Source organism: Carassius gibelio, chromosome B5 (genome assembly GCF_023724105.1).
Source record: "Carassius gibelio isolate Cgi1373 ecotype wild population from Czech Republic chromosome B5, carGib1.2-hapl.c, whole genome shotgun sequence".
Classification (NCBI taxonomy): domain Eukaryota; kingdom Metazoa; phylum Chordata; class Actinopteri; order Cypriniformes; family Cyprinidae; genus Carassius; species Carassius gibelio.
Window position 1 is genome coordinate 1,804,061 of NC_068400.1, and position 72,089 is coordinate 1,876,149.

General features: G+C 36.8%; 1 long non-coding RNA gene across 5 annotated transcripts; it reads left to right on the forward strand.

The window, feature by feature from the left end:
- The first annotated feature begins 1,393 nt into the window (after positions 1-1,393).
- Positions 1,394-16,942, forward strand: LOC127958094 (uncharacterized). Of its 5 annotated transcripts, none has more exons than XR_008153973.1 (4): positions 1,394-2,422; positions 2,847-3,227; positions 6,393-6,925; positions 7,098-7,149. It is a non-coding gene; the product is annotated as an uncharacterized LOC127958094 (long non-coding RNA). The 5 variants fall into 5 exon arrangements; XR_008153971.1 differs by having other exon boundaries at positions 7,012-7,147; XR_008153974.1 differs by lacking the exons at positions 6,393-6,925; positions 7,098-7,149 and adding an exon at positions 16,666-16,942.
- Positions 16,943-72,089: the final 55,147 nt, after the last annotated feature.

Sequence of the window (72,089 nt, forward strand, 5' to 3'; positions counted from 1 at the left end):
TTGGTATTTTTAACCGGTTTAAAAGTGAAACGAAACCCGACTCCTCCCTTTAATCTCGGTTATTGCAACTAGGGGCGCAATTTTTCTCAGATAATGTAAGTCTATGGGTAATGTATTTTGACATTTAAAAATTAATAAAAAAAAAACTTTAAGACTGATCAGTCTGAAAAGATATAGCACACACCACCGCTCTATCCCGCAGGTTTCTGTCGAGTTTGGGGCTTGTGGCTTTAAAGCCCTAGGAGGAGTAGCGTTCAGAATTTCTGTCAGAAAAATAATAATAAGAAAAAGAAGAAGAAGAAGTTTAAATAGCATAACAGTATGTTGGCTTGTTGCCAAGCCAACATAACTAGAATTAAAAGTTAGTGAACTAACTTTGATGTTGGCTTGGCCATCTTGGCCATGGGGCAAAAGAGCCACAGTACTTGTGTGCCCAACATTCTTGAGTTGCCCCGCAGCAAAAAATAAAAAATAATAATACCATAAAAAATACACCTTATTTCAGTCTTTTTCCATGGTCCCTTGCTGTTTTCTTTTTTAATAAAAAGCCTAGGCTATGATAACAGCTACGACAGGGTTGTCTAGCTGAATGCGAAATAAGTCATGCAAAAACCATAATCTCCTAAATACTATTCAATTTAATCTTATTTTAATAGTACTGACAACATATTTTAAGTTATCACACTACTGAAAAATTAAAGAAGGGACACTATATATAGTATACTTCGGTGAGTCAAGAGCTAAACAAAAAGTTCTGTTTCATTACAAAATACTGTAACTTTTATAAACGTTATACTATCACCACAAAATTTTAATTAATATTTAAAATAAATATTTCATAAAACTGAAACTTAAATATATTATTTTTATAGGCTATACAAAACAGAAAAGAAAAAAGACTAAATAATAAGGCTGAATAAGCTGATCTATAGCATGTTAAATGGTGGTTGCCTGTCTATGAATGGTACACCCCTCTAAGCACACAGAAGTGGTTTGACCCAAGTCCTCAGCAGCCAATTACACTGACCTGTTCAAACTGATTTTTAAGGCATACTTCACTTGTATTTCACGTGTATTTAACTTGTATTTAAAACGTGAAATACACGTTAAATACACGCTGATTTTTCATGAGTAAACAACGCGTATTTAACGCTTTAAATACGTGTTGTCTACGCGTGAAATACACGTATTTAACGTGTATTTGACCCTCTTGGCCTTCCATACACATTAGAAGGGAGACGTGAAAAAAGGACATCGCGTACTTTATCACAGAATATTTGTTCGGCAGCACTTGTTTAGTTTAAAAGTAGACATGTCAAGCTTTCTATAGATATATCTCTCATGTCTCTTCGTTGAGTATTAAGATCAGCGCAGACAAGGTTGAAGACAGCACACCTTGTTTGTTATCTTTATTTTATAAGTGCACAAAGTTTTGTTGTTATTATGTTTGTATCCAAAAAAAGTAGACCCTTTACAGATTCGATTGATGTATTGCTCTTATCTGTACGATTAAAACTGAAAATGTAATTTAAGTAATTGTCAGGGTTATCAGCAGAAAATGACTCAAAACGCGTATATGCGTTAATCGACTCCAGAGTTAAAAGGCTGTCGTGACTTTTTTTCCTTCCAGTATTCATAAGCTGTATCACGCTGTCAAATTATATGTCATTTTTCACACATAAACATATCAAAAACACCTGAATTCTGCTCTTGTTGTGTTCTAATGGGTGGACTAGTGCTGTGATATTATTTTTGGAATCTCTTAAAAAATGCTGATGAAGTGCTCATTTCTCTCTCGTCTTTCTCTCTGTTCTTTGGTCAGAGACATAATTTATTAATGAGATATCTGACCCGGTAATAATAACATATGTTGATTTAGCTTGTCAGTGTGAATGAAATGTGTAGCCTATTTATTTGTCTGATCTCGCCCTAAACGCGGCTGTCATGTGACTTTTTTTTCCCTTCGCGATGTCAAATATTGCATTTTGCGCACATACACGGCTCAAAAACCCCTGGATTTTTCTCTTAGTGTGTTCTAATGGGTGGATTGTGTGCATTCGCAGGAATATTTATTTTAAGAAGCTCTTAAAAAATATATATAAATGACTTTACCATGTTGTGACGATGGATAACAATTGATGTGAGGTTCAGCCTGACAGATAAAATCTCACAATCACATATAAACACTCATTTTCATGTGTATAATATATTCTTCTAATTGTTTTGTGCCGTTTCGCTGCAGTGTTTTAATGTGACAGGCTGTAAATTCTCTTCAAGTGTTCAGAGAAATACATGGCGAGCTCGCGGGCAGTCGCGATGCCGCGAATATATCATGTTATTACTTTAAACAGTTCAGAAACATCTGATTTTAGCTCTTGGTGTGTTCTAACGTGTGGATTGCGTGCAATCGCCGTTTTAAAAGGTCTTAAATAAGAAAGAATTCGCTCGTTGTGAGCTCCGTGGAGACAGCAGCAGTGATTCTCTTCAAGTGTTCAGAGAAATACATGGCGAGCTCGCGGGCAGTTGCGCTGCCGCGAATATATCATGTTATTACTTTAAACAGTTCAGAAACATCTGATTTTAGCTCTTGGTGTGTTCTAACGTGTGGATTGCGTGCAATCGCCGTTTTAAAAGGTCTTAAATAAGAAAGAATTCGCTCGTTGTGAGCTCCGTGGAGACAGCAGCAGTGATTCTCTTCAAGTGTTCAGAGAAATACATGGCGAGCTCGCGGGCAGTTGCGCTGCCGCGAATATATCATGTTATTACTTTAAACAGTTCAGAAACATCTGATTTTAGCTCTTGGTGTGTTCTAACGTGTGAATTGCGTGCAATCGCCGTTTTAAAAGGTCTTAAATAAGAATGAATTCGCTCGTTGTGAGCTCCGTGGAGACAGCAGCAGTGATTCTTCTCTCATCTTTCTGACTGCTCTCTGCCCAGAAATCAATTATTAATGAGCCCTGACCCCTGTAATAATCAGATATGTTGGTTTAGCTTGTCAGTTTGAGGGAAATTGTATTATTTACTTGGTATTTTTAACCGGTTTAAAAGTGAAACGAAACCCGGCCGACTCCTCCCTTAATCTCGGATATTGCAACTAGGGGCGCATTTTTTCTCAGTTAATGTAAGTCTATGGGTAATGTATTTGACATTTAAAAATTAATAAAAAAAAAACTTTAAGTCTGATCAGTCTGAAAAGATATAGCAACCAGCACCGCTCTATCCCGCAGGTTTCTGCCGAGTTTGGGGCTTGTGGCTTTAAAGCCCTAGGAGGAGTAGCGTTCAGAATTTCTGTCAGAAAAATAATAATAAGAAAAAAAAGAAGAAGAAGAAGTTTAAATAGCATAACAGTATGTTGGCTTGTTGCCAAGCCAACATAATAATAAGTTTAAGACGGATTTCAGTAAGTTGGCTTTCTCAAGCCAACTTAATAATAATAATAATAAGTTTAAATACAATATCAGTAAGTTGGCTTTCTCAAGCCAACTTAACTAGAATTAAAAGTTAGTGAACTAACTTTGATGTTGGCTTGGCCATCTTGGCCATGGGGCAAAAGAGCCACAGTACTTGTGTGCCTAGCATTCTTGAGTTGCCCCGCTGCCAAAAAAAAAAAATAATAATACCATAAAAAAATACACCTGCGACAGTCTTTTTCCATGGTCCCTTGCTGTTTTCTTTTTAAATAAAAAGCCTAGGCTATGAAAACAGCTACGACAGTGTTGTCTAGCTGAATGTGAAATAAGTCATGCAAAAACCATAATCTCCTAAATACCATTCAATTTAATCTTATTTTAATAGTACTGACAACATATTTTAAGTTATCACACATCACTGAAAAATTAAAGAATTTTAATCAAAATTTTAATTAATATTTATTATAAAATAAATATTTCATAAAACTGAAACTTAAATATATTATTTCTATAGGCTATACAAAACGGAAAAGAAAAAAGACTAAATAATAAGGCTGAATAAGCTGATCTATAGCATGTTAAATGGTGGTTGCTTGTCTATGAATGGTACACCCTTCTAAGCTCACAGAAGTGGTTTGACCCAAGTCCTCAGCAGCCAATGACATTGACCTCTTCAAACTGATTTTTAACTTGTACTTCAAGTGTATTTCACGTGTATTTAACACGTGAAATACAGGTTAAATACCCGCTGATTTTTCATGTGTAAACAACACGTATTTAATGTGTTAACTAATATTGGATATAATATCGGAGTAATATAGTATTTTAAGAAGCTCTTAAAAATATATATAAATTACTTTACCATGTTGTGCAGCGGCGATAAATGAATAATATTAAATACGTGTTGTCTACGCATGAAATATACGTATTTAACGTGTTGTTGACGTGTTAAAATTCACGTGTATTTGACCCTCTTGGCCTTCCATATACATTAGATATAATGAGGGAGACGTGAAAAAAGGACATTGCGTTGTTTTGATATGGATTACTTTATCACAGAATATTTGTTCGGGAGCACTTGTTTAGTTTAAAGGTAGACATGTCAAGCTTTCTATAGATATATCTCTCATGTCTCTTCGTTGAGTATTCATGGAGTTACAGTTCATTTTAATGACGTGTTTGTAAATGAAGATCAGCGCAGACCAAGGCTGCAGACAGCACACCTTGTTTGTTATCTTTATTTTATAAGTGCCCAAAGTTTTGTTGTTATTATGTTTGTATCCAAAAAAAAGTAGACCCTTTACAGAGACACGTTAAAATTCACGTGTATATTTGACCCTCTTGGCCTTCCATACACATTAGACGTGAAAAAAGGATATCGCGTTGTTTTGATATGGATTACTTTATCACAGAATATTTGTTCGGCAGCACTTGTTTGGTTTAAAAGTAGACATGTCAAGCTTTCTATAGATATATCTCTCATGTCTCTTCGTTGAGTATTCATGGAGTTACAGTTCATTTTAATGACGTGCTGTAAATGAAGATCAGCGCAGACCAAGGCTGGAGACAGCACACCTTGTTTGTTATCTTTATTTTATAAGTGCACAAAGTTTTGTTGTTATTATGTTTGTATCCAAAAAAAAGTAGACCCTTTACAGATTCGATTGATGTATTGCTCTTATCTGTACGATTAAAACTGAAAATGTAATTTAAGTAATTGTCTGGGTTATCAGGAGAAAATGACTCAAAACGCGTATATGCGTTAATCGACTCCAGAGTTAAAGGCTGTCGTGACTTTTTTCCTTCCAGTATTCATAAGCTGTATCACGCTGTCAAATTATATGTCATTTTGCACACATAAACATATCAAAAACACCTGAATTCTGCTCTTGTTGTGTTCTAATGGGTGGAATAGTGCTGTGATATTATTTTTGGAATCTCTTAAAAAATGCTGATGAAGTGCTCATTTCTCTCTCGTCTTTCTCTCTGTTCTTTGGTCAGATACATAATTTATTAATGAGATATCTGACCCGGTAATAATAACATATGTTGATTTAGCTTGTCAGTGTGAATGAAATGTGTAGCCTATTTATTTGTCTGATCTCGCCCTAAACGCGGCTGTCATGTGACTTTTTTTTCCCTTCGCGATGTAAAATATTGCATTTTGCACACATACACGGCTCAAAAACCCCTGGATTTTTCTCTTAGTGTGTTCTAATGGGTGGATTGTGTGCTTTCGCAGGAATATTTATTTTAAGAAGCTCTTAAAAATATATATAAATGACTTTCCCATGTTGTGACGATGGATAGCAATTGATGTGAGGTTCAGCCTGACAGATAAAATCTCACAATCACATATAAACACTCATTTTCATGTGTATAATATATTGTTCTAATTGTTTTGTGCCGTTTCGCTGCAGTGTTTTAATGTGACAGGCTGTAAATTCTCTTCAAGTGTTCAGAGAAATACATGGCGAGCTCGCGGGCAGTTGCGCTGCCGCGAATATATCATGTTATTACTTTAAACAGTTCAGAAACATCTGAATTTAGCTCTTGGTGTGTTCTAACGTGTGGATTGCGTGCAATCGCCGTTTTAAAAGGTCTTAAATAAGAATGAATTCGCTCGTTGTGAGCTCCGTGGAGACAGCAGCAGTGATTCTTCTCTCATCTTTCTGACTTCTCTCTGCCCAGAAATCAATTATTAATGAGCCCTGACCCCTGTAATAATCAGATATGTTGGTTTAGCTTGTCAGTTTGAGGGAAATTGTATTATTTACTTGGTATTTTTAACCGGTTTAAAAGTGAAACGAAACCCGGCCGACTCCTCCCTTAATTTTGGGTATTGCAACTAGGGGCGCATTTTTTCTCAGATAATGTAAGTCTATGGGTAATGTATTTTGACATTTAAAAATTAATAAAAAAAAAACTTTAAGTCTGATCCGTCTGAAAAGATATAGCAACCAGCACCGCTCTATCCCGCAGGTGTCTGCCGAGTTTGGGGCTTGTGGCTTTAAAGCCCTAGGAGGAGTAGCGTTCAGAATTTCTGTCAGAAAAATAATAATAAGAAAAAAAAAGAAGAAGAAGAAGAAGAAGAAGAAGAAGAAGTTTAAATAGCATAACAGTATGTTGGCTTGTTGCCAAGCCAACATAATAACTAGATAAAAAAGTTCGTCAAGACAAACTTTAAGTTGGCTTGAGAAAGCCTGGCCAGTTTTAAGAGTTTAAAATTAAATTTTAAGTTAAGTTAAAAAGTTTGATAATTGCTATGCAGTTGCTAGGGTACCCGGAGTGGTTGCTAAGGTGTTGCTATGCGGTTGCTAGGGTACCCGGAGTGGTTGCTAGGGTGTTGCTATGCGGTTGCTAGGGTACCTGGGATGGTTGCTAGGGTGTTGCTATGCGGTTGCTAGGGTACCCTGAGTGGTTGCTAAGGTGTTGCTATGCGGTTGCTAGGGTATCTGGGATGGTTGCTAGGGTGTTGCTATGTGGTTGCTAGGGTACCCTGAGTTGTTGCTAAGGTGTTGATATGCGGTTGCTATGGTATCTGGGATGGTTGCTAGGGTGTTGCTATGCGGTTGCTAGGGTACCCTGAGTTGTTGCTAAGGTGTTGCTATGCGGTTGCTAGGGTATCTGGGATGGTTGCTAGGGTGTTGCTATGCGGTTGCTAGGGTACCCCGAGTGGTTGCTAAGGTGTTGCTATGCGGTTGCTAGGGTATCTGGGATGGTTGCTAGGGTGTTGCTATGCGGTTGATAGGGTACCCTGAGTGGTTGCTAAGGTGTTGCTATGTGGTTGCTATAAACTAAATATTCATTATAATTTTTTATAAACTTCAATAAGGCCCAATATAGTAATAATGCTAAAACTATAATCTCCTAAATACCATTCAATTTGACTCTATTTTCACGTTGTGCATATAATAGTACTCACAGAAGGAATCATAATTTACTTGAAAATAGGATATTTATGTATTTATTTGCAAGAACTGCTTTGTCTCTAAATATATCTTGAAGTATTTAGTATTTATCCTGTGGCGCCATCGTGTGGACAACATACTGAAAGCAGCTGCTGAATGCAATCTCTTTTAATATTCAATCCAGCATCAATACCTATTTTCGATTTATTTCTCAATAGTTTATGTTCATGTGTTTTCGCTTATATTCGCCAAGTTATTATGAATTTTTAAATAATCGTGTACTTGATTTGTCCGATCTACCGATGAAATGCCTTAGTCACTGTCCTTTGAAGCTGGAGAGATGGACTTTTTTTTCTTCCAGTATTCATAAGCTGTATCGCTCTGATATTTCATTTTGCACACATACACCGCTAAAAAACACCTGAATTCTGCTCTTCTTGTGTTCTAATGGGTGGATTGTGTGAGACATAATTTATTAATGAGATCTGACCCGATAATAATAACATATGTTGGTTTAGCTTGTCAGTGTGAATGAAATGTGTATTTATTTGTCCGATCTCGCCCCAAAACACGGCTGGCATGTGACTTTTTTTCCCTTCACAATGTCAAATATTGCGTTTTGCACACATACACGGCACAAAAACCCCTGGATTTTGCTCTCGTTGTGTTCTAAAGGGTGGATTGTGTGCATTCTGAATATATATTTTATTTTAAGATGCTCTTAAAAATATATATAAATGACTTTACCACAGGGAACTACACTAACTTTTTCCACTGGTGGCTCTTATCAGTCACCACTTTTTCAGTTACTGGCACAAAACATAATTTGGTCGCCCAAATTATTTATAGTAATTACTGGATAAAAATGAACAATAATGAAACTGTATTGCATACAGATGTGCTTTTTGTTTTACTTGCCATCTTTTAAACCACATGCCTTGTTCTATTTCTTACAGTAGACACAGTGCATTGCTCTGTCTTGTAGCTGGGGTTAGAGTTGTACAGAAAGAAAGTATACTTGTAAAGAAAGAAACACTTAAGCAAAACATGGTCAGGTCCCTAATTATTATTATTTTTTTAAATCAATTTCACTGGTAGCCTACAGTATAAATAATTTTTGGGTATAATATTTCACAGATTTCACACACTATTTTTCCATACTCACTCACATAAATGAACTAGTGGCCTGCACCCACTAGTAAAACAATTCTATCTGATTTTTGGATTGACTTTGGATAAATTCTTGTACTACAAGGTAATTAAGTCAAGAGCAGTGATTGATTTACTTTCATTTTCATACATTAAAGACACTGGAGCAGAGCTAGTCAATTAGACGCGGTCGCCTTAAGAGACAAACGCATCCATTATAATGATACACATCCGATTTTTTTGCAACTCTTTACTTTGACTTAAGACATAAACACATAATCTTTCGAACACACTTTCCAACACGGGTATTTCGACATATTTTGTATGTATTTGTTGTCGGTACAAAAGCAAGAAGAGTTTGAGACGCGTCTCTGCTTGCTCCCTGAACACCAGAACACCGCGCTGCTGAATTGAGCTCTTTCGCTTTTCGCTCTTTTTTTCTGTTTATTTAAACTGCGATTCGTATTTGTTCGTTCAGGTGCAGGAGGACGTGAACGTCCTGAACGAGAGCTCAGTTCAGTGTTGCTGTTCGCGAGACGCGGCTCTCTCTCGCACCGAACACAGCGCGAGCCACCAGCTGCTCAGTTCAGCTTTCCCGCAGCGCGGGGCTGAAGCCAACTCGATGTGTTGAATGCTCGGAGCATGTTATAAAACGTATTCGTAAAATACACATTTCTGTTTTAATAAATGCTCATATTAAATCATAGCATAACACATAAGTAGGTACAAAAATAATCAGTGATGCAAATGCTGATGCATTTTTGCAATGATGCAAAAAAACATTTTTGTCGCAGTGTAGCTCCCTGCTTTACCATGTTATGCAACGCTGAGCATCGCAGACTTTCAGTCTGACAGAGAAATCTCACAAGCACATATAAACACTCATTTTCATGTGTATAATATATTCTTCTAATTGTTTTGTGCCGTTTCGCTGCAGTGTTTTAATGCAGGCTGTAAATTCTCTGTGGACTTCAAGTGTTCAGAGAAATACATCGCGAGCTCCCGGGCAGTTGCGCTGCCGCGAATATATCATGTTATTACTTTAAACAGTTCAGAAACATCTGATTTTAGCTCTTGTTGTGTTCTAACGTGTGGATTGCGTGCAATCGCCGTTTTAAAAGGTCTTAAATAAGAATGTATTCGCTCGTTGTGAGCTCCGTGGAGACAGCAGCAGTGATTCTTCTCTCATCTTTCTGACTGCTCTCTGCCCAGAAATCAATTATTAATGAGCCCTGACCCCTGTAATAATCAGATATGTTGGTTTAGCTTGTCAGTTTGAGGGAAATTGTATTATTTACTTGGTATTTTTAACCGGTTTAAAAGTGAAACGAAACCCGGCCAACTCCTCCCTTAATCTCGGTTATTGCAACTAGGGGCGCAATTTTTCTCAGATAATGTAAGTCTATGGGTAATGTATTTTGACATTTAAAAATTAATAAAAAAAAAACTTTAAGTCTGATCAGTCTGAAAAGATATAGCAACCAGCACCGCTCTATCCCGCAGGTGTCTGCCGAGTTTGGGGCTTGTGGCTTTAAAGCCCTAGGAGGAGTAGCGTTCAGAATTTCTGTCAGAAAAATAATAATAAGAAAAAGAAGAAGAAGAAGTTTAAATAGCATAACAGTATGTTGGCTTGTTGCCAAGCCAACATAACTAGAATTAAAAGTTAGTGAACTAACTTTGATGTTGGCTTGGCCATCTTGGCCATGGGGCAAAAGAGCCACAGTACTTGTGTGCCCAACATTCTTGAGTTGCCCTGCTGCAAAAAAATAAAAATAATAATACCATAAAAAAATACACCTGCAACAGTCTTTTTCCATGGTCCCTTGCTGTTTTCTTTTTTTAATAAAAAGCCTAGGCTATGATAACAGCTACGACAGGGTTATCTAGCAGAATGCGAAATAAGTCATGCAAAAACCATAATCTCCTAAATACCATTCAATGTAATCTTATTTTAATAGTACTGACAACATATTTTAAGTTATCACACATTACTGAAAAATTAAAGAAGGGACACTATATATAGTATACTTTGGCGAGTCAAGAGCTAAACAAAAAGTCCTGTTTCATTACAAAATACTGTAACTTTTATAAACTTTATACTATCACCACAAAATTTTAATTAATATTTATTATAAAATAAATATTTCATAAAACTGAAACTTAAATATATTATTTCTATAGGCTATACAAAACAGAAAAGAAAAAAAGACTAAATAATAAAGCTGAATAAGCTGATCTATAGCATGTTAAATGGTGGTTGCCTGTCTATGAATGGTACACCCCTCTAAGCACACAGAAGTGGTTTGACCCAAGTCCTCAGCAGCCAATGAAATTGACCTCTTCAAACTGATTTTTAACGTGTACTTCACGTGTATTTCACGTGTATTTCAACATGAAATACATGTTAAATACCCGCTGATTTTTCACGTGTAAACAACATGTATTTAAGGTGTTAAACAATATTGGATATAATATCGGAGTAATATAGTATTTTAAGAAGCTATTAAAAAATATATAAATGACTTTACCATGTTGTGCAGTGCCGATAAATAAATAATATTAAATACGTGTTGTCTACGCATGAAATACACGTATTTAACGTGTTGTTGACGCGTTAAAATTCACGTGTATTTGACCCTCTTGGCCTTCCATACACATTAAACGTGAAAAAAGGACATTGCGTTGTTTAGAAAATGGATTACTTTATCACAGAATATTTGTTCGGGAGCACTTGTTTGGTTTAAAAGTAGACATGTCAAGTTTTCTATAGATATATCTCTCATGTCTCTTCGTTGAGTATTCATGGAGTTACAGTTCATTTTAATGTCGTGTTTGTAAATGAAGATCAGCGCAGACCAAGGCTGCAGACAGCACACCTTGTTTGTTATCTTTATTTTATAAGTGCCCAAAGTTTTGTTGTTATTATGTTTGTATCCAAAAAAAGTAGACCCTTTACAGAGACACGTTAAAATTCACGTCTATTTGACCCTCTTGGCCTTCCATACACATTAGACGTGAAAAATGGACATCGCGTTGTTTTGATATGGATTACTTTATCACAGAATATTTGTTCAGCAGCACTTGTTTTGTTTAAAAGTAGACATGTCAAGCTTTCTATAGATATATCTCTCATGTCTCTTCGTTGAATATTCATGGAGTTACAGTTCATTTTAATGACGTGTTTGTAAATGAAGATCAGCGCAGACCAAGGCTGCACCTTGTTTGTTATATTTATTTTATAAGTGCACAAAGTTTTGTTGTTATTATGTTTGTATCCAAAAAAAAAGTAGACCCTTTACAGATTCGATTGATGTATTGCTCGATTAAAACTGAAAGTTTAATTTAAGTAAATTTCGGGGTTATCAGGAGAAAATGACTCAAAACGCGTATATGCGTTAATAGACTCCAGAGTTAAAAGGCTGTTGTGACTTTTTTTCCTTCCAGTATTCATAAGCTGTATCACGCTGTCAAATTATATTTCATTTTGCACACATAAACAGTTCAAAAACACCTGAATTCTGCTCTTGTTGTGTTCTAATGGGTGGATTCGTAAAATTCGCTGTGATATTATTTTTGGAAGCGCTCATTTCTCTCTCGTCTTTCTCTCTGTTCTTTGGCCAGAGACATAATTTACGTTATAAAACGTATTCTTAAAATACACATTTCTGTTTTAATAAATGGTCATATTAAATCATAGCATAACACATAAGTAGGTACAAAAATAATCAGTGATGCATGCGACCCTTTTGGTCTCAGTGTAGCTCCCTGCTTTACCATGTTATGCAACGCTGAGCAATCGCTGCGATGTTCAGCCTGACAGATAAATCTCACAAGCACATATAAACACTCATTTTCATGTGTATAATATATTCTTCTAATTGTTTTGTGCCGTTTCGCTGCAGTGTTTTAATGTGAAAGGCTGTAATTTCTCTGTGGACTTCAAGTGTTCAGAGAAATACATCGCTAGCTCGCGGGCAGTTGGCTGCCGCAAATATATCATGTTATTACTTTAAACAGTTCAGAAACATCTGAATTAAGCTCTTGGTGTGCTCTAACGTGTGGATTGCGTGCAATCGCCGTTTTAAAAGGTCTTAAATAAGAATAAATTCGCTCGTTGTGAGCTCTAAGAGACAATGCCTCCAGCAGCTGACCAGCCGTGATTCTTCTCTCGTCTGACTGGTCTCTGCCCAGAAATAAATTATTAATGAGCCCTGACCCCTGTAATCAGATATGTTGGTTTAGCTTGTCAGTTTGAGGGAAATTGTATTATTTACTTGTATTTTTAACCAATGTAAAAGTGAAAGTAAACAAAACTCCGGGTATTGCAACCAGTAGGGGCGCGATTTTTCTCAGACAATGGAAGTCTATGGGTAATGAGTTTTTACATTTAAAAATTAATAAAAAAAAAACTTTAAGTCTGATCATTCTGAAAAGATATAGCAACCTGCACCGCTCTATCCCGCAGGTGTCTGCCGAGTTTGGGGCTTGTGGCTTTAAAGCCCTAGGAGGAGTAGCGTTTAGAATTTCTGTGTCAGAAAAATAATAATAAGAAAAAGAAGAAGTTTAAATAGCATAACAGTATGTTGGCTTGTTGCCAAGCCAACATAATAATAATAATAATAAGTTTAAATAGAATATCAGTAAGTTGGCTCTCTCAAGCCAACTTAATAATAAGTTTAAATAGAATATCAGTAAGTTGGCTTTCTCAAGCCAACTTAACTAGATAGTAAAGTTTGTTTTTCAAACTTTAAGTTGGCTTGAAAAAGCCTGGCCAGAAAGTTAGAAAAATGTAGAAAGTTTGAAAAGCTTAAAAAGTTTTAAAAATTTAAAAGTTTGAAAAGTTAAGAAGTTTAAAAAAGAAAGTGATTAACATATTACTAGCATTATAAGCAAGTGACTACCATGTCGTTAGCATGATTAGCAAAATTGTTAACATGTTTCTAACATGTTGAGAGCATGATTTTAGCATGATTAGCATTTTGCTAGCATGTTTCTAGCATTTGACTAGCATGTTTCTAGCATGATTAGCATGTTGCTAGCATTTCGCTAGCATTTTGCTAGCATGTTTGTAGCATGATTAGTATTTTGCTAACATGTTTCTAGCATGATTAGCATGTGGCTAGCATGTCTCTAGCATGTTGTTAGCATGTTTCGAGCATGATTAGCATGTTGCTAGTATGTCGCTAACATTTTGCTAGCATGATTAGCATGTTGCTAGCATGTTTGTAGCATGATTAGCATGTTGTTAACATGTTTCTAGCATGATTAGCATGTGGCTAGCATGTCTCTAGTATGTTGTTAGCATGTTTCGAGCATGATTAGCATGTTGCTAGTATGTTTGTAGCATGATTAGCATTTTGCTAGCATGATTAGCATGTTGCTAGCATTTTTGTAGCATGATTAGCATTTTGCTAGCATGATTAGCATGTTGCTAGCATTCCACTAGCATGTTTGTAGAATGATTAGCATGTTGTTAACATTTCGCTAGCATTTTGTTAGCATGATTAGCATGTTACTAATATGTTTGTAGCATGATTAGCATGTTGCTAGCATGTCGCTAGCATGTTTGTAGCATTATTAGCATTTTGCTAACATGTTTCTAGTATGATTAGCATGTTGTTAGCATGTAACTAACATTTTGCTAGCATGATTAGCATGTTGCTAGCATGTTTCTAGCATGATTAGCATGTGGCTAGCATGTCTCTAGCATGTTGTTACCATGTTTCTAGCATGATTAGCATGTGGCTAGCATGTCTCTAGCATGTTGTTAGCATGTTTCTAGCATGATTAGCATGTTGCTAGCATGTCGCTAACATTTTGCTAGCGTGATTAGCATGTTGCTAGCATGTTTGTAGCATGATTAGCATGTTTCTAACATGTTTCTAGCATGATTAGCATGTGGCTAGCATGTCTCTAGCATGTTGCTAGCATGTTTCTATCATGATTAGCATGTTGCTAGCATGTCACTAACATTTTGCTAGCATGATTTGCATGTTGCTAGCATGTTTGTAGCATGATTAGCATGTTGCTAGCATGTTTGTAGCATGATTAGCATGTTGCTAACATGTTTCTAGCATGATTAGCATGTGGCTAGCATGTCTCTAGCATGTTGCTAGCATGTTTCTAGCATGATTAGCATGTTGCTAGAATGTCGCTAACATTTTGCTAGCATGATTAGCATGTTGCTAGCATGTTTGTAGCATGATTAGCATGTTGTTAACATTTTAGTAGCATGATTAGCATGTGGCTAGCATGTCTCTAGCATGATTTTCATGTTGCTAGCATTTTATTAACATGATTAGCAAGTGACTAGCATGTCGTTAGCATGTTTGTAGCATGATTAGCATGTTGCTAGTATGTCTCTAGCATGTTTTTAGAATGATTAGTATACAACTAGCATGTTGCTAGCATGATTAACATGTGACTAGCATGTGGCTAGCATGGCTAGCAAGTGACTAACATGTTTCTATGCTAATCCAGGTAAAACCAGTTGATTCAGTTAGAAACCAGCTAAGACCAGCGTGACAGTGGCCAAAACTTCACAGAGACACGTTAAAATTCACGTGTATTTGACCCTCTTGGCCTTCCACACATTAGACGTGAAAAAAGGACATTGCGTTGTTTTGATATGGATTACTTTATCACAGAATATTTGTTCGGCAGCACTTGTTTGGTTTAAAAGTAGACATGTCAAGCTTTCTATAGATATATCTCTGTCTCTTCGTTGAGTATTCATGGAGTTACAGTTACTTTTTTCCCCTCGATGTCAAATGATATTTCGTTTTGCACGGCTCAACAAACACCTGGATTTTGCTCTTGTTTTGTTCTAATGAGTGGATTGTGTGCATTAATATCTTAAGAAGCTCTTAAAAATATATATAAATGACTTTATCATGTTGTGACGATGGATAGCAATTGATGTGACGTTCAGAACTTCAGCCTGACAGATAAAATCTCACAAGCACATATAAACACTCATTTTCATGTGTATAATATATTCTTCTAATTGTTTTGTGCCGTTTCGCTGCAGGGTTTTAATGTGAAAGGCTGTGAATTCTCTATTTAGACTTGTTCAGAGAAATACATCGCGAGCTCGCGGACATTTGGCTGCCGCGAATATATCATGTTATTACTTTAAACAGTTCAGAAACATCTGAATTCAGCTATTGGTGTGTTCTAACGTGTGGATTGCGTGCAATCGCCGATATAATTTAATTATAAAAGGTCTTAAATAAGAATAAATTCGCTCGTTGTGAGCTCCGTGGAGACAGCCTGAGCTGAGCAGCCGTGATTCTTCTCTCGTCTTTCTGACTTCTCTCTGCCCAGACATCAAGTATTCATAAGCTGTATCACGCTGTCAAATTATATTTCATTTTGCCCACATAAACAGTTAAAAAACACCTGAATTCTGCTATTGTTGTGTTCTAATGGGTGGATTAGTGCAATTCGCTGTGATATTATTTTTGGAAGCGCTTAAAAAATGCTGATGACGCGCTCATTTCTCTCTCGTCTTTCTCGCTGTTCTTTGGCCAGAGACATAATTTATAAATGAGATCTGACCCGGTAATAATAACATATGTTGGTTTAGCTTGTCAGTGTGAATGAAATGTGTAGCCTATTATTATTTGTACGATCTCGCCCCGAAACGCGGCTGTCATGTGGACTTCAAGTGTTCAGAGAAATACATCGCGAGCTCGCGGACATTTGGCTGCCGCGAATATATCATGTTATTACTTTAAACAGTTCAGAAACATCTGAATTTAGCTCTTGGTGTGTTCTAACGTGTGGATTGCGTGCAATAGCCGTTTTAAAAGGTCTTAAATAAGAATGAATTCGCTCGTTGTGAGCTCCGTGGAGACAGCCTGAGATGAGCAGCCGTGATTCTTCTCTCGACTGCTCTCTGCCCAGAAATCAATTATTAATGAGCCCTAACCCCTATAATAATCAGATATGTTGGTTTAGCTTGTCAGTTTGAGGGAAATTGTATTATTTACTTGGTATTTTTAACCGGTTTAAAAGTGAAACAAAACCCGACTCCTCCCTTTAATCTCGGTTATTGCAACTAGGGGCGCAATTTTTCTCAGACAATGTAAGTCTATGGGTAATGTATTTTGACATTTAAAAATTAATAAAAAAAAACTTTAAGTCTGATCAGTCTGAAAAGATATAGCAACCAGCACCGCTCTATCCCGCAGGTGTCTGCCGAGTTTGGGGCTTGTGGCTTTAAAGCCCTAGGAGGAGTAGCGTTTAGAATTTCTGTCAGAAAAATAATAATAAGAAAAAGAAGAAGTTTAAATAGCATAACAGTATGTTGGCTTGTTGCCAAGCCAACATAACTAGAATTAAAAGTTAGTGAACTAACTTTGATGTTGGCTTGGCCATCTTGGCCATGGGGCAAAAGAGCCACAGTACTTGTATGCCCAACATTCTTGAGTTGCCCCACTGCAAAAAAAAAATAATAATAATACCATAAAAAATACACCTGCAACAGTCTTTTTCCATGGTCCCTTGCTGTTTTCTTTTTTAATAAAAAGCCTAGGCTATGATAACAGCTACGACAGGGTTGTCTAGCTGAATGCGAAATAAGTCATGCAAAAACCATAATCAATTTTAATAGTACTGACAACATATTTTAAGTTATCACACTACTGAAAAATTAAAGAAGGGACACTATATATAGTATACTTCGGTGAGTCAAGAGCTAAACAAAAAGTCCTGTTTCATTACAAAATACTGTAACTTTTATAAACGTTATACTATCACCACAAAATTTTAATTAATATTTATTAAAAAATAAATATTTCATAAAACTGAAACTTAAATATATTATTTCTATAGGCTATACAAAACAGTTACGAAAAAAGACTAAATAATAAGGCTGAATAAGCTGATCTATAGCATGTTAAATGGTGGTTGCCTGTCTATGAATGGTACACCCCAACCAATTAGCTCACAGAAGTGGTTTGACCCAAGTCCTCAGCAGCCAATGACATTGACCTCTTCAAACTGATTTTTAAGGTGTACTTCAGTGTATTTCACGTGAAATACATGTTAAATACCTGCTGATTTTTCACTTGTAAACAACACTATTTAACACATTAAATAATATTGGATATAACATTGGAGTAATATAGTATTTTAAGTAGCTCTTAAATTTTTTTTATAAATGACTTTACCATGTTGTGCAGCGCCGATAAATAAATAATATTAAATACGTGTTGTCTACGCATGAAATACACGTATTTAACGTGTTGTTGACGCGTTAACCCTTAGGGGACTAAGCCCTTTTTGGTCCGTTTTCTCTATTTTTACATTTCGGCTTATAAACCATATGTAATGAGGATGGACCACCATGTATTTGGTATCAATGGATTCAGAAGACCCTAAGCTACCATAAGCATGCATGCAATATGTCTATAAAGGAAGTATGAGTGAAAAATTGTACAATAAACTAGAGAATTTCAAAGACGAAAATGAGATTTTTGTCATTTATTACTGAAAATCCTACCTCACACAACAATAGTTAAAAGTTTTTGACCCAAAAATATATTTTTCAAACTCTTTGCTTGACAGAAATGGGTTAATGTTCAATCAAATGTGTAAAGATCAATTAAATAATTAACTTTATTTACAAACAGTCCTAGGCGTTTTTTTATTTTTGGGACTAAGCCCTTTTTGGTCTGTTTTCCCTATTTTTATATTTGGGCTTATAAATCATATGTAAAGGAGATGAAACACCCTGTGTTTGGTATCTATGGATTCAGAAGACCCTAAGCTACCATAAGCATGCATGCAATATGTTTATATAAAGGAAGTATGAGTGAAAAATTTTACAATAAACTAGAGCATTTCAAAAACTAAAATTAGATTTTTGTCATTTATTACTGAAAAACACACAATATAGAACAGTTTTTGAACAAAGAAAATATATTTTTTCAAACTCTTTGCTTGACAGAAATGTGTTATTGTTTAATCAAATGTGTAAAGAACAATTAAATAATTAACTTTTTTAAAAAACAGTCCTAGGCATGCCAGTGAGCAAAGCAGGCCTCTCCAGTCCTTTCTAGTAATTGTTCCAGAGCTTGTTCTGCCGTAAATCTTTTACTGCTTGCCATTTTGATAAAACAATTGTGTAATAATGCTGTATCTCTCTCGAATTTATCTCTTTGTGCTCGCTAACACACTTTCTGCTATCTCCACGTGATGCTGATTCTCCGATCGCTCGAATTTAGCTCTTTGTGCTCGCTAATACTCCGATCGCTCTCTGTAACACTCCGTTCGCGTTCTGCTTTCTCCACCCTGATGCTGATTCTCTGAACGCTTATTGATTACATGTCTTTTACTTTAGTCCAGCCAGCTTTTACAAGGCTACAGCAGAGCTACAGAGTCCTCTGAATCGCTAGAAGACATAACCTTCCTCTGATTGGGTTAGAAAAAGACTCCTCCCAGCGGCAATTTTTCCATTGGCTGTTGCGTGTTGAATCTGCCTAGCACAATCTTTTTCATTGGCCTGTTTACGCAGTGGTATTGCGCAATAAGGGAAGTGTTTAATATACAAACTGGACACCGCTGTTTTCAGCGGAATCTGAGGAAGACAGCAAAAAAAACCGCATCTCTCTAACATTAATAGTTTTTGAGACAACTACACATTTGTAAAAGTATGCCATTTTGGGCGGTACCGCCTAATCCGTCCCCAGAGGGTTAAAATTCACGTGTATTTGACCCTCTTGGCCTTCCATACACATTAGATATAATGAAAGGAGACGTGAAAAAAGGACATCGCTTTGTTTTGATATGGATTACTTTATCACAGAATATTTGTTCGGGAGCACTTGTTTAGTTTAAAAGTAGACATGTCAAGCTTTCTATAGATATATCTCTCATGTCTCTTCGTTGAGTATTCATGGAGTTACAGTTCATTTTAATGACGTGTTTGTAAATGAAGATCAGCGCAGACCAAGGCTGCAGACAGCACACCTTGTTTGTTATCTTTATTTTATAAGTGCCCAAAGTTTTGTTGTTATTATGTTTGTATCCAAAAAAAGTAGACCCTTCACAGAGACACGTTAAAATTCACGTGTATTTGACCCTCTTGGCCTTCCACACATTAGACGTGAAAAAAGGACATTGCGTTGTTTTGATATGGATTACTTTATCACAGAATATTTGTTCGGCAGCACTTGTTTGGTTTAAAAGTAGACATGTCAAGCTTTCTATAGATATATCTCTGTCTCTTCGTTGAGTATTCATGGAGTTACAGTTACTTTTTTACCCTCCATGTCAAATGATATTTCGTTTTGCACGGCTCAACAAACACCTGGATTTTGCTCTTGTTTTGTTCTAATGAGTGGATTGTGTGCATTAATATTTTAAGAAGCTCTTAAAAATATATATAAATGACTTTATCATGTTGTGACGATGGATAGCAATTGATGTGACGTTCAGAACTTCAGCCTGACAGATAAAATCTCACAAGTACATATAAACACTCGTTTTCATGTGTATAATATATTCTTCTAATTGTTTTGTGCCGTTTCGCTGCAGGGTTTTAATGTGAAAGGCTGTGAATTCTCTATTTAGACTTGTTCAGAGAAATACATCGCGAGCTCGGGGACATTTGGCTGCCGCGAATATATCATGTTATTACTTTAAACAGTTCAGAAACATCTGAATTCAGCTATTGGTGTGTTCTAACGTGTGGATTGCGTGCAATCGCCGATATAATTTAATTATAAAAGGTCTTAAATAAGAATAAATTCGCTCGTTGTGAGCTCCGTGGAGACAGCCTGAGCTGAGCAGCCGTGATTCTTCTCTCGTCTTTCTGACTTCTCTCTGCCCAGACATCAAGTATTCATAAGCTGTATCACGCTGTCAAATTATATTTCATTTTGCCCACATAAACAGTTAAAAAACACCTGAATTCTGCTCTTGTTGTGTTCTAATGGGTGGATTAGTGCAATTCGCTGTGATATTATTTTTGGAAGCGCTTAAAAAATGCTGATGACGCGCTCATTTCTCTCTCGTCTTTCTCGCTGTTCTTTGGCCAGAGACATAATTTATAAATGAGATCTGACCCGGTAATAATAACATATGTTGGTTTAGCTTGTCAGTGTGAATGAAATGTGTAGCCTATTATTATTTGTCCGATCTCGCCCCGAAACGCGGCTGTCATGTGGACTTCAAGTGTTCAGAGAAATACATCGCGAGCTCGCGGACATTTGGCTGCCGCGAATATATCATGTTATTACTTTAAACAGTTCAGAAACATCTGAATTTAGCTCTTGGTGTGTTCTAACATGTGGATTGCGTGCAATCGCCGTTTTAAAAGGTCTTAAATAAGAATGAATTCGCTCGTTGTGAGCTCCGTGGAGACAGCCTGAGATGAGCAGCCGTGATTCTTCTCTCGACTGCTCTCTGCCCAGAAATCAATTATTAATGAGCCCTAACCCCTGTAATAATCAGATATGTTGGTTTAGCTTGTCAGTTTGAGGGAAATTGTATTATTTACTTGGTATTTTTAACCGGTTTAAAAGTGAAACAAAACCCGACTCCTCCCTTTAATCTCGGTTATTGCAACTAGGGGCGCAATTTTTCTCAGACAATGTAAGTCTATGGGTAATGTATTTTGACATTTAAAAATTAATAAAAAAAAAACTTTAAGTCTGATCAGTCTGAAAAGATATAGCAACCAGCACCGCTCTATCCCGCAGGTGTCTGCCGAGTTTGGGGCTTGTGGCTTTAAAGCCCTAGGAGGAGTAGCGTTCAGAATTTCTGTCAGAAAAATAATAATAAGAAAAAGAAGAAGTTTAAATAGCATAACAGTATGTTGGCTTGTTGCCAAGCCAACATAATAAGATTAAATAGTAGATCAGTAAGTTGGCTTTTTCAAGCCAACTTAATAATAATAATAAGATTAAATAGTAGATCAGTAAGTTGGCTTTGTCAAGCCAACTTAATTATGCCTCTGGCCAAAGAACAGCGAGAAAGACGAGAGAGAAATGAGCGCTTCATCAGCATTTTTTAAGCGCTTCCAAAAATAATATCACAGCGAATTGCACTAATCCACCCATTAGAACACAACAAGAGCAGAATTCAGGTGTTTTTGAACTGTTTATGTGTGCAAAATGAAATATAATTTGACAGCGTGATACAGCTTATGAATACTTGATGTCTGGGCAGAGAGCACTCAAAAAGACGAGAGAAGAATCAGCTGCTGCTCAGCTCAGGCTGTCTCCACGGAGCTCACAACGAGCGAATTTATTCTTATTTAAGAATTAAATTAAATTTTATAATTAAATTATATCGGCGATGGCACGCAATCCACACGTTAGAACACACCAATAGCTGAATTCAGATGTTTCTGAACTGTTTAAAGTAATAACATGATATATTCGCGGCAGCCAAATGTCCGCGAGCTCGCGATGTATTTCTCTGAACAAGTCTAAATAGAGAATTCACAGCCTTTCACATTAAAACCCTGCAGCGAAACGGCACAAAACACTTAGAAGAATATATTATACACATGAAAATGAGTGTTTATATGTGCTTGTGAGATTTTATCTGTCAGGCTGAAGTTCTGAACGTCACATCAATTGCTATCCATCGTCACAACATGGTAAAGTCATTTATATATATTTTTAAGAGCTTCTTAAAATATTAATGCACACAATCCACTCATTAGAACAAAACAAGAGCAAAATCCAGGTGTTTGTTGAGCCGTGCAAACAAATATTCTATGATAAAGTAATATCAAAACAATGCAATGTCCTTTTTTCACGTCTAATGTGTGGAAGGCCAAGAGGGTCAAATACACGTGAATTTTAACGTGTCTCTGTAAAGAGTCTACTTTTTTTGGATACAAACATAACAACAACAAAACTTTGTGCACTTATAAAATAAAGATAACAAACAAGGTGTGCCTTTGTGTGCGCTGATCTTCATTTACAAACACGTCATTAAAATGAACTGTAACTCCATGAATACTCAACGAAGAGACATGAGAGATATATCTATAGAAAGCTTGACATGTCTACTTTTAAACTAAACAAGTGCTCCCGAACAAATATTCTGTGATAAAGTAATCCATATCAAAACAAAGCGATGTCCTTTTTTCACGTCTCCTTTCATTATATCTAATGTGCATGGAAGGCCAACAGGGTCAAATACACGTGAATTTTAACGCGTCAACAACACGTTAAATACGTGTATTTCATGCGTAGACAACACGTATTTAATATTATTTATTTATCAGCGCTGCACAACATGGTAAAGTCATTTATATATATTTTTTAAGAGCTTCTTAAAATACTATATTACTTCAATGTTATATCCAATATTATTTAACGTGTTAAATAGTGTTGTTTACAAGTGAAAAATCAGCGGGTATTTAACATGTATTTCACGTGAAATACACTGAAGTACACCCTAAAAATCAGTTTGAAGAGGTCAATGTCATTGGCTGCTGAGGACTTGGGTCAAACCACTACTGTGAGCTTAGTGGTTGGGGTGTACCATTCATAGACAGGCAACCACCATTTAACATGCTATAGATCAGCTTATTCAGCCTTATTATTTAGTCTTTTTTCTTTTCTGTTTTGTATAGCCTATAGAAATAATATATTTAAGTTTCAGTTTTATGAAATATTTATTTTATAATAAATAGTAATTAAAATTTTGTGGTGATAGTATAAAGTTTATAAAAGTTACAGTATTTTGTAATGAAACAGGACTTTTTGTTTAGCTCTTGACTCGCCGAAGTATACTATATATAGTGTCCCTTCTTTAATTTTTCAGTAATGTGTGATAACTTAAAATATGTTGTCAGTACTATTAAAATAAGATTAAATTGAATGGTATTTAGGAGATTATGGTTTTTGCATGACTTATTTCGCATTCAACTAGACAACCCTGTCGTAGCTGTTATCATAGCCTAGGCTTTTTATTAAGAAAAGAAAACAGCAAGGGACCATGGAAAAAGACTGTTGCAGGTGTATTTTTTATGGTATTATTATTTTATTTTTTTGCAGCGGAGCAACTCAAGAATGTTGGGCACACAAGTACTGTGGCTCTTTTGCCCCATGGCCAAGATGGCCAAGCCAACATCAAAGTTAGTTCACTAACTTTTAATTCTAGTTATTATTAGGGCCCGAGCACCGAGGTGCGAGGACCCTCTTGTATCTGCTTTGTTTATTATTATTATTATGTTGGCTTGGCAACAAGCCAACATACTGTTATGCTATTTAAACTTATTTTTATTATGTTGGCTTGGCAACAAGCCAACATACTGTTATGCAATTTAAACTTCTTCTTTTTCTTATTATTATTTTTCTGACAGAAATTCTGAACGCTACTCCTCCTAGGGCTTTAAAGCCACAAGCCCCAAACTTGGCAGAAACCTGCGGGATAGAGCGGTGGTGTGTGCTATATCTTTTCAGACTGATCAGACTTAAAGTTTTTTTTTTTTTTTAGTAATTTTTAAATGTCAAAATACATTACCCATAGACTTACATTATCTGAGAAAAATTGCGCCCCTAGTTGCAATACCCGAGATTAAAGGGAGGAGTCAGGTTTCGTTTCACTTTTAAACCGGTTAAAAATACCAAGTAAATAATACAATTTCCCTCAAACTGACAAGCTAAACCAACATATCTGATTATTACAGGGGTCAGGGCTCAGGGCTCATTAATAATTTATTTCTGGGCAGAGAGCAGTCAGAAAGATGAGAGAAGAATCACTGCTGCTCAGCTCAGGCTGTCTACAAGGAGCTCACAACGAGCGAATTCAATCTTATTTAAGACCTTTTTAAAACGGCGATTGCACGCAATCCACACGTTAGAACACACTGAGAGCTAAAATCAGATGTTTCTGAACTGTTTAAAGTAATAAAATGATATATTCGCGGCAGCGCAACTGCCCGTGAGCTCGCCATGTATTTCTCTGAACACTTGAAGATAATTTACAGCCTGTCACATTAAAACACTGCAGCGAAACGGCACAAAACAATTAGAAGAATATATTATACACATGAAAATGAGTGTTTATATGTGCTTGTGAGATTTTATCTGTCAGGCTGAACCTCACATCAATTGCTATCCATCGTCACATGGTAAAGTCATTTATATGTATTTTTTAAGAGCTTCTTAAAATAAATATTCCTGCGAATGCACACAATCCACCCATTAGAACACACTAAGAGAAAAATCCAGGGGTTTTTGAGCCGTGTATGTGTGCAAAATGCAATATTTGACATCGCGAAGGGAAAAAAAAGTCACATGACAGCCGCGTTTGGGGCGAGATCAGACAAATAAATAGGCTACACATTTCATTCACTCTGACAAGCTAAATCAACATATGTTATTATTACCGGGTCAGATATCTAATTAATAAACTATGTCTCTGACCAAAGAACAGAGAGTAAGACGAGAGAGAAATGAGCACTTCATCAGCATTTTTTAAGAGCTTCCAAAAATAATAATCCACCCATTAGAACACAACAAGAGCAGAATTCAGGTGTTTTTGAGATGTTTATGTGTGCAAAATGAAATATAATTTGACAGCGTGATACAGCTTATGAATACTGGAAGGAAAAAAGTCACGACAGCCTTTTAACTCTGGAGTCGATTAACGCATATATGCGCTTTGAGGCATTTTCTCCTGATAACCCCGACAATTACTTAAATTACATTTTCAGTTTTAATCGTACAGATAAGAGCAATACATCAATCGAATCTGTAAAGGGTCTACTTTTTTTTGGATACAAACATAATAACAACAAAACTTTGTAAACTTCTAAAATAAAGATAACAAACAAGGTGTGCTGTCTTCAACCTTGTCTGCGCTGATCTTCATTTACAAACACGTCATTAAAATGAACTGTAACTCCATGAATACTCAACGAAGAGACATGAGTGATATATCTATAGAAAGCTTGACATGTCTACTTTTAAACTAAACAAGTGCTGTCGAACAAGTATTATGTGATAAAGTACGCGATGTCCTTTTTTCACGTCTCCCTTCATTTTATCTAATGTGTATGGAAGGCCAAGATCAAATACACGTGAGTAGTAGATATACTATAGCTTCTGTCAAGATGATTTATGACTTTGACCTTTGACCTTTTGACAGGTTGAACTTCCGGTGACCTTATGATGGATGGGCGGGACAAATGAGTTCAAGGGTTAACCTATGACCATTCCCACGCGTCGATCATGCGTTTTTGACAGAAAGTTTTACCCTATTGACCTAATTAGTTCTAAATCATGGTTTTGACGGCTAGTTTAAACGGAAGATGAAAGACTCCTCACGCATCGATCATGTGCTTTTGACAGAAAGTTTTACCCTATTGACCGTTAGTTTGTTTGAAGTCTGTGCCAGATAAATTGTTTGAAGTTTGTGTCAGTTAGCTTGTTTGAAGTTTGTGTCAGTTAGGTTGTTTGAAGTTTGTGTCAGTTAGCTTGTTTGAACTCTGTGTCAGTTAGGTTGTTTGAACTCTGTGTCAGTTAGTTTGTTTGAAGTTTGTGTCAGTTAGTTTGTTTGAAGTCTGTGCCGGATAACTTGTTTGAAGTTTGTGTCAGTTAGGTTGTTTGAACTCTGTGTCAGTTAGTTTGTTTGAAGTTTATCACAGTTATACGGTTATATGTGTGTGTGTGTGGTTATACGGCTTCTCCCCCTCCCATTACATTTATGAGCAGTGTATAAATGGGGTCGGTGTGTTCTACATTTATATATATATATATATATATATATATATATATATATATATAAAACATCCTATAATTTATATATATAAAACAATTAAAGATTGAAAAACATTTCAGTTATATAATTTATATAATCTAAAACACATTTTAATTATTTCACATTTATATATATAAAACATTATATAATTTATATAATCTAAAACACATTTTAGTTATTTCACATTTATATATATAAAACATTATATAGTTTATATAATATACATAATCTAAAAACAATTTAACTAAGGTTGAAAAAACATTCCGTTCTTTTAAAAAAAAGGTTATAAATTAAACCGTATAAAAGAATATACTGAAACCGACTGTTTCAGATAAAACAAGATCTTTTTTTTTTCTTTTTCTTTTTTTAGAGAGCAGGAAAGAGATGTTTTCACACACCTTTGATCCTGACCCTCTGTGTCCCCACTGTCTGCGTTTGCACGCCACAGTGCACACTCGTCGGAATTAACTAACCAATCATAATATCTTCAAAGCCATTTTTAATTAAAACCAAACGTATCTCACACGGGAGTACCATGATTTTGACAGTTTTCTGACGGTTCACCTATGAATTACGGCTGGTGCGCGTCTAGCATCTCTTGTACCCCTTTCTCTCTCTCCCTCTCTCTCCCTCTAATGCCTGTGTACACACATTCGTCTCCAAGTCTTATTTTCTTCTTTTAATGAATATAAACACATTATACATTCACAAACAATATAAAACAAAACATTTACATTAGTTTTGTTCATCACTAAAAAATATACATTTTACCAGGATCGGGGAAAAAATATATAATTGAACAGAATGAAGAATATGGTCTATTGAGGAACCCGGACGTGTCATTGACACAATTCAGTTAAATTCATTTCACATTATTTGTTGCAAGACATTTTCTATATTATATTTAAAACCTTTTATATCCATCTTTATATCATATCTTTTTCAAAAAGCTGTTTAATTATTTATTTTAACCGTACACCTACAGTACCACCATACAATAAAATGCTGCATGCACGTACACTTTTAAGCGATCTGAATTATGACTAGCCTATAAATTTCATCATAAGCCACACGTACCTTGTTATATCACTATAATATCCACGGCGCTATACAAATTTGTATTCTGATAAACCATATAAACAAGCCGACATACGCGTGGACATATCAAGTTAAAAAGAGACTTATCTCTATTTTAAACAATATTAAATTATATATGACGGCGTGTTACTAAACCGGAACATACATTTTAAACAAGTATTCATCGTTTTTATAAAACACATCGCAGTAACAGACATGTTACTAAACCAAAACAAATAATTTTATCATACATTTTTTTAATCATATATTCAATCAGTACTTATACAACATATTCAAACACATTTTAAACATATTTTAAACAAAAACTAATCATAAACGCAGCCTTCTCAAAATTACAGACATGTACAATCATGCTGATCACATATTATGGGATATTCAGACTTTTAGCCACTAATACGTTTTAGGATAATGAAAAACACCAACGTCTGAGGGGTGTCAAAATATCTCCAGTCCCCAAAACCCACTCAGACTCCAGGGGTTAAAGAATATGAAAATAAATAATTATATAATGACATCAGGCTACTAAAGCAATTCATTAAAAAAAAAAAAAGGTATTCAACATTTAAGATAATCAAACTTATAAAACACACCATACTCTTCTTTTTTTTTAAGAGATAACTTATTTTAAATGTGATAGCATAGTATATATACAATAAACATTTCTGATGATACATATAAAAATTTATCCCTTACATTTTTAGACCGGTGAGAGATGTCCAAACATGAATGAAATATCCCCAAAATAAAATAATACGACTTAAAAAATAAAATAAAAATGATTAAATCATAAACAGAATCTCACAGGTCTTCGTAGTGAAATGTATGTGAGACCTGAGGGGCTGCTTCACACACACCCCGCGCAAGCGAGGGTGGAGTTCCAGACCGCATGATCTAAGTCAATGGTGTACATTATTTCAAAGCTAACATTAATGTATTTTTTTTTTAATAATCAGTACCCCCAGTACATCTGATGTCCGTTGATTCTTAATTCATGATATATATTACCTAAAATATTTCATATTTTTATATAATATTATATAATAAAAAATTATTTATATCATATTATATCATATCATATATATGATCATATTATATCAGATGCGTCATGCATTAATCACTTTAGATTCTTTAAAGTTCTTATTTTTAGCACCATCTTCAAAGTTTTCATACCATCTCTCTCTCTCTCCCTCTCTCCCCCTCACACACACACACACACACACACACACACTCACTCTCTCCCCCTCTCTCTCACACACACACTCTCTCTCTCTCTCTCTCTCTCTCTCTCTCTCTCACACACACACACACACACACACACAATATGAAACATGATGCCAAAGTCTTTCTGTATGTTTTAAAAATAAAAAATAAAAAATATTGATTTAGCTTTAAATCTATGCTGAGGAGCTCGTTTGTTTGTCACAGTATAGACTGTGAAGTTTAGATGAAGTGGCTTTATCTTTTAGAAGAAAGACCCTCGATCGTATTCAACCATTAAAGATGGTTCAGGAAAGACCCACGCGTCCTAGAGATGTATTTTATGTGCGTTGCTACGGTCGTAAACCTTTCACATATCTATGGTACTTTCAGACACAGAGCAGGAAAGACATTTGCAGGCCCTCTGCTTAGCCGTCCCAAAATACCTCCATTTAAAAGCAAAAATATTAAAATGACCGCCTGTACATCTAACAGGCTGTAGTTCTATTTTATATGTTTTGTATTAAAAGTACTTACTTTTGTATTTAAATCCTTATTTAAAACAATATATTTAACCGACAGTATCCCCCCAACGTGTGTTTTCCATCAGTTGTTTGCCCTTCAGCCTTATTACGTAGTGCTTTTTATTTAGCCTACTGTAAGATCCCTTTACAATAGTCTAATGAAAGTTAACTTTTCTTAAAGTTTATAGTTGTATTTTACTGTATCCCCATCCTTCTATCCTGTAGATTGTATGCGTACTGTAAAATAACAAATATACATCTTGCTTAAAGTCACTAAAATAATTACACCTACAATTTGAAAACGTGTTTAAACACATTGTGTGTCACTAAAGCAAGGCACACCGTCTATCGTCTTATTTTTTTAAATAACCGATGACAAATCGTCTCTTCATATAATTTATCCACCCGAGTGCTTTTCTCACACGAGTAGAAAACTCTTTCTCTTTGGATGTGTTTGGCAGAAACATAATTTCTACATCAGAAATTTTTTTAAATGTACGCTGAACTTTTCTCATTCGACGGAAATACTATTTTCAAATTATTTACCCGGCCTATAACACTCGGTGTAAATGTTCTTACCTAGAACAGAAAACATACACTTTGACTGTTTTGTAGATGCCAACAGATCATGTCAAGGGTGTTTCACATCTAAGAATCACGATGTTTTGTAAATGACATTTTTCTTACACCTCGATATTTAGCCGTATCAAGATTTTGGACGGTCGTTCGCAATTTGTTTGTCGGACCGTACGTTTTTAGGTGATCTTTGTGCGGCGTCATCCTAACAGGAATAAATGAAAATTAAGAAATTAAGTAACAGTTTTTTCTCTTTGAGATATTTCTTTTAGCTCAACTTTGTGTCTGTCCAAAAGTGTGATCGCATGAAGCATCGAAGCAAAAATTAAGTCTAGCTGTTTTACACTTAAAACTATTACAACCTAAACAAATCAAACGGTACACTCGTTAAAGTTTCCACACTCTTGTGAGATACATTTTGTCCATAACCTTTTGTGTGTATTCGAGCGACCAAATCACTAAGAAAGAGAGTATAGTGAGAAAACTAACGTTTACAACGCATATAGAATTCAGAATACAATTGTTAAAGTATTTTTATTTTTTTGTTAAATGTTGATTTGTAAATGATATTTTTATTACTCCATTAGATTTAGTCATCGTGTTCGGATAGCCGATGACGCAAATCACATTTTGTTTTAAGACTCCTGTAAGTTCATGCTAACTCTCGCGTGGGAAAGAGAGCGGGGTGAGTGTATTCTATTCATTTAAGAAAAATGATTAAACATTTCCCCCGAACATTTTTTTTTCTATTATTTTGACAAAACACGACACGACGACATTAAACAATGTTATCAGTTCCTACGGCCATCTTCTTCGATTCAAATAAGGCACCTATTGTTTCCGTTGGCGTTATTCTTCTTCTTCTTCTTCTTCTTCTTCCGCCGCAAGTCTATGGCAGCCCATAGAACCGATTGCGGGAAAGTTGTATAATTTGGCACACTGATAGAGAGAAAATGGAAATTCTTTTTTCCTCTGAATCCTTGGCTCTAGCCAAGTCGAATGAATCCCGAAATTCAAAAATCGCAAGGTTTAGTTTTTTCGCTATTTTCAATTATTCGAAAAACCTACTTTTTTGAACTCGTCCTAGACGGTTAGTCCGATTGCCACGAAAATTTTCTCAGATCATCTTCAGACCAGGCCGGCAAAAAGTTATGGAATTCAAGTTGATTCGTCCAAACGTTTTCGAATGACACGTAAACAAATTTGACAAAAAGCATGCAAAAATACACGTGAGGCTATATCTCGGCAACGGTTTGTCATATTGAGACCAAACTTGGTGTGTGTTATAATAACCCTGACCTGAGACTACCTGCAGTGTTTCGACACAGCGCCACCTAGTGGTCAGGAGATATGAAAAATGCATATTTTGGCTTATAACTTCTGAATGGTTTGGCCAAAAATCACACAACTTGTCTCTTTAGATTCAGTGAGTCATGTCGAGTCGAATGATATCCAATTTTCCTGTGTCGGCCATTTTAGGCGTCGGCCATTTTGAATTGTGTTTTAAAATGCTGTATTTTTTGAACGCAGCATCGTATCGATTCGCAAATAATTACAAAAATATTCGGCTCCATGCCCTGAAGGTACTCAAAAAGTTTGGTGGCAGCGCCACCTTGTGGCCAATAGTTATAATGAAATATCACATAAATGCTAATAACTTTTGAATAAATTAGACTATTAAAATTAAAATGGTCTCGCTTTATTCTGTGGGTCATGCCGAGAGCATTGATACCAATAATGTGAAAATTGGCTTTACTTCCTGTCCGCCATTTTGCTTAATGTTGAAAACCTACTTTTTCGAACTCCTCCTATACCGTTAGTCCGATTTTCACCAAATTTGACGTGAAACATCGTCAGACCATGCTGGCAAAAAGTTATGGATTTCGTGTCGATATACGAAACGGTTGTCATTTAACGCATCAACGAATTTGCTGGAAAGGTGCCAAAATGCATTTGAGGCTGTATCTCTGCAACGCTTTGACATATTTGCACCAAACTTTGTATGTGTCATCGCCACCTCAGACTGACAATGCCACATAAATTTGGTAACAGCGCCACCTATTGGTCAAGAGTAATAAACCATTCATTAACAGTGAATATTTACACTTTTAAAAATGCTAATAACTTTTTAGTCCATTAGCCTATTGCAACGAAACTGGGCTCAAAATATTCCCTGGTTTATGCCGATAACATAGATACCAAATATGCCAGTGTTTACTGAAGTTCAGGTCCACCATTTTGATTTATGTGGAAAACCTACTTTTTCGAACTCCTCATGAACCGTAGGTCCAATTTTCACCAAATTCGAATCAGATGATCTTCAGACTATGTTGGAACAAAGTTATGGATTTTGTGTCGATAGACAAAACCGTTTTTGCATACCAAAGCGACGAAGTTGAAACACAATGACAAAATGACACTTGAGGCTGCATCTCTGGAATGCTGTGGCATATTAACACCAAACTTTGTGTGTGTCATTGAAAAGTCAAACAGAGTACACCAAGTTGATTTCATAACAGTGCCACCTATTGGTCAAACTTTATAAGCCAAGTAATCATGCTACTAGAGGTGGTATTATGATTTTTTTTTTGCCATTTCAATTACAATAATTCCAAAATTACTGTTATTGCTCATTAATGTATTTGGTGTGATGCTTCATGCCATGCTTAGCTCCTACATTTGCCGTTGGAGTGCTTGGCCCCGTAATTGCTGCTTGCAGCTATATTTAGGGGCCAAGCACCGAAGGTGCGAAGGCACCTATTGTGTTTGTTGGCGTTATTAGGGGCCAAGCACCGAAGGTGCGTAGGCACCTATTGTTTCCGTTGGCGTTATTAGGGGCCAAGCACCGAAGGTGCGAAGGCACCTATTGTGTTTGTTGGCGTTATTATTATTATTAGGGGCCAAGCACCGAAGGTGCGAAGGCACCTATTGTGTTTGTTGGCGTTATTATTAGGGGCCAAGCACCGAAGGTGCGTAGGCACCTATTGTAATCGTTGGCGTTATTATTATTCTGCTTCTTCTTCTTCTTCTTCTTCCGCCGCAAGTCTATGGCAGCCCATAGAACCGATTGCGGGAAAGTTGTATAAATTGGCACACTGATAGAGGACAGTCCTAACATTAACTATAGCAAATTTCAAGTCTCTAACTCCAACTCTCTAGCGCCACCACTTGTCCAAACTTTCAATGTTTATATGCTAATAACTTTTGAATCGTAAGCCAGAAAATGGAAATTCTTTTTTCCTCTGAATCCTTGGCTCAAGCCAAGTCGAATGAATCCCGAAATTCAAAAATCGCAAGGTTTAGTTTTTTCGCTATTTTCAATTATTCGAAAAACCTACTTTTTCGAACTCGTCCTAGACGGTTAGTCCGATTGCCACGAAAATGTTCTCAGATCATCTTCAGACCAGGCCGGCAAAAAGTTATGGAATTCAAGTTGATTCGTCCAAACGTTTTCGAATGACACGTAAACAAATTTGACAAAAAGCACGCAAAAATACACGTGAGGCTATATCTCGGCAACGATTTGTCATATTGAGACCAAACTTGGTGTGTGTTATAATAACCCTGACCTGAGACTACCTGCAGTGTTTCGACACAGCGCCACCTAGTGGTCAGGAGATATGAAAAATGCATATTTTGGCTTATAACTTCTGAATGGTTTGGCCAAAAATCACACAACTTGTCTCTTTAGATTCAGTGAGTCATGTCGAGTCGAATGATATCCAATTTTTCTGTGTCCGCCATTTTAGGCGTCGGCCATTTTGAAATATGTTTTAAAATGCTGTATTTTTTGAACGCAGCATCGTATCGATTCACAAATAATTACAAAAATATTCGGCTCCATGCCCTGAAGGTACTCAAAAAGTTTGGTGGCAGCGCCACCTTGTGGCCAATAGTTATAATGAAATATCACATAAATGCTAATAACTTTTGAATAAATTAGACTATTAAAATTAAAATGGTCTCGCTTTATTCTGTGGGTCATGCCGAGAGCATTGATACCAATAATGTGAAAATTGGCTTTACTTCCTGTCCGCCATTTTGCTTAATGTTGAAAACCTACTTTTTCGAACTCCTCCTAGACCGTTAGTCCGATTTTCACCAAATTTGACGTGAATCATCGTCAGACCATGCTGGCAAAAAGTTATGGATTTCGTGTCGATATACGAAACGGTTGTGATTTAACGCATCAACGAATTTGCTGGAAAGGTGCCAAAATGCATTTGAGGCTGTATCTCTGCAACGCTTTGACATATTTGCACCAAACTTTGTATGTGTCATCGCCACCTCAGACTGACAATGCCACATAAATTTGGTAACAGCGCCACCTATTGGTCAAGAGTAATAAACCATTCATTAACAATGAATATTTACACTTTTAAAAATGCTTATAACTTTTTAGTCCATTAGCCTATTGCAACGAAACTGGGCTCAAAATATTCCCTGGCTTATGCCGATAACATAGATACCAAATATGCCAGTGTTTACTGAAGTTCCGGTCCACCATTTTGATTTATGTGGAAAACCTACTTTTTCGAACTCCTCATGAACCGTAGGTCCAATATTCACCAAATTCGAATCAGATGATCTTCAGACTATGTTGACACAAAGTTATGGATTTTGTGTCGATAGACAAAACCGTTTTCGCATACCAAAGCGACGAAGTTGAAACACAATGACAAAATGACACTTGAGGCTGCATCTCTGGAATGCTGTGGCATATTAACACCAAACTTTGTGTGTGTCATTGAAAAGTCAAACAGAGTACACCAAATTGATTTCATAACAGTGCCACCTATTGGTCAAGCTTGATAAACCAAGTAATCATGCTACTAGAGGTGGTATTGGTGTCTTTTTTTTTGCCATTTCAAATACAATAATTCCAAAATTGCTGTTATTGCTCATTAATGTATTTGGTGTGATGCTTTATGCAATGCTTAGCTACTACATTTGCCGTTGGAGTGCTTGGCCCCGTAATTGCTGCTTGCAGCTATATTTATTATTATTATTCTTCCTCTTCTTCCACCCCAAGTCTATGGTAGCCCATAGAACCGATTGCGGGAAAGTTGTATAATTTGGCACACTAATAGAGGACTGTCTGAACATTAACCGTAGCAAATTTGAAGTCTCTAACTCAAACTCTCTAGCGCCACCAATTGTCTAAACTTTCAAAAACTTGATGCTAATAACTCTTGAACCGTAAGCCACAAAATGAAAATTCTTTTTTCCTGTGATTCCTTGGCTCATGCCGAGTCGAATGGACACCGAAATTCAAAAATCGCAAGGCTTAGTTTTTTCGCTATCGTCAATTGTTCGTAAAACCTACTTTTTCGAACTCGTCCTAGGCCGTTGCACCGATTGTCACGAAAATGGAATCAGATAATCTTCAGACCATGCTGGCAAAAAGTTATGGAATTCAAGTTGATTTCTCAAACCGTTTCCGAATAGCTCATGAACGAATTCTTCGAAAAGCACGCAAACGTGAACGTGAGGCTATATCTCCGCAACGGTTTGGCCTATTGAGACCAATCTTCGTGGGTCTTATAACAACCATTCCCTGGGACTACCTGCAGTGTTTCGGCGCTGTGCCCCCTAGTGGTCAGGAGATATGAAAAATGCATGTTTTTGCTCATAACTTCTGAACGGTTTTGCCAAAAATCACAAAAGTGGTGTCTTCCGAGTCGAATGATACCGAATTTTCCCAATTCGGCCATTTTGGGCGTCGGCCATTTTGAATTTAGTTGTAAATTGCTGTATCTTAAGAATGAAGTTCCGTATCGTTTCGCAAATAATTACAAAAATGTCCGGCTCCATGCCCTGAATGTACACAAAAAAATTGGGGGCAGCGCCACCTTGTGGTCAATAGTTATAACGATTTTTCGAAAAATGCTAATAACTTTTGCATACATTAGCCTATTGTAACAAAACTGATGTTGATAGATTCCTTGGGTCATGCCGAGAACACCGATACCCCATTTGTCAATTTTGGCAAAATTTCCTGTCCGCCATTTTGATTCATGTTGAAAACCTACTTTTTCAAACTCCTCCTAGACCGTTGCTCAGATTTTCACCAAATTTGATTTGGATCATCTTCAGACCATGCTGGCAAAAATTTATGGAATTTGTGTCGATACACGTAACCGTTTTCAATTAGCGTACCAACGAATTTGCTGGAAAGATGCCAAACTGCATCTGAGGCTGTATCTCTGCAAAGGTTGGAGATATTTACACAAAACTTAATATGTGACATTGTCACATCACATTGACCACGCCACATCATTTTGGTCACAGCGCCACCTATTGGTCAAGAGTAATAAACCAATCAATAACCGCTAATTATTACATTTCCAATAATGCTAATAACTTTTGATTGCATTAGCCTATTATCATGAAACATGTCTCAAAATGTTCCTTGGGACATGCCGACAACATACATACCAATTATGTCATATTAAGCAAAACTTCCTGTCCGCCATTTTGATTCATGTTGAAAACCTTTTTTTTTAAACTCATCCTCAACCGTTTGTCTGATTTTCACCAAAATTGAATCAGATCATCTTCAGACCGTGCTGACAAAAAGTTATGGATTTCGTGTCAATAGACGAAACCGTTTTTGTACAGCGCTGCTTCAGATGTCAGGCATCTTCACAAAATGAGTCTGAGGCTATATCTCTGCAAAGCTTTGTTGTAATTAAGCCAAACTTGTGTGTGCCATTGTCTAACATGGAGAATAGGCTCACAGACACTCACACACAGAAATGAAATGGTTCAACTATTATATGAATAATCAATAAGCATGATTACACACACACACACACACACAGAGAGAAGTACATGCCCACACATTTTGTTGTATGTAGATATTTGAAATAAATTATAGGTGACACACAACTCACAGAAAGACTTCTTTTCTTACATTTCTATGTCAGGTTTCATTGCATTCATATTCTGACATAATAGTAAACATTTGATATACATGTATGAATAAATTGTTGAACTTTCACTCAATGTGATCTTAAATGCTTGAACAGTAATATCAAATAATAGTAATATATATTTTTCTAGATGAATAAATCATCGAGACAATGAACTGTAATGTTTTAGTCTTTAGTGAGCCCATTAGTGGTCTTCCAGTGACATCTAGTGGTCGTAAATGCAATTTATCATACAACACTGTCTCTTTAACCTTTATAACTGTTATATGTTGTCTTAATTTCATTCCAAAGAAGCATACGCAATTTATGTATAATTTCACAGTCTAGATAATAGTACTGCACTGATTTTAAATAACCTAGATATGGCTGACTGTAAAAGAATAGAACAGAATTACAGACACACACAAACATGAAATGTTTAAACTAGTATATTAATACTCAATAAGCATGCTTAAACCCACACACAGATGCACACATTTTGTTATATATATATAGATAATTAAAATAAATGATGGGTGATAAAACCTATTGCAAGTCTTCTGTTTTTATGGGCTTCTATGTCATTTTTCAGGTTTCATTGCAATCATAATCTGGCATAATTATAAACATTAGATATATCTGTATGAATAAATTGGTAAACTTTGACTCAATGTGATCTGAAATGCTTGAACAGTAATATTAAATAATAGTAATATACATTTTTTCTAGATGAATCCCTCAACAAGCCCATAAACTGTAATGTTTTAGTCTTCACTGAGCTCATTAGTGGTCTTCCGGTGACATCTAGTGGTTATAATTGCAATTTTTTATTCAACACTGGGTTTTGAAGCTTTATAAATATTACAGTGTTCTTTTTTACCTAATCTCTGTTAAATTTTGCATGATTGTTTAGAAAAAATACAGATCTAATGCATGTGTGATTATATTACCCCTTTTTTTTTTGCAGTTTAATGCCATTCACAACAGAAATCTTTTGTTTTTTAGGCCTGTTTAAATGTTATCTAACCAAAGGACAAAATACAACATATTTTTTCAAAGTTATTGATCTAGAGAGTCCTGACAATATTACTGCAGTGGTTTGATCAAGACTGAACAAAAAACCAGGTGACCCAAAACATTCAAATTCGTGGACCAATTTTATGAAAAAGGCTATAACTCGGGAACAAAATGATATCTTCACCAAACTCAGAACTCATATGCATGAACAAAAACTTTAGTCAAATTATTATTTTTTCCATATCTGCCACTTGGTGGCGCTACAGGATGAAAAAAAAACTAAAATGGCTATAACTAAGCAACCGCTGATCCAATCAACTTGAAAATTGGTATGGCCCAATGTGGCATAAGTGTCTATGAGGAATTTCACTTATCTTAAAAAACATGGCCACCATTGGCCAAACAACTTTAAGCACCTATTTGACAAGGTTAATGGAAGTCGATCGGAACGAAACTCGGTGGGCATGTTCGACTCATTGCCCTAAAGGTCTGTAAGTATTTTGAAAGAAATTGCCCACAACATTGTCACCTCCCACAGAACACAACAAAGCGATTTGATTACAGCGCCAACTATTTTCCAAAAATGATAATGCATCATTTTACTGGAGTTTTACTGGCTGTTTCAATTACACTCTTCCAATAATTGCTTTTCTTACTCGTTGCATTTGGTCTGATGCTCCATGCCATGCTTAGCTCCTCGCTGTGGAACTTTTATTAACGATTTTCAGCCATTTCAATTACAATCATGCAATTATTAATTACATTATTTATCGTTGCATTTGGTCTGATGCTACATATGCTTAGCTCCTGATGTTGCCGCTGGAATGCTTGGCCCCGTGATTGCTGCTTGCAGCTATATTTAGGGGCCAAGCACCGAAGGTGCGAAGGCACCTATTGTGTTTGTTGGCGTTATTAGGGGCCAAGCACCGAAGGTGCGAAGGCACCTATTGTGTTTGTTGGCGTTATTATTAGGGGCCAAGCACCGAAGGTGCGTAGGCACCTATTGTAATCGTTGGCGTTATTAGGGGCCAAGCACCGAAGGTGCGAAGGCACCTATTGTGTTCGTTGGCGTTATTATTATTATTATTATTATTCTTCTTCTTCCACCCCAAGTCTATGGTAGCCCATAGAACCGATTGCGGGAAAGTTGTATAATTTGGCACACTAATAGAGGACTGTCTGAACATTAACCGTAGCAAATTTGAAGTCTCTAACTCAAACTCTCTAGCGCCACCAATTGTCTAAACTTTCAAAAACCTGATGCTAATAACTCTTGAACTGTTAGCCACAAAATGAAAATTCTTTTTTCCTGTGATTCCTTGGCTCATGCCGAGTCGAATGGACACCGAAATTCAAAAATCGCAAGGCTTAGTTTTTTCGCTATCGTCAATTGTTCGTAAAACCTACTTTTTCGAACTCGTCCTAGGCCGTTGCACCGATTGTCACGAAAATTGAATCAGATAATCTTCAGACCCTGCTGGCAAAAAGTTATGGAATTCAAGTTGATTTCTCAAACCGTTTCCGAATAGCTCATGAACGAATTCTTCGAAAAGCACGCAAACGTGAACGTGAGGCTATATCTCCGCAACGGTTTGGCCTATTGAGACCAATCTTGGTGGGTCTTATAACAACCATTCCCTGGGACTACCTGCAGTGTTTCGGCGCTGTGCCCCCTAGTGGTCAGGAGATATGAAAAATGCATGTTTTTGCTCATAACTTCTGAACGGTTTTGCCAAAAATCACAAAAGTGGTGTCTTTAGATTCAGTGCATCATTCCGAGTCGAATGATACCGAATTTTCCCAATTCGGCCATTTTGGGCGTCGGCCATTTTGGATTTAGTTGTAAATTGCTGTATCTTAAGATTGAAGTTCCGTATCGTTTCGCAAATAATTACAAAAATGTCCGGCTCCATGCCCTGAATGTACACAAAAAAATTGGGGGCAGCGCCACCTTGTGGTCAATAGTTATAACGATTTTTTCGAAAAATGCTAATAACTTTTGCATACATTAGCCTATTGTAACAAAGCTGATGTTGATAGATTCCTTGGGTCATGCCGAGAACACCGATACCCCATTTGTCAATTTTGGCAAAATTTCCTGTCCGCCATTTTGATTCATGTTGAAAACCTACTTTTTCGAACTCCTCCTAGACCATTGCTCAGATTTTCACCAAATTTGATTTGGACCATCTTCAGACCATGCTGGCAAAAAGTTATGGAATTTGTGTCGATACACGGAACCGTTTTCAATTAGCGTACCAACGAATTTGCTGGAAAGATGCCAAACTGCATCTGAGGCTGTATCTCTGCAAAGGTTGGAGATATTTACACAAAACTTAATATGTGACATTGTCACATCACATTGACCACGCCACATCATTTTGGTCACAGCGCCACCTATTGGTCAAGAGTAATAAACCAATCAATAACCGCTAATTATTAACTTTCCAATAATGCTAATAACTTTTGATTGCATTAGCCTATTATCATGAAACATGTCTCAAAATGTTCCTTGGGACATGCCGACAACATACATACCAATTATGTCATATTAAGCAAAACTTCCTGTCCGCCATTTTGATTCATGTTGAAAACCTTTTTTTTTAAACTCATCCTCAACCGTCTGTCTGATTTTCACCAAAATTGAATCAGATCATCTTCAGACCGTGCTGACAAAAAGTTATGGATTTCGTGTCAATAGACGAAACCGTTTTTGTACAGCGCTGCTTCAGATGTCAGGCATCTTCACAAAATGAGTCTGAGGCTATATCTCTGCAAAGCCCATTAGTGGTCTTCCAGTGACATCTAGTGGTCGTAAATGCACATTATCATACAACACTGTCTCTTTAACCTTTATAACTGTTATATGTTGTCTTAATTTCATTCCAAAGAAGCATACGCAATTTATGTATAATTTCACAGTCTAGATAATAGTACTGCACTGATTTTAAATAACCTAGATATGGCTGACAGTAAAAGAATAGAACAGAATTACAGACACACACAAACATGAAATGTTTAAACTAGTATATTAATACTCAATAAGCATGCTTAAACCCACACACAGATGCACACATTTTGTTATATATATAGATAATTAAAATAAATGATGGGTGATAAAACCTATTGCAAGTCTTCTGTTTTTATGGGCTTCTATGTCATTTTTCAGGTTTCATTGCAATCATAATCTGGCATAATTATAAACATTAGATATATCTGTATGAATAAATTGGTAAACTTTGACTCAATGTGATCTGAAATGCTTGAACAGTAATATTAAATAATAGTAATATACATTTTTTCTAGATGAATCCCTCAACAAGCCCATAAACTGTAATGTTTTAGTCTTTAGTGAGCTCATTAGTGGTCTTCCGGTGACATCTAGTGGTTATAATTGCAATTTTTTATTCAACACTGGGTTTTGAAGCTTTATAAATATTACAGTGTTCTTTTTTACCTAATCTCTGTTAAATTTTGCATGATTGTTTAGAAAAAATACAGATCTAATGCATGTGTGATTATATTACCCCCTTTTTTTTGCAGTTTAATGCCATTCACAACAGAAATCTTTTGTTTTTTAGGCCATTTTAACTGTTATAGCACCAGCTATTTTCTGATCTTAATGAAACTTTGCATGCTTGGTGGGTCATCTTTCACATGTTATAACCAAGTTTCATAAAGTTTTGAGTTTTTGTTTCAGTTTTATAGGCTTTAGGTTACATGTGGCCACGGCCCTTTCCTAAATGACCTCTTATAGCTAACCAAAGGACAAAATGCAACATATTTTTGAAAATTATTGATCTAGAGAGTCCAGAGAATATTATTGCAGTGGTTTGATCAAGACTGAACAAAAAACCAGGTGACCCAAAACATTCAAATTCGTGGACCAATTTTACGAAAAAGGCTATAACTCGGGAACAAAATGAGATATCTTCACCAAACTCAGAACTCCTATGCATGAACAAAAACTTTAGTCAAATTATTATTTTTTTTCCATATCTGCCACTTGGTGGCGCTACAGGATGAAAAAAAATCAAATGGCTATAACTAAGCAACCGTTGATCCAATCAACTTGAAAATTGATATGGCCCAATGTGGCACAAGTGCTCTATGAGGAATTTCACTTATCTTAAAAAACATGGCCGCCATTGGCCAAACAACTTTAAGCACCTATTTGACAAGGTTAATGGAAGTCGATCGGAACGAAACTCGGTGGGCATGTTCGACTCATTGCCCTAAAGGTCTGTAAGTATTTTGAAAGAAATTGCCCACAACATTGTCACCTCCCACAGAACACAACAAAGCGATTTGATTACAGCGCCACCTATTTTCCAAAAATGATAATGCATCATTTTACTGGAGTTTTACTGGCTGTTTCAATTACACTCTTCCAATAATTGCTTTTCTTACTCGTTGCATTTGGTCTGATGCTCCATGCCATGCTTAGCTCCTCGCTGTGGAACTTTTATTAACGATTTTCAGCCATTTCAATTACAATCATGCAATTATTAATTTCATTATTCATTGTTGCATTTGGTCTGATGCTACATATGCTTAGCTCCTGATGTTGCCGCTGGAATGCTTGGCCCCGTGATTGCTGCTTGCAGCTATATTTATTATTCTTCTTCTTCTTCTTCTTCTTCTTCTTCTTCCGCCGCAAGTCTATGGCAGCCCATAGAACCGATTGCGGGAAAGTTGTATAATTTGGCACACTGATAGAGGACAGTCCCAACATTAACTATAGCAAATTTGAAGTCTCTATCTCCTACTCTTTAGCGCCACCACTTGTCCAAACTTTCAATGTTTGTATGCTAATAACTTTTGAACCGTAAGCCAGAAAATGGAAATTCTTTTTTCCTCTGAATCCTTGGCTCATGCCAAGTCGAATGAACCCCAAAATTCAAAAATCGCAAGGTTTAGTTTTTTCGCTATTTTCAATTATTCGAAAAACCTACTTTTTCGAACTCGTCCTAGACGGTTAGTCCGATTGCCACGAAAATTGGCTCAGATCATCTTCAGACCATGTTGGCAAAAAGTTATGGAATTCAAGTTGATTCGTCCAACTGTTGTCGAATGACACGTAAACAAATTTGACGAAAAGCACGCAAACATGCACGTGAGGCTATATCCCGGCAACGGTTTGTCATATTGAGACCAAACATGGCGTGTGTTATAACAAGCATGAACTGAGACTACCTGCAGTGTTTCGACACAGCGCCACCTAGTGGTCAGGAGATATGAAAAATGCATATTTTGGCTTATAACTACTGAATGGTTTGGCCAAAAATCACACAACTGGTCTCTTTAGATTCAGTGAGTCATGTCGAGTCAAATGATATCCAATTTTCCTGTGTCGGCCATTTTAGGCGTCGGCCATTTTGAATTATGATTTAAAATGCTGTATTTTTTGAACGCAGCATCGTATCGTTTCGCAAATAATTACAAAAATATTCGGCTCCATGCCCTGAAGGTACTCAAAAAGTTTGGTGGCAGCGCCACCTTGTGGCCAATAGTTATAATGAAATATCACATAAATGCTAATAACTTTTGAATAAATTAGTCTATTAAAATTAAAATGGTCTCGCTATATTCTGTGGGTCATGCCGAGAGTATTGATACCAATAATGTGAAAATTGGCCTTACTTCCTGTCCGCCATTTTGCTTAATGTTGAAAACCTACTTTTTCGAACTCCTCCTAGACCGTTAGCCCAATTTTCACCAAATTTGACGTGCATCATCTTCAGACCATGCTGGCAAAAAGTTATGGATTTTGTGTCGATATACGTAACGGTTCTCATTTAGCGCATCAACGAATTTGCTGGAAGGGTGCCAAAATGCATTTGAGGCTGTATCTCTGCAACACTTTGACATATTTGCACCAAACTTTGTATGTGTCATCGCCACCTCACACTGACCATGCCACATAAATTTGGTAACAGCGCCACCTATTGGTCAAGAGTAATAAACCATTCATTAACCATGAGTAATTACACTTTTTAAAATGCTAATAACTTTTTAATGCATTAGCCTATTTGAAGGAAACTGGGCTCAAAATATTCCCTGGCTTATGCCGATAACATAGATACCAAATATACCACGGTAAGCTGAACTTCCGGTCCGCCATTTTGATTTATGTTGAAAACATACTTTTTCGAACTCCTGATCAACCGTATGTCCGATTTTCACCAAATTCGAATCAAATGATCTTCAGGCTATACTGATTCAAAGTTATGGATTTTGAGTCGATAGACAAAACCGTTTTCGCATACCACATCGACGAATTTGAGGCACAATGAGAAAATGACACTTGAGGCTGTATCCCTGGAATGCTTTGGCATATTGACACCAAACTTTGTGTGTGTCATTGAAAAGACACACAGAGTACACCAAATTGATTTTATAACAGTGTCACCTATTGGTCAAGCTTGATAAACCAAGTAATCATGCTACTAGAGGTGGTATTGGTGTTTTTTTTTTTTGCCATTTCAAATACAATAATTCCAAAATTGCTGTTATTGCTCATTAATGTATTTGGTGTGATGCTTTATGCGATGCTTAGCTACTACATTTGCCGTTGGAGTGCTTGGCCCCGTAATTGCTGCTTGCAGCTATATTTATTATTATTATTCTTCTTCTTCCACCCCAAGTCTATGGTAGCCCATAGAACCGATTGCGGGAAAGTTGTATAATTTGGCACACTAATAGAGGACTGTCTGAACATTAACCGTAGCAAATTTGAAGTCTCTAACTCAAACTCTCTAGCGCCACCAATTGTCTAAACTTTCAAAAACTTGATGCTAATAACTCTTGAACCGTAAGCCACAAAATGAAAATTATTTTTTCCTCTGATTCCTTGGCTCATGCCGAGTCGAATGGACACCGAAATTCAAAAATCGCAAGGCTTAGTTTTTTCGCTATTGTCAATTGTTCGTAAAACCTACTTTTTCGAACTCGTCCTAGGCCGTTGCACCGATTGTCACGAAAATTGAATCAGATAATCTTCAGACCATGCTGGCAAAAAGTTATGGAATTCAAGTTGATTTCTCAAACCGTTTCCGAATAGCTCATGAACGAATTCTTCGAAAAGCACGCAAACGTGAACGTGAGGCTATATCTCCGCAACGGTTTGGCCTATTGAGACCAATCTTGGTGGGTCTTATAACAACCATTCCCTGGGACTACCTGCAGTGTTTCGGCGCTGTGCCCCCTAGTGGTCAGGAGATATGAAAAATGCATGTTTTTGCTCATAACTTCTGAACGGTTTTGCCAAAAATCACAAAAGTGGTGTCTTTAGATTCAGTGCATCATTCCGAGTCGAATGATACTGAATTTTCCCAATTCGGCCATTTTGGGCGTCGGCCATTTTGGATTTAGTTGTAAATTGCTGTATCTTAAGAATGAAGTTCCGTATCGTTTCGCAAATAATTACAAAAATGTCCGGCTCCATGCCCTGAATGTACACAAAAAAATTGGGGGCAGCGCCACCTTGTGGTCAATAGTTATAACGATTTTTTCGAAAAATGCTAATAACTTTTGCATACATTAGCCTATTGTAACAAAGCTGATGTTGATAGATTCCTTGGGTCATGCCGAGAACACCGATACCCCATTTGTCAATTTTGGCAAAATTTCCTGTCCGCCATTTTGATTCATGTTGAAAACCTACTTTTTCGAACTCCTCCTAGACCGTTGCTCAGATTTTCACCAAATTTGATTTGGATCATCTTCAGACCATGCTGGCAAAAAGTTATGGAATTTGTGTCGATACACGTAACCGTTTTCAATTAGCGTACCAACGAATTTGCTGGAAAGATGCCAAACTGCATCTGAGGCTGTATCTCTGCAAAGGTTGGAGATATTTACACAAAACTTAATATGTGACATTGTCACATCACATTGACCACGCCACATCATTTTGGTCACAGCGCCACCTATTGGTCAAGAGTAATAAACCAATCAATAACCGCTAATTATTACATTTCCAATAATGCTAATAACTTTTGATTGCATTAGCCTATTATCATGAAACATGTCTCAAAATGTTCCTTGGGACATGCCGACAACATACATACCAATTATGTCATATTAAGCAAAACTTCCTGTCCGCCATTTTGATTCATGTTGAAAACCTTTTTTTTTAAACTCATCCTCAACCGTCTGTCTGATTTTCACCAAAATTGAATAAGATCATCTTCAGACCGTGCTGACAAAAAGTTATGGATTTCGTGTCAATAGACGAAACCGTTTTTGTACAGCGCTGCTTCAGATGTCAGGCATCTTCACAAAATGAGTCTGAGGCTATATCTCTGCAAAGCCCATTAGTGGTCTTCCAGTGACATCTAGTGGTCGTAAATGCAATTTATCATACAACACTGTCTCTTTAACCTTTATAACTGTTATATGTTGTCTTAATTACATTCCAAAGAAGCATACGCAATTTATGTATAATTTCACAGTCTAGATAATAGTACTGCACTGATTTTAAATAACCTAGATATGGCTGACAGTAAAAGAATAGAACAGAATTACAGACACACACAAACATGAAATGTTTAAACTACTATATTAATACTCAATAAGCATGCTTAAACCCACACACAGATGCACACATTTTGTTATATATATAGATAATTAAAATAAATGATGGGTGATAAAACCTATTGCAAGTCTTCTGTTTTATGGGCTTCTATGTCATTTTTCAGGTTTCATTGCAATCATAATCTGGCATAATTATAAACATTAGATATATCTGTATGAATAAATTGGTAAACTTTGACTCAATGTGATCTGAAATGCTTCAACAGTAATATTAAATAATAGTAATATACATTTTTTCTAGATGAATCCCTCAACAAGCCCATAAACTGTAATGTTTTAGTCTTTAGTGAGCTCATTAGTGGTCTTCCGTTGACATCTAGTGGTTATAATTGCAATTTTTTATTCAACACTGGGTTTTGAAGCTTTATAAATATTACAGTGTTCTTTTTTACCTAATATCTGTTAAATTTTGCATGATTGTTTAGAAAAAATACAGATCAAATGCATGTGTGATTATATTACCCCTTTTTTTTTTGCACTTTAATGCCATTCACAACAGAAATCTTTAGTTTTTTAGGCCATTTTAACTGTTATAGCACCAGCTATTTTCTGATCTTAATGAAACTTTGCATGCTTGGTGGGTCATCTTTCACATGTTATAACCAAGTTTCATAAAGTTTTGAGTTTTTGTTTCAGTTTTATAGGCTTTAGGTTACATGTGGCCACGGCCCTTTCCTAAATGACCTCTTATAGCTAACCAAAGGACAAAATGCAACATATTTTTGAAAATTATTGATCTAGAGAGTCCAGAGAATATTATTGCAGTGGTTTGATCAAGACTGAACAAAAAACCAGGTGACCCAAAACATTCAAATTCGTGGACCAATTTTACGAAAAAGGCTATAACTCGGGAACAAAATGAGATATCTTCACCAAACTCAGAATTCATATGCATGAACAAAAACTTTAGTCAAATTATTATTTTTTTTCCATATCTGCCACTTAGTGGCGCTACAGGATGAAAAAAAATCAAATGGCTATAACTAAGCAACCGTTGATCCAATCAACTTGAAAATTGATATGGCCCAATGTGGCACAAGTGCTCTATGAGGAATTTCACTTATCTTAAAAAACATGGCCGCCATTGGCCAAACAACTTTAAGCACCTATTTGACAAGGTTAATGGAAGTCGATCGGAACGAAACTCGCTGGGCATGTTCGACTCATTGCCCTAAAGGTCTGTAAGTATTTTGAAAGAAATTGCCCACAACATTGTCACCTCCCACAGAACACAACAAAGCGATTTGATTACAGCGCCACCTATTTTCCAAAAATGATAATGCATCATTTTACTGGAGTTTTACTGGCTGTTTCAATTACACTCTTCCAATAATTGCTTTTCTTACTCGTTGCATTTGGTCTGACGCTCCATGCCATGCTTAGCTCCTCGCTGTGGAACTTTTATTAACGATTTTCAGCCATTTCAATTACAATCATGCAATTATTAATTTCATTATTCATTGTTGCATTTGGTCTGATGCTACATATGCTTAGCTCCTGATGTTGCCGCTGGAATGCTTGGCCCCGTGATTGCTGCTTGCAGCTATATTTATTCTTCTTCTTCTTCTTCTTCTTCTTCTTCCGCCGCAAGTCTATGGCAGCCCATAGAACCGATTGCGGGAAAGTTGTATAATTTGGCACACTGATAGAGGACAGTCCCAACATTAACTATAGCAAATTTGAAGTCTCTATCTCCTACTCTCTAGCGCCACCACTTGTGCAAACTTTCAATGTTTGTATGCTAATAACTTTTGAACCGTAAGCCAGAAAGTGGAAATTCTTTTTTCCTCTGAATCCTTGGCTCATGCCAAGTCGACTGAACCCCAAAATTCAAAAATCGCAAGGTTTAGTTTTTTCGCTATTTTCAATTATTCGAAAAACCTACTTTTTCGAACTCGTCCTAGACGGTTAGTCCGATTGCCACGAAAATTGGCTCAGATCATCTTCAGACCATGCTGGCAAAAAGTTATGGAATTCAAGTTGATTCGTCCAACTGTTGTCGAATGACACGTAAACAAATTTGACGAAAAGCACGCAAACATGCACGTGAGGCTATATCCCGGCAACGGTTTGTCATATTGAGACCAAACTTGGCGTGTGTTATAACAAGCATGAACTGAGACTACCTGCAGTGTTTCGACACAGCGCCACCTAGTGGTCAGGAGATATGAAAAATGCATATTTTGGCTTATAACTACTGAATGGTTTGGCCAAAAATCACACAACTGGTCTCTTTAGATTCAGTGAGTCATGTCGAGTCAAATGATATCCAATTTTCCTGTGTCGGCCATTTTAGGCGTCGGCCATTTTGAATTATGATTTAAAATGCTGTATTTTTTGAACGCAGCATCGTATCGTTTCGCAAATAATTACAAAAATATTCGGCTCCATGCCCTGAAGGTACTCAAAAAGTTTGGTGGCAGCGCCACCTTGTGGCCAATAGTTATAATGAAATATCACATAAATGCTAATAACTTTTGAATAAATTAGTCTATTAAAATTAAAATGGTCTCGCTATATTCTGTGGGTCATGCCGAGAGTATTGATACCAATAATGTGAAAATTGGCCTTACTTCCTGTCCGCCATTTTGCTTAATGTTGAAAACCTACTTTTTCGAACTCCTCCTAGACCGTTAGCCCAATTTTCACCAAATTTGACGTGCATCATCTTCAGACCATGCTGGCAAAAAGTTATGGATTTTGTGTCGATATACGTAACGGTTCTCATTTAGCGCATCAACGAATTTGCTGGAAGGGTGCCAAAATGCATTTGAGGCTGTATCTCTGCAACACTTTGACATATTTGCACCAAACTTTGTATGTGTCATCGCCACCTCACACTGACCATGCCACATAAATTTGGTAACAGCGCCACCTATTGGTCAAGAGAAATAAACCATTCATTAACCATGAGTAATTACACTTTTTAAAATGCTAATAACTTTTTAATGCATTAGCCTATTTGAAGGAAACTGGGCTCAAAATATTCCCTGGCTTATGCCGATAACATAGATACCAAATATACCACGGTAAGCTGAACTTCCGGTCCGCCATTTTGATTTATGTTGAAAACATACTTTTTCAAACTCCTCATCAACCGTATGTCCGATTTTCACCAAATTCGAATCAAATGATCTTCAGGCTATACTGATTCAAAGTTATGGATTTTGAGTCGATAGACAAAACCGTTTTCGCATACCACATCGACGAATTTGAGGCACAATGAGAAAATTACACTTGAGGCTGTATCCCTGGAATGCTTTGGCATATTGACACCAAACTTTGTGTGTGTCATTGAAAAGTCACACAGAGTACACCAAATTGATTTTATAACAGTGTCACCTATTGGTCAAGCTTGATAAACCAAGTAATCATGCTACTAGAGGTGGTATTGGTGTTTTTTTTTTTGCCATTTCAAATACAATAATTCCAAAATTGCTGTTATTGCTCATTAATGTATTTGGTGTGATGCTTTATGCGATGCTTAGCTACTACATTTGCCGTTGGAGTGCTTGGCCCCGTAATTGCTGCTTGCAGCTATATTTATTCTTCCTCTTCTTCTTCCACCCCAAGTCTATGGTAGCCCATAGAACCGATTGCGGGAAAGTTGTATAATTTGGCACACTAATAGAGGACTGTCTGAACATTAACCGTAGCAAATTTGAAGTCTCTAACTCAAACTCTCTAGCGCCACCAATTGTCTAAACTTTCAAAAACTTGATGCTAATAACTCTTGAACCGTAAGCCACAAAATGAAAATTCTTTTTTCCTGTGATTCCTTGGCTCATGCCGAGTCGAATGGACACCGAAATTCAAAAATCGCAAGGCTTAGTTTTTTCGCTATCGTCAATTGTTCGTAAAACCTACTTTTTCGAACTCGTCCTAGGCCGTTGCACCGATTGTCACTAAAATTGAATCAGATAATCTTCAGACCATGCTGGCAAAAAGTTATGGAATTCAAGTTGATTTCTCAAACCGTTTCCGAATAGCTCATGAACTAATTCTTCGAAAAGCACGCAAACGTGAACGTGAGGCTATATCTCCGCAACGGTTTGGCCTATTGAGACCAATCTTGGAGGGTCTCATAACAACCACTCCCTGGGACTACCTGCAGTGTTTCGGCGCTGTGCCCCCTAGTGGTCAGGAGATATGAAAAATGCATGTTTTTGCTCATAACTTCTGAACGGTTTTGCCAAAAATCACAAAAGTGGTGTCTTTAGATTCAGTGCATCATTCCGAGTCGAATGATACCGAATTTTCCCAATTCGGCCATTTTAGGCGTCGGCCATTTTGAATTATGATTTAAAATGCTGTATTTTTTGAACGCAGCATCGTATCGTTTCGCAAATAATTACAAAAATATTCGGCTCCATGCCCTGAAGGTACTCAAAAAGTTTGGTGGCAGCGCCACCTTGTGGCCAATAGTTATAATGAAATATCACATAAATGCTAATAACTTTTGAATAAATTAGTCTATTAAAATTAAAATGGTCTCGCTATATTCTGTGGGTCATGCCGAGAGTATTGATACCAATAATGTGAAAATTGGCCTTACTTCCTGTCCGCCATTTTGCTTAATGTTGAAAACCTACTTTTTCGAACTCCTCCTAGACCGTTTGCCCAATTTTCACCAAATTTGACGTGCATCATCTTCAGACCATGCTGGCAAAAAGTTATGGATTTTGTGTCGATATACGTAACGGTTCTCATTTAGCGCATCATGAATTTGCTGGAAGGGTGCCAAAATGCATTTGAGGCTGTATCTTTGCAACACTTTGACATATTTGCACCAAACTTTGTATGTGTCATCGCCACCTCACACTGACCATGCCACATAAATTTGGTAACAGCGCCACCTATTGGTCAAGAGTAATAAACCATTCATTAACCATGAGTAATTACACTTTTTAAAATGCTAATAACTTTTTAATGCATTAGCCTATTTGAAGGAAACTGGGCTCAAAATATTCCCTGGCTTATGCCGATAACATAGATACCAAATATACCACGGTAAGCTGAACTTCCGGTCCGCCATTTTGATTTATGTTGAAAACATACTTTTTCGAACTCCTCATCAACCGTATGTCCGATTTTCACCAAATTCGAATTAAATGATCTTCAGGCTATACTGATTCAAAGTTATGGATTTTGAGTCGATAGACAAAACCGTTTTCGCATACCACATCGACGAATTTGAGGCACAATGAGAAAATGACACTTGAGGCTGTATCCCTGGAATGCTTTGGCATATTGACACCAAACTTTGTGTGTGTCATTGAAAAGTCACACAGAGTACACCAAATTGATTTTATAACAGTGTCACCTATTGGTCAAGCTTGATAAACCAAGTAATCATGCTACTGGAGGTGGTATTGGTGTTTTTTTTTTTTTGCCATTTCAAATACAATAATTCTAAAATTGCTGTTATTGCTCATTAATGTATTTGGTGTGATGCTTTATGCGATGCTTAGCTACTACATTTGCCGTTGGAGTGCTTGGCCCCGTAATTGCTGCTTGCAGCTATATTTAGGGGCCAAGCACCGAAGGTGCGTAGGCACCTATTGTAATCGTTGGCGTTATTATTATTCTGCTTCTTCTTCTTCTTCTTCTTCTTCTTCTTCCGCCGCAAGTCTATGGCAGCCCATAGAACCGATTGCGGGAAAGTTGTATAATTTGGCACACTGATAGAGGACAGTCCCAACATTAACCCTTTCGAGTCGATTAACGCATATATGCGTTTTGAGTCATTTTCACCTGATAACCCCGAAAAGAACTTAAATTACACTCTCAGTTTTAATCGTACAGATAAGAGCAATACATCAATCGAATCTGTAAAGGGTCTAGTTTTTTTTGGATACAGACATAATAACAAAAAACTTTTGTGCACTTATAAAATAAAGATAACAAACAAGGTGCGCTGTCTACAGTCTTTGTCTCCGCTGATCGTCATGTACAAACATTTCATTAAAATGAACTGTAACTCCGTGAATACTCAACGAAGAGACATGAGATAGATATCTATAGAAAGCCTGGAATGTCTACTTTTAAACTAAACAAGTGCTGCCGAAAACAAATATTCTGAGATAAAGTAATCCATATGAAAACAACGCAATGTCTGTTTTTCATATCTCCGCTCATTATATTTAATGTGACCACGCCCCCGCGCTGAACGCGCTATTCAGATTCAAACTGAAGCGCGCGGCTTGAATACGCCCACACAGAAGAAAAAGCAGCGAGACTGTTCTTCAAGTTTTTATTTTATTTAACTGTTTGCTTCGCGATGAGAGGACTAAGACATAATTCACCCCAAAAAGATGTGATGTGGTTGAGGATTTGAGAAATGGATTTCCTCAGAAAAAAGAATGAAGCACTTTATTCAGCAGAGATCATAAACATGAGTAAGTCTCTTTTTATTTATTTGTACTAGTTTTCACATAACGTGTAAACATTTTACTAGTTAGACTTTTTCCAAATACTTTTTCCAAACTATAATTCCTGACTTAATGTATAATCAAGTGAAACATTATGAAGTTTCAATAACAATATACAATACTATACCATTCAAAAGCTTGATGTAAATAATATAAATGTGACAAATAGAGATAACTCTAACAAATGTAAAAACAATGCAGTTCTTTCGATTTATTCCCCCTAAAAAAAACTGAAAAATATTATCAGCTCTTTTCAACATTAATAATAATAATAATAATGATGATGATAATAAATGGGGTTTATTTGGTAGAAAATAAGATTGTTAAAAGGATTTCTGAAGGATTGTGTGACTAGAGAAAGGATGCCAAAAAATTTGAAAGTCAGCTTTGATTGTTCCTAATAAACTGTTTAACTGCTCCCCCAAGTGGATATTAAATTATGTTGTGGGATAATTAAATATATTCTTAATAAACTACAAACATAAAATTATATACTTTTATTTTGTTCTCACATTCTTTCTTGTAAGTCCTCCCTCAGAGTGGCACAGTTGAATGGGAGGCTCATTATGCAGCTCATTATGCAGGCCTTTGTCTTCTCAGGTGTAAATCACAATGATATTCATGATAGTTGACGCCTACTCGCATATGACTTTTACCAACAAAAAGTGTTTTAGAAAATTTAAATCAATATATTGTTTTCTGTGAGTGAGTAAACAAGATGATTTTCACATCATTCAGAAAGAAAAATTCTAGGCTACAAGCTCCAGTTCTCAACTTTTCCCGCAACCAATTTTATGTATGTGTTTTATTGCCTTATTCAAGTGATTTAACATTTTTAGTTTTTCACTAACCATGCATAACATTTTTTTTCTCAAAAATACAATCATGTACATGCATGCATTTCACATATTATTATAGCCCAGTTTGTGCTGATTACAGTGAAACTAGACTTTACCCATTTAGATATTTATAAGAAACTGAAAAAAGCACAAATGTCAGGGCATGACAAAACTTCTCAAGGCCCCAAAAATACCCTTAGACTCCAGAGGGTTAACTATAGCTAATTTGAAGTCTCTAACTCCTACTCTCTAGCGCCACCACTTGTCCAAACTTTCAATGTTTGTATGCTAATAACGTTTGAACCGTAAGCCAGAAAATGGAAATTCTTTTTTCCTCTGAATCCTTGGCTCATGGCAAGTCGAATGAACCCCAAAATTCAAAAATCGCAAGGTTTAGTTTTTTCGCTATTTTCAATTTTTCGAAAAACCTACTTTTTCGAACTCGTGCTAGACGGTTAGTCCGATTGCCACGAAAATTGGCTCAGATCATCTTCAGACCATGCTGGCAAAAAGTTATGGAATTCAAGTTGATTCGTCCAACCATTTTCGAATGACACGTAAACAAATTTGACGAAAAGCACGCAAAAATGCACTTGAGGCTATATCTCAGCAACGGTTTGGCATATTGAGACCAAACTTGGTGTGTGTTATAATAAGCATGACCTGAGACTACCTGCAGTGTTTCGACACAGCGCCACCTAGTGGTCAGGAGATATGAAAAATGCATATTTTGGCTTATATCTTCTGAATGGTTTGGCCAAAAATCACACAACTGGTCTCTTTAGATTCAGTGAGTCATGTCGAGTCGTATGATATGCAAATTTCCCGTGTCAGCCATTTTAGGCGTCGGCCATTTTGAATTATGTTTTAAAATGCTGTATTTTTTCAACGCAGCATCGTATCGTTTCGCAAATAATTACAAAAATATTCGGCTCCATGCCCTGAATGTACTCAAAAAGCTTGGTGGCAGCGCCACCTTGTGGTCAAGAGTTATAATGAATTATCACAAAAATGCTAATAACTTTTGAGTAAATTAGACAATTGAAATGCAAATGGTCTCCCCGTATTCTTTGGGTCATGCTGAGAACATAGATACCAATTATGCCAAAATTGGCCATACTTCCTGTCCGCCATTTTGATTAATGTTGAAAACCTACTTTTTCGAACTCCTCCTAGACCGTTAGTCCGATTTTCACCAAATTTGACGTGAATCATCTTCAGACCACGCTGGCAAAAAGTTATGGATTTCGTGTCGATATACAAAACGGTTCTGATTTAGCGCATCAACGAATTTGCTGGAAGGGTGCCAAAATGCATTTGAGGCTGTATCTCTGCAACGCTTTGACATTTTTGCACCAAACTTTGTATGTGTCATCGCCACCTGACACTGACCATGCCACATAAATTTGGTAACAGCGCCACCTATTGGTCAAGAGTAATGAACCATTCATTAACTATGAATAATTACACTTATAAAAATGCTAGTAACTTTTTAATGCATTAGCCTATTGTAATGAAACTGGCCTCAAAATATTCCCTGGCTTATGCCGACAACATACATACCATATATGCCAGAGTAAGCCGAACTTCCTGTCCGCCATTTTGATTTATGTTGAAAACCTACTTTTTCGAACTCCTCATCAACCGTTAGTCCGATTTTCACCAAAATTGACTCAGATGATCTGTAGACTGTACTGACAAAATGTTATGGATTTTGTATCGATAGACAAAACCGTTTTCGCATACCACAGCGACGAATTTGAGGCACAATGCCAAAATGACACTTGAGGCTGTATCTCTGCAATGCTTTGGCATATTGACACCAAACTTTGTTTGTGTCATTGAAAAGTCACACAGAGTACACCAAATTGACTTGATAACAGCACCACCTATTGGTCAATTTTGATAAGCCAGTAAATCATGCTACTAGAGGTTGTATTTATGATTTTTTTAGCCATTTCAATTACAATCATCCTAAAATTGCTGTTATTGCTCATTAATGCATTTGGTGTGATGCTCCATGCCATGCTTAGCTCCTACATTTGCCGTTGGAGTGCTTGGCCCCGTAATTGCTGCTTGCAGCTATATTTATTATTATTATTCTTCTTCTTCCACCCCAAGTCTATGGTAGCCCATAGAACCGATTGCGGGGACGTTGCATAATTTGGCACACTAATAGAGGACTGTCTGAACATTAACCGTAGCAAATTTGAAGTCTCTAACTCAAACTCTCTAGCGCCACCAATTGTCTAAACTTTCAAAAACTTGATGCTAATAACTCTTGAACCGTAAGCCACAAAATGAAAATTCTTTTTTCCTGTGATTCCTTGGCTCATGCCGAGTCGAATGGACACCGAAATTCAAAAATCGCAAGGCTTAGTTTTTTCGCTATCGTCAATTGTTCGTAAAACCTACTTTTTCGAACTCGTCCTAGGCCGTTGCACCGATTGTCACGAAAATTGAATCAGATAATCTTCAGACCATGCTGGCAAAAAGTTATGGAATTCAAGTTCATTTCTCAAACCGTTTCCGAATAGCTCATGAACGAATTCTTCGAAAAGCTGCAAACGTGAACGTGAGGCTATATCTCCGCAACGGTTTGGCCTATTGAGACCAATCTTGGTGGGTCTTATAACAACCATTCCCTGGGACTACCTGCAGTGTTTCGGCGCTGTGCCCCCTAGTGGTCAGGAGATATGAAAAATGCATGTTTTTGCTCATAACTTCTGAACGGTTTTGCCAAAAATCACAAAAGTGGTGTCTTTAGATTCAGTGCATCATTCCGAGTCGAATGATACCGAATTTTCCCAATTTGGCCATTTTAGGCGTCGGCCATTTTGAATTATGATTTAAAATGCTGTATTTTTTGAACGCAGCATCGTATCGTTTCGCAAATAATTACAAAAATATTCGGCTCCATGCCCTGAAGGTACTCAAAAAGTTTGGTGGCAGCGCCACCTTGTGGCCAATAGTTATAATGAAATATCACATAAATGCTAATAACTTTTGAATAAATTAGTCTATTAAAATTAAAATGGTCTCGCTATATTCTGTGGGTCATGCCGAGAGTATTGATACCAATAATGTGAAAATTGGCCTTACTTCCTGTCCGCCATTTTGCTTAATGTTGAAAACCTACTTTTTCGAACTCCTCCTAGACCGTTTGCCCAATTTTCACCAAATTTGACGTGCATCATCTTCAGACCATGCTGGCAAAAAGTTATGGATTTTGTGTCGATATACGTAACGGTTCTCATTTAGCGCATCAACGAATTTGCTGGAAGGGTGCCAAAATGCATTTGAGGCTGTATCTCTGCAACACTTTGACATATTTGCACCAAACTTTGTATGTGTCATCGCCACCTCACACTGACCATGTCACATAAATTTGGTAACAGCGCCACCTATTGGTCAAGAGTAATAAACCATTCATTAACCATGAGTAATTACACTTTTTAAAATGCTAATAACTTTTTATTGCATTAGCCTATTTGAATGGAACTGGGCTCAAAATATTCCCTGGCTTATGCCGATAACATAGATACCAAATATGCCATAGTAAGCTGAACTTACGGTCCGCCATTTTGATTTATGTTGAAAACATACTTTTTCGAACTCCTCATCAACCGTATGTCCGATTTTCACCAAATTCGAATCAAATGATCTTCAGACTATGCTGACTCAAAGTTATGGATTTTGAGTCGATAGACAAAACCGTTTTCGCGTACCACATCGACGAATTTGAGGCACAATGAGAAAATGACACTTGAGGCTGTATCCCTGGAATGCTTTGGCATATTGACACCAAACTTTGTGTGTGTCATTGAAAAGTCACACAGAGTACACCAAATTGATTTTATAACAGTGCCACCTATTGGTCAAACTTGATAAGCCAACTAATCATGCTACTAGAGGTGGTATTATGATTTTTTTTAACCATTTCAATTACAATAATTCCAAAATTGCTGTTATTGCTCATTAATGTATTTGGTGTGATGCTTCATGTGATGTTTAGCTCCTACATTTGCCGTTGGAGTGCTTGGCCCCGTAATTGCTGCTTGCAGCTATATTTATTATTATTATTAGGGGCCAAGCACCGAAGGTGCGTAGGCACCTATTGTTTTCGTTGGCGTTATTATTCTTCTTCTTCTTCTTCCGCCGCAAGTCTATGGCAGCCCATAGAACCGTTTGCGGGAAAGTTGTATAATTTGGTACACTGATAGAGGACAGTCCCAACATTAACTATAGCAAATTTGAAGCCTCTAACTCCTACTCTCTAGCGCCACCACTTGTCCAAACTTTCAATGTTTGTATGCTAATAACTTTTGAACCGTAAGCCAGAAAATGGAAATTCTTTTTTCCTCTGAATCCTTGGCTCAAGCCAAGTCGAATGAACCCTAAAATTCAAAAATCGCAAGGTTTAGTTTTTTCGCTATTTTCAACTTTTCGAAAAACCTACTTTTTCGAACTCGTCCTAGACGGTTTGTCCGATTTTCACCAAAATTGGCTCAGATCATCAACAGACCATGCTGGCAAAAAGTTATGGAATTCAAGTTGATTCGTCCAACCGTTCTCGAATGACACGTGAAAAAATATGACGAAAAGCACGCAAAAATACACGTGAGGCTATATCTCCGCAACGGTTTGGCGTATTGAGACCAAACTTGGTGTATGTTATAATAAGCATGACCTGAGACTACCTGCAGTGTTTCGACACAGCGCCACCTAGTGGTCAGGAGATATGAAAAATGCATATTTTGGCTTATAACTTCTGAATGGTTTGGCCAAAAATTACAAAACTGGTCTCTGTAGATTCAGTGCGTCATGTCGAGTCGATTGATATCCAATTTTCCCGTGTCGGCCATTTTAGGCGTCGGCCATTTTGAATTATGTTTCAAAATGCTGTATTTTTTGAACGCATCATCGTATCGTTTCGCAAATAATTACAAAAATATTCGGCTCCATGCCCTGAAGATACTCAAAAAGTTTGGTGGCAGCGCCACCTTGTGGCCAATAGTTATAATGAAATATCACATAAATGCTAATAACTTTTGAATAAATTAGACTATTAAAATTAAAATGGCCTCCCTATATTCTGTGGGTAAAGCCGAGAGCATTGATACCAATTATGCGAATATTGGCCATACTTCCTGTCCGCCATTTTGATTAATGTTGAAAACCTACTTTTTCGAACTCCTCCTAGACCGTTAGTCCGATTTTCACCAAATTTGACGTGTATCATCTTCAGACCATGCTGGCAAAAAGTTATGGATTTCGTGTCGATATATGAAACGGTTCTCATTAAGCGCATCAATGAATTTGTTGGAAGGGTGCCAAAATGCATTTGAGGCTGTATCTCTGCAACACTTTGACATATTTGCACCAAACTTTGTATGTGTCATCGCCACCTCACACTGACCATGCCACATAAATTTGGTAACAGCGCCACCTATTGGTCAAGAGTAATAAACCATTCATTAACCATGAGTAATTACACTTTTTAAAATGCTAATAACTTTTTAATGCATTAGCCTATTTGAAGGAAACTGGGCTCAAAATATTCCCTGGCTTATGCCGATAACATAGATACCAAATATACCACGGTAAGCTGAACTTCCGGTCCGCCATTTTGATTTATGTTGAAAACATACTTTTTCGAACTCCTGATCAACCGTATGTCCGATTTTCACCAAATTCGAATCAAATGATCTTCAGGCTATACTGATTCAAAGTTATGGATTTTGAGTCGATAGACAAAACCGTTTTCGCATACCACATCGACGAATTTGAGGCACAATAAGAAAATGACACTTGAGGCTGTATCCCTGGAATGCTTTGGCATATTGACACCAAACTTTGTGTGTGTCATTGAAAAGACACACAGAGTACACCAAATTGATTTTATAACAGTGTCACCTATTGGTCAAGCTTGATAAACCAAGTAATCATGCTACTAGAGGTGGTATTGGTGTTTTTTTTTTTTGCCATTTCAAATACAATAATTCCAAAATTGCTGTTATTACTAATTAATGTATTTGGTGTGATGCTTTATGCGATGCTTAGCTACTACATTTGCCGTTGGAGTGCTTGGCCCCGTGATTGCTGCTTGCAGCTATATTTAGGGGCCAAGCACCGAAGGTGCGAAGGCACCTATTGTGTTTGTTGGCGTTATTATTCTTCTTCTTCCACCCCAAGTCTATGGTAGCCCATAGAACCGATTGCGGGAAAGTTGTATAATTTGGCACACTAATAGAGGACTGTCTGAACATTAACCGTAGCAAATTTGAAGTCTCTAACTCAAACTCTCTAGCGCCACCAATTGTCTAAACTTTCAAAAACTTGATGCTAATAACTCTTGAACCGTAAGCCACAAAATGAAAATTCTTTTTTCCTGTGATTCCTTGGCTCATGCCGAGTCGAATGGACACCGAAATTCAAAAATCGCAAGGCTTAGTTTTTTCGCTATCGTCAATTGTTCGTAAAACCTACTTTTTCGAACTCGTCCTAGGCCGTTGCACCGATTGTCACGAAAATTGAATCAGATAATCTTCAGACCATGCTGACAAAAAGTTATGGAATTCAAGTTGATTTCTCAAACCGTTTCCGAATAGCTCATGAACGAATTCTTTGAAAAGCACGCAAACGTGAACGTGAGGCTATATCTCCGCAACGGTTTGGCCTATTGAGACCAATCTTGGTGGTTCTTATAACAACCATTCCCTGGGACTACCTGCAGTGTTTCGGCGCTGTGCCCCCTAGTGGTCAGGAGATATGAAAAATGCATGTTTTTGCTCATAACTTCTGAACGGTTTTGCCAAAAATCACAAAAGTGGTGTCTTTAGATTCAGTGCATCATTCCGAGTCGAATGATACCGAATTTTCCCAATTCGGCCATTTTGGGCGTCGGCCATTTTGAATTTAGTTGTAAATTGCTGTATCTTAAGAATGAAGTTCCGTATCGTTTCGCAAATAATTACAAAAATGTCCGGCTCCATGCCCTGAATGTACACAAAAAAATTGGGGGCAGCGCCACCTTGTGGTCAATAGTTATAACGATTTTTCGAAAAATGCTAATAACTTTTGCATACATTAGCCTATTGTAACAAAACTGATGTTGATAGATTCCTTGGGTCATGCCGAGAACACCGATACCCCATTTGTCAATTTTGGCAAAATTTCCTGTCCGCCATTTTGATTCATGTTGAAAACCTACTTTTTCGAACTCCTCCTAGACCGTTGCTCAGATTTTCACCAAATTTGATTTGGATCATCTTCAGACCATGCTGGCAAAAAGTTATGGAATTTGTGTCGATACACGTAACTGTTTTCAATTAGCATACCAACGAATTTGCTGGAAAGATGCCAAACTGCATCTGAGGCTGTATCTCTGCAAAGGTTGGAGATATTTACACAAAACTTAATATGTGACATTGTCACATCACATTGACCACGCCACATCATTTTGGTCACAGCGCCACCTATTGGTCAAGAGTAATAAACCAATCAATAACCGCTAATTATTACATTTCCAATAATGCTAATAACTTTTGATTGCATTAGCCTATTATCATGAAACATGTCTCAAAATGTTCCTTGGGACATGCCGACAAAATACATACCAATTATGTCATATTAAGCAAAACTTCCTGTCCGCCATTTTGATTCATGTTGAAAACCTTTTTTTTTAAACTCATCCTCAACCGTTTGTCTGATTTTCACCAAAATTGAATCAGATCATCTTCAGACCGTGCTGACAAAAAGTTATGGATTTCGTGTCAATAGACGAAACCGTTTTTGTACAGCGCTGCTTCAGATGTCAGGCATCTTCACAAAATGAGTCTGAGGCTATATCTCTGCAAAGCTTTGTTGTAATTAAGCCAAACTTGTGTGTGCCATTGTCTAACATGGAGAATAGGCTCACAGACACTCACACACAGAAATGAAATGGTTCAACTATTATATGAATAATCAATAAGCATGATTACACACACACACACACACACACACACACACAGAGAAGTACATGCCCACACATTTTGTTGTATGTAGATATTTGAAATAAATTATAGGTGACACACAACTCACAGAAAGACTTCTTTTCTTACATTTCTATGTCAGGTTTCATTGCATTCATATTCTGACATAATAGTAAACATTTGATATACATGCATGAATAAATTGTTGAACTTTCACTCAATGTGATCTTAAATGCTTGAACAGTAATATTAAATAATAGTAATATATATTTTTCTAGATGAATCAATCATCGAGACAATGAACTGTAATGTTTTAGTCTTTAGTGAGCCCATTAGTGGTCTTCCAGTGACATCTAGTGGTCGTAAATGCAATTTATCATACAACACTGTCTCTTTAACCTTTATAACTGTTATATGTTGTCTTAATTTCATTCCAAAGAAGCATACGCAATTTATGTATAATTTCACAGTCTAGATAATAGTACTGCACTGATTTTAAATAACCTAGATATGGCTGACAGTAAAAAAATAGAACAGAATTACAGACACACACAAACATGAAATGTTTAAACTAGTATATTAATACTCAATAAGCATGCTTAAACCCACACACAGATGCACACATTTTGTTATATATATAGATAATTAAAATAAATGATGGGTGATAAAACCTATTGCAAGTCTTCTGTTTTTATGGGCTTCTATGTCATTTTTCAGGTTTCATTGCAATCATAATCTGGCATAATTATAAACATTAGATATATCTGTATGAATAAATTGGTAAACTTTGACTCAATGTGATCTGAAATGCTTGAACAGTAATATTAAATAATAGTAATATACATTTTTTCTAGATGAATCCCTCAACAAGCCCATAAACTGTAATGTTTTAGTCTTTACTGAGCTCATTAGTGGTCTTCCGGTGACATCTAGTGGTTATAATTGCAATTTTTTATTCAACACTGGGTTTTGAAGCTTTATAAATATTACAGTGTTCTTTTTTACCTAATCTCTGTTAAATTTTGCATGATTGTTTAGAAAAAATACAGATCTAATGCATGTGTGATTATATTACCCCTTTTTTTTCCAGTTTAATGCCATTCACAACAGAAATCTTTTGTTTTTTAGGCCTGTTTAAATGTTATCTAACCAAAGGACAAAATACAACATATTTTTTCAAAGTTATTGATCTAGAGAGTCCTGAGAATATTACTGCAGTGGTTTGATCAAGACTGAACAAAAAACCAGGTGACCCAAAACATTCAAATTCGTGGACCAATTTTATGAAAAAGGCTATAACTCGGGAACAAAATGAGATATCTTCACCAAACTCAGAACTCATATGCATGAACAAAAACTTTAGTCAAATTATTTTTTTTTCCATATCTGCCACTTGGTGGCGCTACAGGATGAAAAAAAAAACTAAAATGGCTATAACTAAGCAACCGCTGATCCAATCAACTTGAAAATTGGTATGGCCCAATGTGGCACAAGTGCTCTATGAGGAATTTCACTTATCTTAAAAAACATGGCCGCCATTGGACAAACAACTTTAAGCACCTATTTGACAAGGTTAATAGAAGTCGATCGGAACGAAACTCGGTGGGCATGTTCGACTCATTGCCCTAAAGGTCTGTAAGTATTTTGAAAGAAATTGCCCACAACATTGTCACCTCCCACAGAACACAACAAAGCGATTTGATTACAGCGCCAACTATTTTCCAAAAATGATAATGCATCATTTTACTGGAGTTTTACTGGCTGTTTCAATTACACTCTTCCAATAATTGCTTTTCTTACTCGTTGCATTTGGTCTGATGCTCCATGCCATGCTTAGCTCCTCTCTGTGGAACTTTTATTAACGATTTTCAGCCATTTCAATTACAATCATGCAATTATTAATTTCATTATTCATTGTTGCATTTGGTCTGCTTAGCTCCTGATGTTGCCGCTGGAATGCTTGGCCCCGTGATTGCTGCTTGCAGCTATATTTAGGGGCCAAGCACCGAAGGTGCGAAGGCACCTATTGTGTTTGTTGGCGTTATTAGGGGCCAAGCACCGAAGGTGCGTAGGCACCTATTGTAATCGTTGGCGTTATTATTATTCTGCTTCTTCTTCTTCTTCTTCTTCTTCCGCCGCAAGTCTATGGCAGCCCATAGAACCGATTGCGGGAAAGTTGTATAATTTGGCACACTGATAGAGGACAGTCCCACCATTAACTATAGCAAATTTGAAGTCTCTAACTCCAACTCTCTAGCGCCACCACTTGTCCAAACTTTCAATGTTTATATGCTAATAACTTTTGAACCGTAAGCCAGAAAATGGAAATTATTTTTTCCTCTGAATCCTTGGCTCAAGCCAAGTCGAATGAATCCCGAAATTCAAAAATCGCAAGGTTTAGTTTTTTCGCTATTTTCAATTTTTCGAAAAACCTACTTTTTCGAACTCGTCCTAGACGGTTAGTCCGATTTTCACGAAAATTGGCTCCGATCATCTTCAGACCATACTGGCAAAAAGTTATGGAATTCAAGTTGATTCGTCCAACCGTTGTCGAATGACACGTGTACAAATTTTACGAAAAGCACGCAAAAATGCATGTAAGGCTATATCTCGGCAACGGTTTGGCATATTGAGACCAAACTTGGTGTGTGTTATAACAAGCATGAACTGAGACTACCTGCAGTGTTTCGACACAGCGCCACCTAGTGGTCAGGAGATATGAAAAATGCACATTTTGGCTTATAACCTCTGAATGGTTTGGCCAAAAATCACACAACTGGTCTCTTTAGATTCAGTGAGTCATGTCGAGTCGAATGATATCAAATTTTCCCGTGTCGGCCATTTTAGGCGTCGGCCATTTTGAATTATGATTCAAAATGCTGTATTTTTTGAACGCAGCATCGTATCGTTTCGCATATAATTACAAAAATATTCGGCTCCATGCCCTGAAGGTACTCAAAAAGTTTGGTGGCAGCGCCACCTTGTGGCCAATAGTTATAATGAAATATCACATAAACGCTAATAACTTTTGAATAAATTAGACAATTAAAATTAAAATGATCTCACTATATTCTGTGGGTCATGCCGAGAGCATTGATACCAATTATGTGAAAATTGGCCTTACTTCCTGTCCGCCATTTTGCTTAATGTTGAAAACCTACTTTTTCGAACTCCTCCTAGACCGTTAGTCCAATTTTCACAAAATTTGAGGTGAATCATTTTCAGACCATGCTGGCAAAAAGTTATGGATTTCGTGTTGATATACGAAACAGTTCTCATTTAGCGCATCAACGAATTTGCTGGAAGGGTGCCAAAATGCATTTGAGGCTGTATCTCTGCAACACTTTGACATATTTGCACCAAACTTTGTATGTGTCATCATCACCTCACACTGACCATGCCACATAAATTTGGTAACAGCGCCACCTATTGGTCAAGAGTAATAAACCATTCATTAACCATGAGTAATTACACTTTTTAAAAAGCTAATAACTTTTTATTGCATTAGCCTATTTGAATGAAATTGGGCTCAAAATATTCCCTGGCTTATGCCGATAACATAGATACCAAATACGCCATAGTAAGCTGAACTTCCGGTCCACCATTTTGATTTATGTTGAAAACATACTTTTTCGAACTCCTCATCAACCGTATGTCCGATTTTCACCAAATTCGAATCAAATGATCTTCAGTCTATGCTGACTCAAAGTTATGGATTTTGAGTCGATAGACAAAACCGTTTTTGCATACCACATCGATGAATTTGAGGCACAATGAGAAAATGACACTTGATGCTGTATCCCTGGAATGCTGTGGCATATTGACACCAAACTTTGTGTGTGTCATTGAAAAGTCACACAGAGTACACCAAATTGATTTTAAGTGCCACCTATTGGTCAAGCTTGATAAGCCAAGTAATCATGCTACTAGAGGTGTTATCATGATTTTTTTTAGCCATTTCAATTACAATAATTCCAAATTTGCTGTTATTGCTCATTAATGTATTTGGTGTGATGCTTCATGCGATGCTTAGCTCCTTCATTTGCCGTTGGAGTGCTTGGCCCCGTAATTGCTGCTTGCAGCTATATTTATTATTATTATTCTTCTTCTTCCACCCCAAGTCTATGGTAGCCCATAGAACCGATTGCGGGAAAGTTGTATAATTTGGCACACTAATAGAGGACTGTCTGAACATTAACCGTAGCAAATTTGAAGTCTCTAACTCAAACTCTCTAGCGCCACCAATTGTCTAAACTTTCAAAAACTTGATGCTAATAACTCTTGAACCGTAAGCCACAAAATGAAAATTCTTTTTTCCTGTGATTCCTTGGCTCATGCCGAGTCGAATGGACACCGAAATTCAAAAATCGCAAGGCTTAGTTTTTTCGCTATCGTCAATTGTTCGTAAAACCTACTTTTTCGAACTCGTCCTAGGCCGTTGCACCGATTGTCACGAAAATTGAATCAGATAATCTTCAGACCATGCTGGCAAAAAGTTATGGAATTCAAGTTGATTTCTCAAACCGTTTCCGAATAGCTCATGAACGAATTCTTCGAAAAGCACGCAAACGTGAACGTGAGGCTATATCTCCGCAACGGTTTGGCCTATTGAGACCAATCTTGGTGGGTCTTATAACAACCATTCCCTGGGACTACCTGCAGTGTTTCGGCGCTGTGCCCCCTAGTGGTCAGGAGATATGAAAAATGCATGTTTTTGCTCATAACTTCTGAACGGTTTTGCCAAAAATCACAAAAGTGGTGTCTTTAGATTCAGTGCATCATTCCGAGTCGAATGATACCGAATTTTCCCAATTCGGCCATTTTGGGCGTCGGCCATTTTGGATTTAGTTGTAAATTGCTGTATCTTAAGAATGAAGTTCCGTATCGTTTCGCAAATAATTACAAAAATGTCCGGCTCCATGCCCTGAATGTACACAAAAAAATTGGGGGCAGCGCCACCTTGTGGTCAATAGTTATAACGATTTTTTCGAAAAATGCTAATAACTTTTGCATACATTAGCCTATTGTAACAAAGCTGATGTTGATAGATTCCTTGGGTCATGCCGAGATCACCGATACCCCATTTGTCAATTTTGGCAAAATTTCCTGTCCGCCATTTTGATTCATGTTGAAAACCTACTTTTTCGAACTCCTCCTAGACCGTTGCTCAGATTTTCACCAAATTTGATTTGGATCATCTTCAGACCATGCTGGCAAAAAGTTATGGAATTTGTGTCGATACACGTAACTGTTTTCAATTAGCATACCAACGAATTTGCTGGAAAGATGCCAAACTGCATCTGAGGCTGTATCTCTGCAAAGGTTGGAGATATTTACACAAAACTTAATATGTGACATTGTCACATCACATTGACCACGCCACATCATTTTGGTCACAGCGCCACCTATTGGTCAAGAGTAATAAACCAATCAATAACCGCTAATTATTACATTTCCAATAATGCTAATAACTTTTGATTGCATTAGCCTATTATCATGAAACATGTCTCAAAATGTTCCTTGGGACATGCCGACAACATACATACCAATTATGTCATATTAAGCAAAACTTCCTGTCCGCCATTTTGATTCATGTTGAAAACCTTTTTTTTTAAACTCATCCTCAACCGTTTGTCTGATTTTCACCAAAATTGAATCAGATCATCTTCAGACCGTGCTGACAAAAAGTTATGGATTTCGTGTCAATAGACGAAACCGTTTTTGTACAGCGCTGCTTCAGATGTCAGGCATCTTCACAAAATGAGTCTGAGGCTATATCTCTGCAAAGCCCATTAGTGGTCTTCCAGTGACATCTAGTGGTCGTAAATGCAATTTATCATACAACACTGTCTCTTTAACCTTTATAACTGTTATATGTTGTCTTAATTTCATTCCAAAGAAGCATACACAATTTATGTATAATTTCACAGTCTAGATAATAGTACTGCACTGATTTTAAATAACATAGATATGGCTGACAGTAAAAGAATAGAACAGAATTACAGACACACACAAACATGAAATGTTTAAACTAGTATATTAATACTCAATAAGCATGCTTAAACCCACACACAGATGCACACATTTTGTTATATATATAGATAATTAAAATAAATGATGGGTGATAAAACCTATTGCAAGTCTTCTGTTTTTATGGGCTTCTATGTCATTTTTCAGGTTTCATTGCAATCATAATCTGGCATAATTATAAACATTAGATATATCTGTATGAATAAATTGGTAAACTTTGACTCAATGTGATCTGAAATGCTTGAACAGTAATATTAAATAATAGTAATATAAATTTTTTCTAGATGAATCCCTCAACAAGCCCATAAACTGTAATGTTTTAGTCTTTACTGAGCTCATTAGTGGTCTTCCGGTGACATCTAGTGGTTATAATTGCAATTTTTTATTCAACACTGGGTTTTGAAGCTTTATAAATATTACAGTGTTCTTTTTTACCTAATATCTGTTAAATTTTGCATGATTGTTTAGAAAAAATACAGATCTAATGCATGTGTGATTATATTACCCCTTTTTTTTTGCAGTTTAATGCCATTCACAACAGAAATCTTTTGTTTTTTAGGCCTGTTTAAATGTTATCTAACCAAAGGACAAAATACAACATATTTTTTCAAAGTTATTGATCTAGAGAGTCCTGAGAATATTACTGCAGTGGTTTGATCAAGACTGAACAAAAAACCAGGTGACCCAAAACATTCAAATTCGTGGACCAATTTTATGAAAAAGGCTATAACTCGGGAACAAAATGAGATATCTTCACCAAACTCAGAACTCATATGCATGAACAAAAACTTTAGTCAAATTATTATTTTTTTTCCATATCTGCCACTTGGTGGCGCTACAGGATGAAAAAAAATCAAATGGCTATAACTAAGCAACAGTTGATCCAATCAACTTGAAAATTGATATGGCCCAATGTGGCACAAGTGCTCTATGAGGAATTTCACTTATCTTAAAAAACATGGCCGCCATTGGCCAAACAACTTTAAGAACCTATTTGACAAGGTTAATAGAAGTCGATCGGAACGAAACTCGGTGGGCATGTTCGACTCATTGCCCTAAAGGTCTGTAAGTATTTTGAAAGAAATTGCCCACAACATTGTCACCTGCCACAGAACACAACAAAGCGATTTGATTACAGCGCAACATATTTTCCAAAAATGATAATGCATCATTTTACTGGAGTTTTACTGGCTGTTCAATTACACTCTTCCAATAATTGCTTTTCTTACTCGTTGCATTTGGTCTGATGCTCCATGCCATGCTTAGCTCCTCGCTGTGGAACTTTTATTAACGATTTTCAGCCATTTCAATTACAATCATGCAATTATTAATTTCATTATTCATTGTTGCATTTGGTCTGATGCTACATATGCTTAGCTCCTGATGTTGCCGCTGGAATGCTTGGCCCCGTGATTGCTGCTTGCAGCTATATTTAGGGGCCAAGCACCGAAGGTGCGAAGGCACCTATTGTGTTTGTTGGCGTTATTATTAGGGGCCAAGCACCGAAGGTGCGAGGCACCTATTGTTTTTGTTGGCGTTCTTATTATTATTATTATTATTATTATTATTCTTCCGACTGGGAGTCTATGGCAGCCCATAGAACCGAATGCGGGAAAGTTGTTTTGGTTTGACATTCTGATAGAGGACAGTGCCAACATTAAATACACCAATTTTGGTGTGTCTAAGACATTCCCTCTAGCGCCACCAACTGTCCAAAATTTCACTTTAATTTTGTTAATACATTTTTAACCGTAAGGCCAATCAACAAAATTCTTTTTTCCTCTGATTTCTGAGCTCATGCCAATTCGATTGCACCCTATGACGTCATTTTCCATCATATAAATATGGCCGCCAATTTGAATTTTTTGAAAAACCTACTTTTTCGAACTCGTCCTAGACGGTTTGTCCGATTCACACGAAAATTGAACCAGATCATCTTCAGGCAGTGCTGACCAAAAGTTATGCAAATCAAATTGATTCGTCAAACCGTTTTCGATAAATGCTCAAACAAATTTTACGAAACGCTTACAAAAACAGTCGTAAGGCTGTATCTCTGCAACAATTTATCGTATTCAGACCAAACCTGGTACATGTCATAACAAGCATGACCTGAGGCAACTTGCTGCGTTTCGGCGCAGCGCCACCTACTGGTCCAGAGATATGGAAAATTGCTATTTTTGCTTATAACTTCTAAACAGTTTGTCCAAAAATCATAACATTGGTCTTGTTAGATTCAGGGCAACATGCCGAGTCGACTGCTATCCAATTTTACCATCTCGGCCATTTTGACTGTCGGCCATTTTGAATTTTGTGCTAAAATGCTGTATTTTCATAACGCATCAACGGATTGTTACGAAACATGGTATGGGTCATCAGCACAATGTCCTGAAGGAGCGTGAGAAGTTTCGAAACAGCGCCACCTAGTGGTGATCATTCTATTTAAAATGCTTATAACCTTGGGTGTGGTCAACTTATTTTCTCGAGACTCACCAAATTAGACTCCTGAAACCTTACTGAGTCCTATGATACCCAACATGCTAGGTTTCGCCTTATGGTTTGTGTAGCGTTGTGATTTAGCGCTTAAAAAACATCTGGCTATATCTTTGAAACCGCTTGTCTGATCGAGACGAAACCACCGTCAGAAGTTCGGAAACATAGGTCGATAGCTATATGCCAATGCCCAAATGCCAAAATATTGATAGTAAGGGGTAGTAATATTCAATCAAAGTCAAGAGTCAGTCAATTTTTACATGCTTTTTCATATAAATGTCCATAACTCTGAAGTGAATTGAGATATTTTCACCAAAATTGACACACATATGTATGGGCTCACTCTGAGCAAACATAAAAAAAATGGTGGGACTGAGCCTCTTGGTGGCGCTATAATAGAACAAAACATGAAATTCTCATTGACTTCAATACAGTTTTGAGAAATAAAATGCTATACTAAACAAATGCATTGGTGTAATGTTACGAAACTCAGAATGTGCCAACAACACCATCCCCTGAAGGTACTCAAAATATTTTGAAACAGCCGCACTTAGTGGTCAAAAGTTATAACTCAATTTACATAAAGGCTAATAACTTTTGAATAAATCTGGCTATTGACATCATGCTGGTCTTCATAGATTCCTTGGGTCACGCCGAGAACATAGATATAAAGTTTTTCTTATTTAGCTGAACTTCCTGTCCGCCATTTTGATGAATGTTGAAAACCTACTTTTTCGAACTCCTCCTAGACCGTTTGTCTGATTTTCACCAAATTTGACGTGGATCATTTTCAGACCATCCTGGCAAAATGTTATGGATTTCGTATCGATATACGAAGCGGTTCTCATTTAGCGCATCAACAAATCTGCTGGAAGGGTGCCAAAATGCCTTTGAGGCTGTATCTCTGCAAAGCTTTGACATATTTGCACCAAACTTTGTATGTGTCATCGTCACCTCACACTGACCTTTCCAAACTAATTTGGTAACAGCGCCACCTATTGGTTACACGTGATAAGCAAATAAATCCTATTACTAGTTGTTGTGTTTATTGTTTTCAAACCATTTTGCCTAAAATAATCTTAAAACTGTCTTAATTACTCATTCCTGCCGTTCGTCTGAAGCTTGCTGCTGTAGTGCTTGGCCCCGTTATTGCTGCTTGCAGCTATATTTATTAGGGGCCAAGCACCGAAGGTGCGTAGGACCCTCTTGTTTTTGTTGGCGTTCTTATTATTATTATTATTATTCTTCCGACTGGGCGTCTATGGCAGCCCATAGAACCGAATGCGGGAAAGTTGTAATGGTTTGACATTCTGATAGAGGACAGTGCCAACATTAAGTACACCAATTTTGGTGTGTCTAAGTCAATCCCTCTAGCGCCACCAACTGTCCAAAATTTCACTTTAATTTTGTTAATAACTTTTTAACCCTAAGGCCAATCAACGAAATTCTTTTTTCCTCTGATTTCTGAGCTCATGCCGATTCGATTGCACCCTACGAAGTCATTTCCGTCATAGAAATATGACCGCCATTTTGAATTTCTTTAAAAACCTACTTTTTCGAACTCGTCCTAGACGGTTTGTCCGATTCACACGAAAATTAAACCATATCATCCTCAGGCAGTGCTGACCAAAAGTTATGCAAATCAAATTGATTCGTCAAACCGTTTTCGATAAACGCTCTAACAAATTTTATGTAGTGCTTACAAAAACAGTCGTAAGGCTGTATCTCGGCAACGACTTATCCTATTCAGACCAAACTTGGTACATGTCATAACAAGCATGACCTGAGGCAACATGCTGTGATTGGGCGCAGCGCCACCTACTGATCCGGAGATATGAAAAACTGCTATTTTTGCTTATAACTTCTGAACAGTTTGTCCAAAAATCATAACATTGGTCTTGTTAGATTCAGGGCAACATGCCGAGTCGACTGATATCCAATTTGACCATTTCGGCCATTTTGACTGTCGGCCATTTTGAATTTTGTGCTAAAATGCTGTATTTTCTGAACACATCAACGGATTGTTACGAAACATGGTATGGGTCATCAGCACAATGTCCTGAAGGAGTATGAGAAGTTTCGAAACAGCGCCACCTAGTGGTGATCTTCTATTTTTAAATGCTTATAACTTTGGGTGTGGTCGACGTATTTTCACCAGACTCATCAAATTGGACTCCTGAAACCTTACAGAGT